This window comes from Nicotiana attenuata, unplaced genomic scaffold (assembly GCF_001879085.1).
Source record: "Nicotiana attenuata strain UT unplaced genomic scaffold, NIATTr2, whole genome shotgun sequence".
NCBI lineage: Eukaryota > Viridiplantae > Streptophyta > Magnoliopsida > Solanales > Solanaceae > Nicotiana > Nicotiana attenuata.
Genome location: NW_017670445.1, coordinates 527,589 through 599,677, shown reverse-complemented (window position 1 = coordinate 599,677; position 72,089 = coordinate 527,589). Strand labels below are relative to the sequence as shown.

At 38.9% G+C, this 72,089-nt stretch overlaps 4 protein-coding genes across 6 annotated transcripts; 2 read left to right on the top strand and 2 right to left on the bottom strand.

Annotated features, from left to right (window-relative positions):
* Positions 1 to 16,131: 16,131 nt before the first annotated feature.
* Positions 16,132 to 18,973, top strand: LOC109239508 (ATP-dependent DNA helicase PIF1-like). The gene is made up of 3 exons (XM_019406079.1): positions 16,132 to 16,734; positions 18,478 to 18,576; positions 18,869 to 18,973. The coding sequence occupies exons 1-3, from the start codon at positions 16,132 to 16,134 to the stop codon at positions 18,971 to 18,973; spliced, it is 807 nt and encodes a 268-aa protein (XP_019261624.1).
* Positions 18,974 to 18,982: 9 nt separating this feature from the next.
* On the top strand, positions 18,983 to 20,854 carry LOC109239507 (IQ domain-containing protein IQM3-like). Its single transcript, XM_019406078.1, has 4 exons — positions 18,983 to 19,015; positions 19,123 to 19,215; positions 19,733 to 19,828; positions 20,456 to 20,854. Exons 1-4 carry the CDS (start codon positions 18,983 to 18,985, stop codon positions 20,852 to 20,854), a joined length of 621 nt encoding a protein of 206 aa, XP_019261623.1.
* An 11,920-nt stretch (positions 20,855 to 32,774) lies between these two features.
* Positions 32,775 to 38,857, bottom strand: LOC109239515 (probable rhamnogalacturonate lyase B). 2 transcript variants are annotated; one of them, XM_019406090.1, is made up of 17 exons: positions 38,697 to 38,857; positions 38,501 to 38,600; positions 37,940 to 38,061; positions 37,433 to 37,492; positions 37,211 to 37,255; positions 36,987 to 37,106; positions 36,775 to 36,894; positions 36,316 to 36,457; positions 36,038 to 36,208; positions 35,620 to 35,775; positions 35,430 to 35,536; positions 35,248 to 35,338; positions 34,353 to 34,494; positions 34,109 to 34,262; positions 33,726 to 33,842; positions 33,412 to 33,538; positions 32,775 to 33,278 (listed from the first exon to the last, which is right to left on the bottom strand). In XM_019406090.1, exons 2-17 carry the CDS (start codon positions 38,540 to 38,542, stop codon positions 33,042 to 33,044), a joined length of 1,953 nt encoding a protein of 650 aa, XP_019261635.1. In that variant the 5' UTR covers positions 38,543 to 38,600; positions 38,697 to 38,857; the 3' UTR covers positions 32,775 to 33,041. The 2 variants fall into 2 exon arrangements, with proteins under 2 accessions (XP_019261635.1, XP_019261636.1); XM_019406091.1 differs by lacking the exon at positions 37,211 to 37,255 and having other exon boundaries at positions 38,697 to 38,856.
* A 1,439-nt stretch (positions 38,858 to 40,296) lies between these two features.
* Positions 40,297 to 45,607, bottom strand: LOC109239514 (XIAP-associated factor 1-like). 2 transcript variants are annotated; one of them, XM_019406088.1, is made up of 6 exons: positions 45,509 to 45,607; positions 45,243 to 45,311; positions 44,006 to 44,141; positions 42,443 to 42,580; positions 42,211 to 42,332; positions 40,297 to 40,699 (listed from the first exon to the last, which is right to left on the bottom strand). In XM_019406088.1, the coding sequence occupies exons 2-6, from the start codon at positions 45,284 to 45,286 to the stop codon at positions 40,540 to 40,542; spliced, it is 600 nt and encodes a 199-aa protein (XP_019261633.1). In that variant the 5' UTR covers positions 45,287 to 45,311; positions 45,509 to 45,607; the 3' UTR covers positions 40,297 to 40,539. The 2 variants fall into 2 exon arrangements, with proteins under 2 accessions (XP_019261633.1, XP_019261634.1); XM_019406089.1 differs by lacking the exon at positions 45,509 to 45,607 and having other exon boundaries at positions 45,243 to 45,484.
* Between the last annotated feature and the right edge of the window lie 26,482 nt (positions 45,608 to 72,089).

Genomic DNA, 72,089 nt, shown 5'->3' with positions numbered 1-72,089 from the left:
CGCGGACCGCGGAAAATCCATCGCGGCCGCGGAGAGTCAGATTAGGGCTCAACACCTAGGGTTTCTAATTTTCATGCATTTTAGCAATATCATCAACATTATCAATCCCACTAGGTGTTCAGTAATGAATTCTAACTATTTTAAACCTAATCTAGTTACTACTACGGAACCCTAAATCAAAATTAAAGAAAAAGGAAGAAGAAGAAGTAAGAACTATTAATTAGAGGCAAATAATTACAAAATTAAAGACTAAGGATTGATTGGAATTACCAGATGTGAGATGAGTGGTGAAAAATGAAGTCTAGTGCTTGTGTCTGTGCAAACTAGGGCGTGGATGAACAATGTTTATGTTGTTTGAGAGTAAAATGATCGAAAAGTGTAAAAGGCTTAATGACCGCCTATTTATAGAAATTACCCAGGGGCCCACACAGTCTTACCTACCGCGGCCGCGGTAAATCACCGTAGACCGCGGTTGTGAAGTTCAAAAGGGCTGCAGTTTTGAGACCACCGCGGACCGCACAAAATGCTCTGCGACAGCGGTAAGCCACCGCTGACCGCGGAAAATGCACCACGGCCGTGGTTGAAACTTTAGAGAACCTCCAATTTGGACCATTAAGCACCGCTGACCGCGATCAAGTTCCACCTTAGTGGTAAGGCCACCGCGACCGAGAAAAATGAAGCGCAACAGAGGTCCAAACTTCATAGAGTGCCAAATTTTTCCAACTAGTCCTGCACTGCATCAAACATCCCTACACACATCTCACAGCCAGTTAGTCCAAAAACAAATCCTACACTAAGAAGAAAATCAAAAAAAGAAAGAAGAAAAACACATGGGTTGCCTCCCAAGAAGTGCCTGATTTAACGTCGCGGCACGACGAGGTTACCATCAATCACTTGAGATGGATCATTGCCACCACGTGGCTGTCATCAAATTTGCCAAGATAGTGCTTGACTCTGTGCCCATTAACTCTGAAGATCTCACCATTTTTATTTTTCAAAACAAGAGCACCAAACGGAGTCACAAGCACCATCTCAAAAGGTCCACTCTATTTTGACTTAAGCTTTCCCGGAAACATTCGTAACCGGGAGTTGAACAAAAGAACCAAATCACCCACTTTGAACTCCTTGACACGAGCATACTTGTCATGAAGGTACTTCATTTTGTCCTTATACAAGGACGAACTGGAGTAGGTATGAAACCGGAACTCATCAAGCTCATTAAGCTGCTCTACCCGAAGATTTGCTGCCACATCCCATTCAAGATTTAACTTCCTCAAAGCCCACATGGCCTTGTGCTCTAACTCAACTTGTAGATGGCAAGATTTCCCAAACACCAACCGATACGGAGACATATCAATCGGAGTCTTGTAAGCAGTCCTATAAAACCACAGAGCATCATCCAATTTCTTTGACCAATCGGTCCTATTTGCNTTTCTACGCTAAAAGGCTCTACATTTTACTACGCTAAAAGGCTCTACATTTTACTTCGCTAAAAGGCTCTATATTTTACTTCGCTAAAAGACACTATATTTTACTACGCTATAAGGCTATACAATATGAACATAACATCAACAATACAAATAAACAAAATAACTAATATTATTTAACACAAAAAATCAAGTAGCATTTTTGGTCACAAACATAACATAAATTCGGATATCAAATAAATCAAACTGGGTATATAAAAGAAACAAAATTAAACACTAACATAACAAAAATTCACATGGAAACATACTAAACAATACTAATGCATGACTATATGAGTTTCGGCATAAACTAAATTGAAATACCTCGATGTAAATATTATTGAAATCGAATTTTTGCACCCGAAACACGCAATCCAAAACTTCTTTTGTGTGTGGGACCTACACTTCTTGCTCTTTATGGGACGGATGGGGCCGAATTTTTTTTTTTTTTAAATTGTAGGCGGGGTGGGGGACCAGAAAACTTTGAGTTTGTTTTTTTAATGGAGATCGTTTTCTGTGGGAAGAAGACGACCCGTTTTTACTAGGGCAATTCGTAGTTCAGTACAACGAATTGTAATTCGCAGTACTGTACTACGAAATATCATTAAAAAATTATTTTTTTTAAAACTGCGAAATGCCTTAACGGCAAAAAATCCGTTAAGCCAATTCGCAGTATAAAACTGCGAAATACCCATTATTGTATCTTTTTTTTAACATAAAAAATATATTTTATGTTCAAAAAATTATTAATTAAGTTTTGGACTCTGGTTTTCATACCCTTTTCGATCAACAATCTCAAGGTCAAACTCTTGAAGCAATAGAACCCATCTCATCAACCGAGCTTTGGAATCTTTCTTTGTCATCAAGTAGCGGAGTGCTGCATGGTCTGTATGAAGTATCACCTTGGCACCCATGAGATAAGGCCTAAATTTCTCCATTGCAAACACAATTGCCAACAACTCTTTCTCCATCACCGTGTAATTCACTTGAGCATCATTCATCGTTTTGCTTGCATAATACACCAAGTGAAACATCTCATTTATCCTTTGACCTAAGACCGCTCCCACCGCAACATCACCTGCGTCACACATTAGCTCAAAAGGTAAGCTCCAATTGGGTGCGGTTATGATAGGAGTGGTTGTCAATTTGTACTTGAGAAGTTCAAAATATTTCATGCATTCCTCATTGAACACGAACTTTGCATCATTTTCCAATAGTTTGCACAAAGGATTCACTACCTTAGAAAAGTCTTTGATGAATCTTCGGTAGAAACCCGCATGCCCAAGAAAACTCCTAACCCCCTTGACTGAAGTAGGAGGACGAAGCCTTGAAATCACTTCGATCTTAGCCTTGTCCACTTCTATTCCTTTCTTTGAGATCCTATGGCCGAGGACAATGCCCTCCTCGACCATGAAGTGGCATTTTTCCCAGTTGAGCACAAGATTTGTCTCTTCACACCGAGCCAATACTTTGTCAAGATTCTTCAAACACTCATCAAAGGAGTTACCCACAACACTGAATCATCCATGAACACTTCCAAGAAATCCTCTACCATGTCGGTAAATATAGCCATCATGCATCGCTGGAAGGTGGCCGGCGCATTACACAAACCGAAAGGCATCCTGCAAATGCAAAGGTCCCGTATGGGCATGTGAATGTGGTTTTCTCCTGATCTTCCGGAGCAATCAATATCTAGTTCTAACCTGAGTACCCATCAAGAAAATAGTAGAAGGCACGCCCAGCAAGTTTGTCTAGCATTTGGTCAAGAAAGGGCAATGGAAAATGATCCTTTCGGGTCACTTTATTCAACTTGTGGTAGTCCATGCACACCCTCCATCCGGTGACAGTTCTGGTTGGAATCAACTCATTTTCCTCATTGGTAACCACGTTCATACCACCATTCTTCGGCACACACTACACCGGGGAAGTCCAAGAACTATCTAAGATGGGGTACACAACCCCCTGCATCAAGCCACTTTATCACCTCCTTTTTGACAACCTCTTGGGTAGCCTCCTTCAACCACCTTTGATGTTCCACGGAGGGCTTGGCATCATCTTTAAGTATAATCTTGTGCAAGCAAAAGGCGGGGCTTATTCCCCGAATATCAGCTAAAGTCCATCCAATTGCCTTTTTCCGTCTTTGGAGCACCACCAATGTGGCATCTACCTACATGTTAGTAAGACAAGAAGAAAGAATAACAGGCAAAGTTGGACTAAGGCCCAAGAATTCATACCTGAGGTGTGAAGGCAAAGGTTTCAACTATAGAATGGGAGGTTCCTCAATTGTGGGCTTTGTTGGGGGAGTTTTTCTGTTATCAAGATCCAAAGAAAGCTTATGGGGCTCATAAGAATAAGAGCCCATACCATGCAAAGCATTGACACACTCCACCCTTCCTTCATCTTCATTCACATCAAGTTTCAACAATACCGCTTCAAAAGGATCCTCCACATTGATCATGGAACTAGTATCATCAACTATCACCTCCGTGACAAGGTCCACAAAAGAGCACACTTCAGTACTATTCAGCTGCCTCATTGATTTGCACACATGAAAGACCACTTTCTCATCACCCACCCGGAAGGTGAGTTCCCCTGCTTCGACGTCAACCAATGCCTTCCCAGTTGCAAGGAAAGGTCTTCCCAAAATTATAGGCACCTCATAATCGACTTCGCAGTCAAGAATCACAAAATCAGCAGGCAAGATAAATTTGTCCACCCGGACAAGAACATCATCAATAATACCAAGCGGCCTCTTCATAGTTCTATCCACCATTTGCAATCTCATTGAAGTAGCCCTCGGTTGACCAATACCCAAAGTTTTGAAAATGGAGTAAGGCATCAAATTGATACTTACTCCCAAATCACACAACGCCTTGGCAAAATTTGCACTCCTAATGGTACATGGAATGGTGAAAGCTTCGGGATCTTTAAGCTTTGGAGCCATCAAGTGCAAAATTGCACTCACTTGGTGAGTCATTTTGATGGTCTCACAATCCATAGATCTCTTTTTAGTCACCAAGTCTTTCATAAACTTGGCGTAACCCGGCATTTGCTCAAGAGCTTTCACCAAAGGAACATTGATTGACAAGCTTTTCATCATCTCAATAAACTTCTTAAACTGGTTTTCATTCTTTTGCTTCGCAAGTCTTTGAGGGTAAGGTGGAAGAGGCTTTGGCAAAGGAGCCTTATCCTTGGGCACTACCGTTTTCGGCATGTCTATTACGTGTTCCCTAGACGGGTTCACATCATTTTGAGTCTCCACCTCATTATCATGAATATCAATTCTTACTTCCGCATTCAAGTTCTCTTCACTCACTTGCTCATCAACTATAGGGATAACATCATCTTGCACCTCAACCTCATCACTCATAATTTCCTTTTGCTTGGAGGCATTCACATCACCACCTCAATCGCTTCTTGTAATCACCGCCATTGCATGCCCAGTGTTGTTCCCACCCTTCGGGTTTACTACCGTATCACTAGGTAGAGCCCCCTTAGGGCGAGTATTCAAAGATTGCGAAATCTGGCCAAGTTGAACCTCCAAGTTCCGGATTGAAGTATTGTGGGATGCCAACTGAGCATCAGAGTCGGCGTTCTTTTTCATCATTTTTTCAAACATCATCTCGATCCTCCCCATCTCATTGTTCGACGAGCTAGGACCTTGGGATGGAAATGGGGGTGGGTTGTTTGGTTGTTGATACATTGGAGGCCTTTTAAAGCCTTGCCCCCGATTTCCTTGATTGCCATTATTCCAACCACCCTGATTGTTGTTTCCTCCCCAATTGTTGTTGTTGCCATTCCAGTTGCCCTGGTTGTTTTGGTTGCCCCAATTCTGATTGTTGTTCCCCCAGTTGTTATTCCCTTGTTGGTTTTGATTCCCCCCAATTGCCTTGGGATCTCCATTGTTGTTGTTGGTTAGGACCATTGCCCCTTTGTCCTTGATAATTGTTCACGTACTGCACTTCTTCACTTTGCTCATCATATCCATCATCTTGGTTGAAACCACCATTACCTTGCTCATATTGATCTGGGCTACCTTGACCTTGTTGACCTCTTTGTCGCCTCTTGTTGACCAACATGTTGATACCTTCCATAGCATTTACTTGTCGTGGTGCTTGAACTTGCTGCAGTTGAGCATTTGCTAGCTGGTTCATTGTTGTAGTTAACTCTACTATTGCCTAACCATGGTCGTGGAGCTCTTTGTGCAGGTGAATGACTGTGGGATCACCTTGTGGCACATTAGCTCGACTCTGCCAAGCTGAGGAAGTGTCTGCCATCTCATCCAAAATCTCACACGCCTCAGCATAAGGTGAATGACTGTGGGATCACCTTGTGGCACATTAGCTCGACTCTGCCAAGCTGAGGAAGTGTCTGCCATCTCATCCAAAATCCCACACGCCTCAGCATAAGGTGTGTTCATAAAATTTCCCCCTGCTAGCTGGTTCACCACACACTGATTGGTCGTGTTAATGCCACAATAGAAAGTATGCTGGATCATTGCTTCGGTCATGTCATTATTCGGACATTTTTTCACCATTATCCGATACCTTTCCCAGATTTCATGAAGTGGTTCATTAGGTTCCTGTTTGAAGGCCAAAATCTCATCTCTCAAGGTCGCCATATGTCCCGGTGAGAATAACTTTGCTATAAACTTGTCTGCCAACTCATCCCAAGTATGGATGGAATGGTTGGGAAGTCTTTTGAGCCAGTCCAAAGCTTTCCCTCGAAGTGAGAAAGGGAACAATCTCAATCTTAGAGCATCCTATGACACATTCGTCTTCTTGCTTCCCCAATAGGTATCCACGAAGCCTTTAAAATGTTTATATGCATTCTGATAGGGAGCGCCTGTGAAGTACCCCGCTGCTCCAATAAAGTCAACATCACATTTGTTATTTGAAAATTGTCCACCCGGATCCGGGGTGGGACAATTGCACTTTCGTATCCCTCATTTGGAAGCACCCGAGGAGCGACTCTTGGAGGAGACGGGGGAGGGTCTGGAATGTTATCATTGGCCTGGCGGCCTCTTCTTTGACCTTGAGGTACTAGAGGCACCTCATCTTCTCCATTATCATCAACCTCCTCCCCCGGTGGAACATTTCCAAGAGGATCATTGTTTGCCATTTTGTACCTGAATTAATGATTCACACACGTTAGTAAAATAGAAGGAAAGAAAAACAAGACACAAAACTAGTTAGATAGATAGCCAAAACCGTTTAGCTCCCCGGCAACGGTGCCAAAAAGTTGATCGCAGCCAACCCTACACCACTATAGAGTGGCAAGAGCGGTTGATGCAGCTTTTACTCGAAAAGGTCGGGATCGAATCCACAGGGAGCTAAGATAAGGTTTGGAGTTGGATTCCCATCTAATCTAGCAATGTGCGATGTTATTGTTTTCACTTCCAATCATTCTTGTTTGTTTGTTACTTCTAATTTAATACTAGTGATGCACAAATAAAGTTAAGTAGATATTTTTGTAGGGTTTTCTGAATTGGTAAAGAGGCACTAGGAAAGTGACTTGCTCCTAGGTGAGTGTCCAACGGAATCCAAAACATAGGGAAATAATGTTATAGCTGGGATAGTGATATAGCCAATGCACGAAAATACTCACTATATACCTCTCGGTAGTTCGAGTGACTTTGCCCTAATTGGCTTTCTCAAGTCCAATTGGGTGTTCATATTTGTGAAAGCAAAGTTGGCTCAAGTCAGGTATTACTATCTCGAGGTTTAACCCTTTAATTGGGTCTATCAATCTCTTGAATGAGATGGAATGCACCCCAATTCCTTGTTGGCCTGAATTCCCTAAACGTGGGCTCTCTTTCTCAAGAAAAGCCTAAGTCAAAAAGGCATAAATTAGTGTTTGCAACCACCAATTCAACATTAAAAGCACAAATCAGGCCAAATATCATTCACCCATAAACATTAAAGCCCTAAAATAGAGGACCCATTAAAGACCCACACTAGGTTTGAGCCACAACCCTAGCTAATGTGTCTAGATACTCATAATAACTGAAGAAATCAAAGATTAAGATGAAATAGAAGCCATAAAATGTAATTACAAGTTAAGAATCTAAGACTAATTGCTAAACAAGCTATAAAATTACTCAAAGAAACTAAAATACAGCGTTCACGTGTTCAGCTAAACAGAAGATGACCTATAAATCTGAAAAAGAAGTATTTATACACAGCTAAATTTTCCGGACAAACATGCCCCTGATGGAGGTACCGTTGATAGCGGAAAATGGACCGCTGCAGCGGTGAGGCTACCGCGGCCGCATAAAATCAAGTGCGGACGGTCTTCATCTTTCCGCTCAACTTAAGGCTCTCTGAACCTCTTCTCCGCGGACCGTGGTGAAAGGACTGCTGTCGCGGTATAGGCACCGCGGTCGCACAAAAGCACCGCGGTCAGCGGTGAATTAAAATCCCAAAATTGCATCTCTTTGAATCTATGCCACCGCGGAACGCGATAAAAGGACCGCCTCCGCGCTGGATCCTCCGCGTCCGTGGTTGGTTTTCCGCTGTAGCTCTCAATTGACTTGGCTTTGAACTTGTGCAGGTTTCACTCTTTTTTGAGCTGGTTATGACATCCTTGTCTCTTTTTGACCAAACACTGTTGATACCCAATTTTTCCCTATATATTTTAAATATGCACAAAATCTTTCAAAATAGCATATATATGCATATATAAGCGTGCACAAGGCTTTCATTATTTTTTCACATAATTTTAAGGGTTTAAATTAATTTATTTTCCCCCTTTCTATCCATAAAATCCCCAATAATTATTTCCAAAATTATTTTTTTGATAATTCATTTATTTTATTTCTATAGTTATGCCAAAATATGGATAACGTAATTTTTATGTATTTTTACAATTACATTTAGTATTTTTTAAGCTAAATTGCATATAATTGCAATGTTAGCCCATTTTAAAATATAATTATATTTTATATGCATAAAATTGGCCCCTGTATTTTCAAAATGTTAAATATGTATTTTAAAACATTTTGGAACCTTAAATTATTTTCCAGATGTCACTTATTATTTATTAAAATTAAAATAGGGAAAAACTGGTTATTTAAATAATAGCCAAATTTGGCTTTCAATTGTAGCCAAAATTTGACCAATTCCCAACCCCATCTTCTAATTAAATAACCCGACCCAGACCCAATTACCCCTACCCAACCCAAACCATTTTAAATCATGGCCGTTGATCGTTTAGATCAACGGCCTTCGTTCTTCCTTTCCTTTTTAATTTTGAGAGACCACAAACCCTAAATCATTTCTTCTAAACCGCCGCCTTCAGATGCTCTCTCATCTCCACTCTTCTCTCAAACCTAACCCTAGACTCCTCCACTCACCTCCTTCTCCGGTCATCTCCGGCGACTATCTCTCAAACCCCAAGCCTCCAATGGTCACTCCACCGCCTTGCTCATCATCTCTAAGGCCCTCAAGGGTCCTGGGCCATGTCGATTGGGACCTAGGGTTTCTGATTCTATTGTTCCAGGCTTCTCTAGTGTGATTTTGGGCAAAATCACACCATAGGTGTTAAGATTTGTGAGGTTACAACAGGTTCTTTTGATTTCTATTTGGGTTTCCTTTGAAACCCTAACTCTCTTCTGAATCTCTCAGATCCATGTTATTTTCATGCTTTAAGCCTGTTTCCTTCTATGATTTTCTTATTCTCGAGCTTTCCTCTGAAAGATCCTCTACTCTAAACCGTTTTACTTTCGTTGAAAACTAGGTTTTTTTTTCCGGAGTTCTTTCTACACCTGTTTTAACCAATTTCCTTATGGTTAAACCTTTTTCCCTTGTTTATTTTGACCGATTTTATGTTCCTACTACTGTTTAACTTGATCCTGTTAAAAACCCTAATTTTTAAAAGATTTTCATTACTTCGTTTCTATGTGTGCTAGCATGACTTTCTCTACCTCTCTTTTCTGTGTGTTAGTATGATTTTCTTTACTTCGTTTCTGTGTGTTAGCCTGTTTACCTAATTCTTGTCAATCTGTTGTGGTCCCCCATGCTTGGAATATGTTCTGCTGAATCTTTAGCCTACTTATATCATCCCTATATGATTGTGTTTGCTCATCTCTTGTTTCTTCTTGTCTATATAACTGACCGTGTTTGTTTGCTACTCCTGTTCATTTGTCTCTATTTATATGGTGAAATATACAGAATCATGACTCCTCATGATTGATTCTGATTTTCCTTAATTGATGGTGATTGAAAGATCTTCTTTTAAAGCCCTAAAAGCTTTACCTCGTCTGTTTAAATTAACTGATTTCATTACCTTATTTACCATGTTACTTTGTTTACTTAGTCTTTCCTTAATTGGGATTTTTTTGAATTTAGTCCTAATTGACTACTCTATGCCTACTGAACCTTGACTCTTTCCTTATTTAATCATGCACTGATTCTTTTTCCTGCTTTATATGGTACTGAATCTTTCCGTTTGATTTTGATTCCCTTAGCTTAAGGAAGTACTTCCTTGATTCTCCGATTGATTGATTCTGAGTTCTTAAATTAGTGTACTACTATGATTTTTACCTTATTCCACTACCTATTTTCAACTATAAATACTCTAAGTCTTTCACAAACAAGGAATCGGCACTTAGCTTTCAAAAACTCCTCTCTTATAAAGATCTTTGTTTCTCTTTATTCCTTGTGTTATTTGCTACTATTAGCCGGCTACAAGCCAACGCTAATCATCTGTACTCTTTGGTTCTTTCATTCTGCTTGCTTCTATCTTCACTGGTATGTCCTAGTTTAACTTAAAGCCTAAACAACAACATCTTTCTCTTCTTGTTTCAGTTTCTTTTATTTCTAGCTTGCTTTTACTTGTGGTTCTGTTGTGAAGTTTATAGTTAGGCTATATTATCAGCATGCTAGTATGACTCCCCGCCCTTTTTTTTTAATTTATGTATTCCCTTGTGTGATTCAAACATGCTTGGACAATTGTTCTCTTTACTTACTGTGTGCTTACCATTCTTATGAATCCCAAATTCCTATCCCCCTCTATGAGTCTATGTTTTTCCTTATTGGTTTGTGATTATGCCAGTTTGAACTATTTCTGAGCATGTCCAAAACCAGTCCAAATACCCTTGCTGGGGTTATGTGTTTGCAGTCAAATGCCTATGTATTCCCAAACCCTTGGCCCCTGTGTGACTACTGAGTTTAGTTGGACTCTATGACTACTGAAATACTTGACTGTGTGCATCACTACAACTTTTTTTTAGAAAACCTCTATTACCTTATTAATTGCTTTCATAAACAGACTTTTAGGTCCAGTCTTTAATAAATTTCTTTCAATCTGTGTCCTGCACTCCCACTTCATTCTTAGTTAATAAGTTCTGCCCCCTCTAATATGTGTACTGCCTTGGGATCCTCTTAAGAACCCTATGAACTCTAGCATACTGAGGCTGGCCTTTCCACACTGCACTAGTTCAATGCTTGGCTACTAAGTCTAGGTGTAAGCATCGCCCGGGGTCCTTGAGACCCTTAGGGAACTTTGATGTACCTAGACTCTGATTTGTCTATGGAAACGAGGTTTAAAAGACCATTGGAGGCTCTTGGGAAATTTGGGCCTAATTGCAGGCTCTCTATAGAATAGCTTCTTGATTTTCTATTTTTTTTTTACTTATGTAATTCATTTATCGGTCTGTAATAATTTGTAAATAGAAATTTGGGGGTACTTGGTAAAAGGGGGTGGGTAGATGTATACTTTGTGGGGTAACATGGGTAGAAATCCTGCTCTTAGGATCTTACTTTTAAAAATATGTCTGCTTTACTCAATAGCAAACGTGCTCATAGCGATTTACTCTTTTAAAACCTGATTGCTTTGCCTAATAGAAATCATGCCTATAGGATTTCACTATTAATGTCGTTTGCATCATAATAGAAAATCATCCCTATAGGATTTCACTATTAATGTTGTTTGCATCATAATAGAAATCATGCCTATAAGGACTTCATTTCCATTGTCATTTACATCAAACAGAAATCACGTTCTCAAGATTCTGCATTTTCGTCATGTTAGAAATCATGTTCATAGGGCCTCAAACAACCGTGTCTTTAATCATTCCAAATATAGACATCATGCCTGTAGGGATTGCCATCTGCAATTACGTCTAGTAGTCTAATTAGCCTAATGAGTCAATTTCATTCTCGTCTAGTTTACTTCTTAAAACTGGCCTTATTAAGTGATGACATTTCCTGAAACTAGTTCTTTCAAATTCGGCTTAACCTCATTGGGTGTCCTGCTTACATGTGTCAAAAAGGGTCTATTTCGAAAACTTGTTTATCTCTGCATTAATATATATATACACAATACTGCACATAGGCAAGCCTTAGGGTATTTTTCAAAACCTGCTCCCTGAAGTTGTTTCCATCGTTCAACATTTCTGATTCTAATAAGCTGTTTAAAAGGAGTCACTAGGCAACTATTAGTTTATAACTTCTGAATCTGAAAGTGGTCTATTTTTGCATAATCGCTTAGAAATCCTGCTTTAGGACTTTGATTAATAAAAACCTTAACTGTGTTTGAGTCGTGCTGCTTGTATGTTTGTTTGAGGAGGAAATTGTGAGCCTCTTAATTGCTCCCATTATGTGAAAGTCCTAAATGTTTTTGACTGTCGCCTTAGATTTTTGCCTTTAAAACCTTAGGGGTACGTCTAGAACTACCCATAGGTAGAGTTCCTAACACCCTCCAGGACCGTTAAGAAGGGGCGAGTAGCAGCACGCAATAGGAATCAATGACCAAACATTCGCTTTGCATGATCAATAAATGGGTGGGAAGGGTAGACATGGATATGATGACTGGTGCGTTAATGCCACGCGTAGCCCTTTTTCAAGGAGTGATTACCGGGCATGGTACTGATATGATCATATAGGCTGACCAACATAGGACCTCCCTCTCCCCAAATCCTCTTTACTTGAAGCTTTATTTTCCTTTTATACATGGAACCTGTTTAAATTCTTACTTTCTTATTTGAGTTATACAATGCCCAACATACTCTGCTTGCAATTATTTGTTTCAACTGTTTGTTTATTTTGGACTAATTTGTGAATATAAGTTCCGCCGGGACCCACAGTTGTGGACCAAGAGGGGTGCCTAACACCTTCCCCCTGAGGTTACCTCGATCCCTTACCCTAATCTCTGGTAATAATAACCAACCCAAGAGTTAATTACTCTAGGTGCCCTAACGCACCTTAACTCGTTAGGTGGCGACTCTTCAAATACCCAATTCCCAAAAGGAAATGAGTCATTACACCCCGTGAATGTCGAAACCCGGACTCCTCCCCGCGCGAGAGGGCAAAAAAAGGGGGTGCGACAAACACTGCAAACAAGCACAACAAGTTAGCTTTTGGGAATACTTGTACACACTTTTAATCCAAAACTCAAGCAAAAAGAAGCATAAAATAGAATAGAATCCCTAGTTATCAGTAGTGTACCCGGAGTTTGGTATACGGCAGCTGCGTGCCCAGGAGCCTGAGCAGTAGGGGTCTGTGCTCCCCTTCCTGCCTGAGATGTGGCTGGGTCTGCTGGAACTAAACCAGCCTGAGTCATAGAGTCCATGAACCGCAACATACGGCCCATGACCTCCTGGAAGCCCGGTGCTGTCATGAAATCCGCCGGGGCAGGCTCTGCTACGGGCACCTCACCCTGCTCCTCGATAATGGGATCCCCTTCTGTATCCGCCGGTGGTGCAACTGGGGTAGCTCTGGGACACCCTCGTCCCCTAACCTGGGCCGTTGCCCTCCCCAGGCCTCTGCCTCTACCTCTAGCAGGGGAGGGGGGGCAGCTCCTCCCGGGTCTGGAACGTCCGCCCTACACGTCCTCACCATCTGTGAGAGAATAGAAAAAGGAATTTAGTATACCATCAACTGCACGATAGGAGATGAATAAATAGTAGTTTCCTAACACCCTATAGCCTCTCGTAGATAAGTACAGACGTCTCCGTACCGGTCCGCAAGAATCTACCAGGTTTGCCCATAACTTGTGAGACCTACGTGAACCTAGTGCTCTGATACCATGTTGTCACAACCCAAATTCCATATTAGGCCGTGATGGCACCCAACACCGTTGTTAGGCAAGCCAACACTAATCAAATAGTAAATTCTCATTTGTGTAGTGAGTACGTGATAACTTCCATTATTTATTAACAAATTTATAGTTTAAAAATTTAAGCATATTTAAATGGAAGTAATAAATGTGAATCTCAATCATGAAGACAAGCCAAAACATCATAAGTCTACTAATGTGTGTGCCAAGACCTAGTGTCACAAGTGTGTGCAATCTAGTAGAATATATACAACCATACTATCCTACTGTCTGAAAAAGAAATAGACAGGAACATAAAGACAAAAGAAACACTCCAGCTGTTGCAGAACGGCTCAAAAGGGCAGCTCACCGGAAAGTCTCAAGCTGGGGAGTCCACTCTACGCGCCAGACAGATTGCCAGATGCACCTGCCTCAAAGCCTGTACAATCAAGTACAGAAGTGCAGCATGAGTACATAGAAATATGTACCCAGTAAGTATCTCGCCTAATCTCGCAGAAGTAGTGACGAGGGGTCGACTCCGACACTTACTAGGGCCAACAAATACAATAATATGAAGTTCAATTTATTTATGTATGTAGATAACAACAAGCTCAAACAAGAATAATTATTGAAAATCCTTTCATCCAATTAATAAAACTAGGCACTTTCCTCATTTAAAATAAGTGAACTTTCAAGCAATAAATCATACGAATTATAAGGGTTCCGATTCTATTATTACACACAAATACCATCAAGGACGTTCAGCCCGATCCAACATAAAAGTAAACTGTGCACCGCCAAGGATCGAACGGCCCAAACCATATATATACATTTACTACCCTGCCGAGGTGAACGGCCCACTCCCATGAGAGTAGTGGAAATAATCACCCCGCTCGCGGAATATACTTGCGACGCGGTTAATTATAAATATAACTTAATGTTTTCCTCAATTCTCATTAAATAAATATTTACTTGAAATCCTTGAAATCATAACATCTTCAACTTAGTCCCATTCAATGCAAATCAACAATTAAAATAACATAACGGTACCCACAAAGCATGGTGTAAGCCTAGAGCTATCCGAACATAATAGGAATAGTAGCTACGTACGGACTCTCTTCACTTCGTGCGTACGTAGCCCCCACTCAAGAACGCGTTCAAACTCCTAAACCGGAGCCGCACAATCCGAAACTATTCAAATAGTGTAAAAACCAATCATTATAGGTTTACAAATTCATATTGTACCTATTATAGTGATTATCCAACCCCAAAGGCAAGGTTCCTAAAATTCACCCCCGGGCCCACGTGCCTGGATTCCGGAAATTTTTGAAGGAAGTTGTTACCCACAACCTAAGGATCAAGAATATATGATTTTTACTTCATTCCATTATGAATTTCGTGGTTAAATCTTGTATTTATCAAAAACTTAGGTTTTACTCTAATCCCAAGATTTTCACTAATCTATACATGTTAATCTACCCAAAATCTAAGTATTTAACTCACATATAGTAGGAATTACTCACCTCCAAAATCTTGGTGAAGAACCCCTCTCAAGAAGCTCAAAAATCGTCTACAATGGAGTGAAAAATGAGCCAAAACGTCTAACTCCCCTAGTAAATGAAGATCACTGCCTTCAGTGATTTCCGCATCTGCGGTCCTGGGCCGCACCTGCGCCTACCGCATCTACGAAAAAGTGTTCGGTTCTGCAGAACTCCACTAGGCCGGCTGGGCCACTTCTATGGAAAGCCAACCGCTTCTGCGGTTCCGCTTTTATGGAAAGACCGCCGCTAATGCGGTTTCTGGGCTGGCCACCCATGGCCGCATCTGTGATGGCTTAGCCGCTTTTGCGGGCTCGCACCTGTGGCTGGCCAACCGCAGGTGCGGTTATAACAAAAACCTGGAGCTTCAGCTCCTTCTCACATTTTTCAACTTAGCTCGAGCCTCGTCCATTGAAATGATAAAATGGACTCGCTCGAACCCTCGGAACACCGGAAACAACATTAAAACTAGGAATCACACCCTAAAACCAATTAATTCAAACTTATGAACTTCAAGTTCTTCAATTTACTTCCAATGTGACAAAACACACTTACACTACTCGGATTGACACCAAATTTTGCGTGCAAGTCTTAAATAAAATTATGGAACTACTCTCGGTCTAGGAATTCCGTTCAAACCTCGATAACACAAAAACCCGCTCCAAACCAAATTTAAAGAACATCAAAATCTTTAAGGAATCAACTTTCACTGTTAGGCGCCAAAACGTCCCCGGCTCATCCAAAACCCAATCCAAACATACGTCCAAGTCCGAAATTATAATACGAACCTATTGGAACCGTCAAATCCTGATTCCGAGGTCGTTTACTCAAAATGTTGACCGAAGTCAAACTTGGCCTTTTAAGCCAACCTTAAGGAACCAAGTGTTCCGATTTCAACCCATCCAAATCCCGAACCTACCATCCCCGCAAGTCATAAATCAGTTAAAGCATGTACGGGAAGTCTTATTTAGGGGAACGAGATTTTGGAAAGCAAAACGACCGGTCGGGTCGTTTCATATCCGGATTTCAACAGTCGTTGCAATGATATATGATACTTCCACCAAAGAGACATTCTTACTCCAGCTCTTAATATGGTGGAATCAATCAACGAATATATGATTTCTCTTAATCAAAGTTCTAAGAAATCATATTTGAGTTCCGATACAATCTACAACTTTGACAATACTTATTTAGCACTGGAACATGTACACACTCCTGAATTCTTAAATACAATTAAATGTTCTGGAGTTCCAAATCATGCTCTTACTCTAAAGGTTGGTATTCCAGTAATGTTATTAAGAAATATTGATCAGTCAGCAGGATTATATCATGGAACAAGGTTGATCATAACTAAACTTGGAAATCATGTCATTGAAGCCAAGGTTTTAGCAGGACAGATGGTTGGACAGAAAGTGTTTACTCCAAGTATGACATTGACTCCATCTGATGCTAGAATTCCATTTAAGTTCCAGCGAAGACAATTTCCAATTATTGTTTCTTTTGCCATGACAGTCAACAAAAGTCAAGGACTGTCATTGTCTCACGTGGGATTATTTTTGAAGAAATCAATTTTTACACATGGACAGCTATATGTTGCTCTTTCTCAGGTGACAAGCAGAAGGGGATTAAAAATTCTGGTTTATGATGACGATGTGCAAATAACTATTGAAGCTACAAATGTTGTATTTAAAGAAGTTTGTCGAAATTTAGTCTGACACTCGAAAGATAATCAATATCTTTTTTGAGGTTTAAGTACTACTTTTGTTGCTGAGATTCATTATCCAACTGCGGAATACCTGTTGACGTGATTTCTGAAACATGTAATAGGTACACTTTATGTTTCGGTAATTTTTTTAAATCTTTTTCTATTATATATATATATATATATATATATATATATATATATATATATATTAACATTTCATAAAATGCTGCAAATACAGATTGGTCATCATCTGCCATAACATGGATTAGCAGTACTTCTTACATTGCATTGGTGAAGAAGCACTGAACATCATGTACGAAATTGGTTTGAATATGGTAATTCATCAAGTGGATATTGTGACATTGCATCAACTGTAATATTTTTTTGGTTGGCTAAAATAAAATTATGGATGTTTCCATATACTCATTTTTTTCGACTGCTAATCGGTCTACTCATTTTTTTGTTTGTCTCTTATTGGTGTGATACAACAGGATTGTTTCTCAATATGCTTACTCCTACGTGCTGCTACTTTATTATTTGATTATATTTTTTCTTACTTTGGCAGGAATTGTTTGATCAAAGTCACTATTACATTACTGATGACTTCTCCATTTAATGTTCGAATTGTTAATTTGTTCTCACGGCTGGGAAAATTTGTTATTTGATTAACTGATCGAAATGAGGAGCAAGGGAGAAAGGATTATTCATCATGTAGAGCTTTTCCGTTTGGTGGCAGAGTAGCAGTAGCTAACCTAAACTGATCTCTGTTGTTATCTTCATTGGATTCATTGTGATTAGTTAGTTGTTTAGACGTGCAAAATGCTGGAGACTCAACTATGTCCATCTCGGGTGTTATCGCCTTTTCGTGAAGAGTGTGGTGATGAGGAAGTTTCAGTTCATCCGAGACACACCAAAGTTATTGTGACTGGAAACAACAGAACCAACATTGTTTTGATGGGACTTTAGGGATTTGTCAAAAAGGTTGTTGGGCTTGGTGGTTGGCATTGGCTGGTGAGGCCACATTCTTTCTTAGATTGTGTATTTATTTTTTCCTTTTTACCCATAGAAGTCAAGAATGATTCTTCTTCTCTTTGACAGCTTGACTTAAAATAACTGTAGAAATCGCTTCTTAATTAAGTTACTCTTAATGTAGTGCTATTTTATTAAAATTTAATGACATACGGAATGTAAGTGCGTTACAGTTCATTTTCATTCTTATTATTCTTCATACTCTTCATGTAATTGGTTTATAAAGTAATATTTTCCTAATATAAAGAAGTTTGGCTACAATTCCAGCTCAATAGTTCTGAGAAACCAGTTAACTGGCTGTCAGACAAATGAAAGAGTTCAAGAATGTCGGAACTAATAACGGTTCCTCAATAATGGTATTATCACCCTTTCTATCCACAGACCAGCTAATCCTTCTGCTTCTTCCTCTGTCCAAGACTTGAGGAACGCTCTTTTTAAAAGAAGAACAGGGCATGTATGATTGTTATTCTGTATTTTTTTTCACATTACAACAATGGTGGACACGAATAAAAAATTTGTAAGTTGAAACACTGCTTTACTAAAGCATGAAGTAAATTATGTATTGGGTCAATTACATACTAAAAATACTACAGATGCACTATCTAGGTCTAATAAAGATATCAATAAGCATTCAATTGTTAGACATGAAGCAGCCAAACTGTTATTTCTCAAACCAGATGTGGAACACATTACACTTCTGAAGATTTTTCCAAGTAGGAATCATGGAGATGGAAAACAGGTTGATCTCAAAGAATGTCCAAGATCTAAGCTTCAGAAACAATGTATTAAGTATCTTGGACCAGTATGTGCAAAATCTTTGTCACTTATTGCAATGCAAATCATAATGTTTAGCATCAATATACAAATGGCTTCTCATATCCGTGCACAGACATTGGTTTCTCTTTATATATATGATCTGCTCTATTATACACTAATATGGCATGTTCCATATGTTCCTTTTGTCCTTCATTAAAAAATGAGTATGTACTTTTTGTCTGTTAATTCAAGGAGTAAACTCTGCATAATTTCCTTACTTTCATTGTTTGATATTAGCATGCAGCTCTAATTATTCATCGTTTTCTTTCCATTCTCAGGAAGAGAGAGAACATTATAAATATATAGTGGCTAAAGGGAAAATTGTGCCTAAACACACTGGTAATCGTCTTGATACAACCAATGGGTTGCCAGAGGAAAAATAGATTTTTGTAATGAGCACCTCAAAAAAATTCTATGCTGGCAAGGTGAGTGGTAAAGGTTACTACGAATTTTTTTTTATTATTATCCTGCAAAAAGAAGGTTTGTTTTTCTTTTAATAATGTGAAAGGTTTATTATTCTAATGCCTTTCAGAAGAAGTTAGGAATATTTCATCATTCCAGCTTTCTTGCTTGTGGGTCTATATTAGCAGCTGGAAGACTAGGGGTAACAGATGGGATGCTTAAGGTAAATATCTGTTGTCATTGTATTGAACTGTTGCGTCAAATAGTTACACGATATCTCAAAAACTAAAGCAATCAAGACAAGCTTCTTTTCCCTTTACATTACATATGCCTGAGTCGTGACAATGAAACTATGATGAGATGTAAATGGAGGGCTTCCAAAAAAGCACGAGTCATTTCTTCTCAAATTTATGAAACAATATTTATGTCTTGAAATTCTAATTCTGGTCCAAATTAGTATTTAAAATGTTCAGTGACACCACCTTTTGCAAATTTATTTGGATTGTGAAACCATAACTGCATATAGAATTAGAAGCCATATGAAGAGAAGGTTGCCTTCCCTTTTATATTCCATATCTGTTTTCAAAACCTAAGATGTATTATTTGCAAATGAAAGGTAAGAAAAAATATGGGTAGTGTCCCCTGAATCATATGCGTGTAGCTTGGAAGCTAAACTCCAGTTACTGTCCACAACGTTTAGCTTGGCTCTATGTTGTGCTCTGACATTTTATTCTTTTCAGTCTATTTCAGCATATAGTGGGCATTATCGGCCAAATAATGATAGTCTTGACAGCCTTTTATCATTTCTCAAGGAAAATGGAGTCAACCTGGATGAGGTAAGGTTAGTGATTTTCATATCTTTCCTACTTTCATATTACTTTTTAACTGTAATATTTGCAGCACCTAAAAATTTAATTTTTTTGATATCTCATTAATTAATATGTAAAACGGACAATGGCCATGCCAAAGAAATAGAAAGTACAATCTTGGTGAGGCTTAAGACCCCTGTTCCGTCAAGCCTAACACCAGTAGACTGGGAAGTGGGGGAATACTCTACTTCGCCCAAACATGCTGATTTGAAAAGCAAATTAAAAAAGAAAAAAAGGAACTCTTGATCATGTGTATGATATTCTCAACTCCCTCAAATGCCGCATGTAACTCTGCACATCCTGATAATATATAATTTCATTGGTTCAATTTCATCTTTGAGATGCTTAGTAATGATGGTTTCATTTTCTCTTTCCTTATCATGTTCCAATGATTTAATGTAACATAATGGTTTTTCCTCTACTGCATCTAATCTAATGGATGCTTTACCTTTATGTGGGATAGTAAGGGCTGCTTCTCCTTACCTTATAATTGTCTACTCTGCATATGATTTTACTTACGAACGATTTTCATTAAGTATCTACTTCTAACATCAGTTAATCCTTTCCATTTTACAATTATATCAAATAAGAAAGGTAAAAGAAGACGATGAGAGCAATGTAGAGGGACAGTCATATGAGAGTCACTCTAAGTCTGAGCTTTCAACTGTATCAAATTCCCCTCTTCAAGTTGATGATCTGGAGGAAGAGGAGAAGGAACTTTCCACGGAATTAATAAGAAGTCCGCAAGCTCAAGAGACAAGTAGCTATAAGAGAACACTTTCGGGTGGTCTTGAGAGCCCAAAAGCAGAGGTGCCAAAGACTGCAATATTGCAAAGGACCAACTCAAAGAAGTCTGCAAAGTCGTATCAGTTGGGTCATCCACCTGATCTTTTTCTGCTGCTCGGACCATTTGATTTTTCTATACTGCTCTTCGTTGATACTCCGTCATTAATACCACGAAGCAAGGAAGCTACATATACAGTAGCACATTAGTAAAAAGATTCAGCTAACTTTGACATATGAATTAAGAAAGATAAATACATCATCTATCTGTCAAGCTTCTTCCTTTCATCAGCGAACACAAAGAAGGTGAACGATGAACTATTATTCATTGTGACTTCTTTCCTTACAGAATATACACAAAACTTAATGTTTTTTTTATTGTTTATAGGTCTTGGAGAGCACCATACGTCTAAGCTATCTTCACAGGCACTGAAAAATTTCTTAGAATAGTACTGTCATTTGGTCTTGAATCATACTTAGGCCCCAATATTAGCCCCAACGAAAGTAATTACCTGTGTATCAAATATTGGTATTTTAATATCAACGAAGGTAATTACCTGTGTCATTATCTCTTTAGTATTGGTATTTTTATTTTTGCATTAAACCATTGATTAGAGGTGCAATATTTTTGTTGATTATTACTTGATTTCTTAAGAGAATTGTAGTGTCCTATTCTGAACTTGAGTATATCTCGAGGGATGATTTTTCCAGGCCATTTTCTAGCCATCATATTTGCTACTGCATAGGTTCTATCTGTTGCATGTGGGCCTACTTTGAAGGATGGGAATTGATCAAGATTAAAGCCACTATGTGGTTTCTGTTGGAGCTACTTAAAATAGAATTTTGTGCTAGTTGGTGAACCCAGATTAACTATCGTTCGGGACAGCAGATGAAATAAGATTTGAACCAAATCTGATGTCCTTTACGTTTGGACTCAAGTAAAAAATTTATGCATTCTCATGTGGACTAATCCTTTTAAAGCCAAATATTGATGTATCATTTCTCAAGTATGTTGTAATAGCTCTTGGGGATTGGTGGTCCCTAACAACAAATTCATAGAGACCCGATAGAATTCACCTATTTGTCTTTTGGTTTAATTTTTTTTTAATGCGGTCGATAAATATAGTCTGCAATATATATCTGTTTTTAATATTTCTCTCTGCTCTTTTTTGTTTGAAACGATCCGCGCATCGCGCGGGTAGGTATACTATTGGAAAAAAAAATTGAAATACCTTTGAGGAAGATAAATTTCCATCAAACTCTTCATTGTATTTTGTTATGACTTCGAACTAGCTTGTATGCATCTAAATTAATTTATTTAATATTTTTTTATTTTTTGCTATCACAAATAATTTTATCCATCAAAATTTATAGATGAAAAGAATTACCTAGTATTTTTTTGTCTCCACTTCGCCGTAATTTGTCCCCCAAACTCTTCATACTAAAGTAAGTTATTTTTACTTATTAGGGAATGCTTGACATACGTTAAAATCCATTAATAAGAAATTGACGAGGATGAGACGAAGAGTAATGCAAAAATAAAAACATTTAAGATAACTATTGATAACTACTGTTGGATTAATTTTTTTAAAAATCAGCCATCACAAACATAACCAAGCAATTCACAAAAGGAAAAAAGAGATAGTGACTACTCATAGAAATTCTTATATTGGAAAATAAACTTTTTGAAAAATTGTAATGATGTATAGTCAAATTTCTCTATAACAGCTCCATTCGTACCGATATTGTTTGGCTTTTATAGTGAATGGTTGTTATACACCTATAACAATATTTGACGTTTAAATATTTTTTGGCTGTTATAGATAAAACCTATCCAAAACTTAATTATTTTTCTTTTTTTAATGTTACATGTACCTTGAAGTCTCCTGGAATCAGCAAGCATGCACTAACCTCGAGGTTAATAGCTCGTACCAGGATCTGCACATGAAAATATGTGCAGGAAAGGCATGAGTACGCCACAATGGTACCCAGCAAGTGCCAAGCCTAACCTCGGTCAAGTAGTGACGAGGTCAGGTCAGGGCCCTACCGGAGTATATATATAATAAATTAAGCAGTAAAAGATATAAATAGAGTTTACGGTAAAACAATTAAAGAAATTGCACAATTTTAACAGTTAAGGGAGCTCTCAGCTTAGAACAAGGTAAACACAACAGGCACTCTCCCGTGATACCGTCACGTAGGTTCCGAAATGATTATGCAGTACAGGGGGATCTCCCGGAATACGTCCGTAGTCCCAAAATAAATATGCAGTGTTTAGGGATCTCCCGAAATATGTACGTAGTCCCAAGATAAATAAGCAGTATTGGGGGATGTCCCGGAATACGTCCATAGTCCCAAAATAAATATGCAAGACATGAGGATTTCCCGGAATACGTCCGTAGTCCCAAAGTAAATATGCAGCTCAAGAAACATATGGGAGGTACGACATCAAATTATATAGTTTCGACTAAACACAAACGAGGGAAAGAGGGGTACACATAATTCAAATTAAACAGTTAAAACATGTAGGCATGCTTTCCTAGTCAAATCTCAGCAATTAAACATAGTAGTGCAATATAACAAGGGAAAACAATTTAAGATTAAGTAGGAAAAATGAGATTTTTGTAGCAATAGCATGTGTACGTACTTGTCACCTCACGTACACGGCACTCACACATCAAATAATACCAAACATCCTAAAGGGGAAGTTCCCCAACACAAGGTTCGGCAAGCCACTTACCTCGAACCGCTCAAATCAACCCGATAACACGCCCTTGCCACGAGTATCCGAATCTGAATGGCCCAAATCTAATCAAACCAATTGCATAATGAAAATATAACTACAAGTAACTAATTTAACTAATGAAATCAAGCTAGGGTAAGAAAATAGGAAAAACGCCCAAAAATCCTCCCCGGGCCCATATCTCGGAATCGGGTAAAAGTCACAAATTATGAACACCCATTCACTCACGAGATCACTTGGCCAAAAATTATTCAATTCCGAAGCCTAAAACCCGATCAAAACCCAAAAATCGATTGGGGAACTTTTCCCCCAAATTCTCATTTCTTCCACTCAATTCCCTTGATTAAATGACGAAACAACAATAGATTTATGTATATGATCCAAAATAGAGTTAGAATTCGTTACCCAATAGTTCTCCTTCAAAAATCCCTCAAGAAACGCCTCTCACCGAGCTCCAAATCAAATTTTGTGTTATGAAATCTCAAATCCTCAAACTCCCCTTTTCTGCCCAGCGATTTTCGCATCTGCGGTCATGGGGCCGCTTCTGCGGCTAGAGCTCCACATCTAGGGAATTTCATTGATTCCTCAGGCACCGCACCTGCGCTCATTTCTTCGCAGATGTGGCTCCGCTTTTGCGGTTCCTGAGTCGCACCTGCGGCCACTGGTCCCCTTGCATCTAACCGCATCTGCGACCTCCTTCCTCGCTTCTACGGGGCCGCACCTGCGGGCTTCCCACCGCAGGTGCGAAAACACCAGAAGCAGCCAAGTTCAGAATTTGCCTAAGTCCAAATTCAAATACGTTAAGCATTCGAAACTCACTCGAGGCCACCGGGACCTCAACCGAACATGCCACCCAATCCTAAAATATCATACGAACTTATCGAGCCCTCAAATCACAACAAATAATGCTAAAACCACGAATCACCCTCCAATCCAAACCTAATGAACTTGAATTTTCAAAATTCTACAACCAATGCCGAAATCAACCAAACCATGTCGGATTGACCCCAAATTTTGCACACAAGTCATATTCAACGCTACAGACCTACTCCAACTTCCGAAATCGAATTTCGATCCCGATATCAAAAATTCCACTATCGGCCCGAAACTCCAAAAATTCAACTTTCGCCATTTGAAGCCTAAATAAGCTACGAACCTCCAAAACACAATCCGGACACACCCGAAATTACCCAACGGAGCTAACGCAATCGACGGAATTCCATTTCGGAGCCTTCTTCACATTGTTGTGACTACGGTCCAAATTTTAAAACTTAAACTCTCATTTGGGGACTAAGTGTCCCAAAACACTTCGAAACTCAACAAAAACCATCCCGGTAAATCACAATAGCAGAAAAAGACATAGGGAAAGCAGTTAACAGGGATCGGGGCGTTAATTTTCAAAACGACCGACCGGGGCGCTACATCATCCCCCTCTTAAAACATTTGTTCATCCTCGAACGAGCATAGAGACATACCTGAAGTGGTGAAAAGATGAGGATAACGGCTGCGTATATTCTGCTCGGTCTCCCAAGTCGCGTGCTCGACTGGCTGACCCCTCCACTGGACCTTTACCGAAGCAATATTCTTTGACCTGAGCTTCCTGACCTACCTATCCAAAATGGCTACTCGCAAATCAACATAAGATAGATCCTTGTCCAACTGGACTAGGCTGAAATCCAATACATGAGTCGGATTACCGTGATACTTTTAGAGCCTGGAAACGTGAAATACCGGATGAACTCCTGCTAGGCTGGGAGGCAAGGCAAGCTCATAAGCAACCTCCCCAATACGCCGCAATACCTCGAAAGGACCAATGAACCTCGGGCTCAGCTTGCTCTTCTTCCCGAATCTCAGGATGCCCTTCATAGGTGACACTCGAAGCAAGATCCGCTCTCTAACCATAAATGCCAAATCACAAACCTTCCGGTCTGCATAACTCTTCTGCTTGGACTGGGTTGTGCGAAGTCTCTCCTGAATCACCTTCACCTTATCCAGGGCATCCTGACCAAATCTGTACCCAACAATCGGGCCTCGCCCGGCTCAAACCATCCTACCGGGGACCTACGCCACCTACCATACATAGCCTCATACGGCGCCATCTGCATGCTGGATTGATAACTGTTGTTGTAGGCAAACTCCGCCAGTGGAAAGAACTAATCCCAAGAACCTCCAAACTCCATCACACACACACAGAGCATATCTTCAAGAATCTGAATAGTGCGCTCGGACTGTCCGTCCGTCTGTGTGTAAAAGGTTGTGCTCAGCTCCACCCTAGTACCCGACTCCTGCTGTACGGCTCTCCAGAACCGTGATGTGAACTGTGTACCTCTGTCTGAAATGATAGATACTGGAATACCGTGAAGGCGGACGATCTCCCTGATATAAATCTGGAATAAAATGACCTTACTTGGTCAGCTGATCCACGATCAACCAAATAGCATCGTACTTCCTCATAGTCCGCGGAAGTCCAACTACAAAGTCCATGGTGATCCGCTCCCACTTCCACTCTGGGATCTCTAACCTATGCAGCAATCCACCAGGTATCTAATGCTCATACTTAACCTGCTGGCAGTTGAGACACTTGACACAAACTCAACTATATCCTTCTTCATCCTCTTCCACCAATAGTGATGCCTCAAATTCTGGTACATCTTCGTGGCACCCGGATAAATGGAGTACCATAGAGATGTGAGTCTCCTCAAAAATTAACTCCCGAAGTCCATCCACATTAGGCACACAGATCCGACCCTGTATCCTCATCACGCCATCATCACCAATAGTCACATCTGTAGCACCACCTCACCGAACCCTGTCCTGAAGAACTAGAATATGGGGATCATCATATTGGCGCTCCCTGATGCGGTCATAAAGAGAAGACCAAGCAACCACACAAGTTAATACCCGGCTAGGCTCTGAAATATCCAATCTCACGAACTGACTGGCTAAGGGCTAAACATCCAAGGCTAAGGGCCTCTCAGCTGCCGGAAGATATGCCAACTACCTGAACTCTCCGCTCGGCGACTCAAGGCGTCGGCCACTACATTGGCCTTCCCCGGGTGATACAATATAGTGATATCATAGTCTTTAAGTAGATCTAACCACCTCCGCTGACGTAAATTAAGGTCCTTCTGCTTGAACTAGTGCTGCAAACTCTGGTGATCAGTGTAGATCTCACAAAGAACACCGTACAAATAATGGTGTCAGATCTTCAAGGCATGAACAATAGCTGCTAACTCGAGATCATGGATAGGATAATTCTTCACACGCACCTTTAGATGTCTGGACGCATAGGCAATTACCCTACCGTCCTGCATCAATACCGCTCCAAGGCCAATCCTCGAGGCATCACAATAGACAGTGTAAGACCCCGAACCTGTAGGCAATATTAATATTAGAGTTATAGTCAAAGTTGTCTTGAGCTTCTGAAAGCTCTCCTCACACTCCTCGGTCCACCTGAACGGAGCACCCTTCCGGGTCAGCCTGGTCATAGGTGCTGCAATAGATGAAAATCCCTCTACAAAGCGACGGTAGTACCCCACCAAACCAAGGAAACTGCGGATCTCCGTAGCTGATGACGGTCTAGGCCAACTCTGCACTACCTCTATCTTCTTTGGATCTACCTTGATCCCATCACAAGACACTACGTAGCCCAAGAATGCCACTGAATCAAGCCAGAATTCACACTTAGAAAATTTTGCATACAATCTCTTCTCCCTCAAAGTCTGAAGCACGGTCCTCAGGTGCTGCTCATGATCTTCCCGAGACTGGGAATATACCAGAATATCGTCAATAAATACAACGACGAAAGAATCAAGATAAGGCCGGAACACACTGTGCATCAAATGCATATAGGTTGTTGGGGCATTAATCAGACCAAATGACATGACAAGGGAGTCTTCGGGATATCCGGCTCCCGAATCTTCAACTGATGATAGCCAGAACGCAAATCAATTTTGGAAAACACCCTGGCACCCTGTAACTGATCAAATAAATCATCGATACGAGGCAAAGGATACATGTTCTTCACTGTAACCTTGTTCAACTGCCGATAGACGATACACATACACATAGAACCAACCTTTTTCTTCACAAACAAGACCGAAGCACCCCAAGGTGATACACTGGGTCTGATGAAACCCTTATCAAGCAACTCCTGCAACTGCTCCTTCAACTCCTTCAACTCAGGAGAAGCCATACAGTAAGGAGGAATAGATACGGGCTGAGTGCCCAGCAACAAATCAATGCCAAAGTCAATATCCCACTGACATCTCTCACATAGGCCAAATACGCATCACACCCCTTCTCAACCATTCACTGAGCCTTAAGAAATGAAATGACCCTGCGAGGAGTGTACCTCTCCATCCTAATCTCGGTAAACCTGGCATAGCCAGCATCACGATCTTAGCGTGACAATTAAGAATAACATAATGGGGCGACAACCAGTCCATACCCAAGATAACATCAAAATCTACCTACTGAGTAATAACAGATCGGCTCTAGTCTCAAAACCACTAAGAGCAATCAAACACGACCGATATACGCGGTCCACTACAAGAGAATCTCCCGCAGGAGTAGAAACATAAACAGCAGAACTCAAAGAATCCCGAGATATCCCCAAATGTGGAGCAAAATAAGAAGACACATATGAATACGTAGAGCCTGGGTCAAATAATACTGATGCATCCCTATGACAGACAGGGACGATACCAGTGATGACTAAGTCTTAAGTGACGGCCTCTAAACGGGCTGGAAGGGCATAGTACCTGGCCTGGCCTACCCCTCTAGGGCGACCCCGACCTCCCCAACCTCCACCCCGAGCTGCTTGAGGAGGTGGAGCGGCAGATGGGGCTGGGAGAATGGCCGGAGGACCCGATGGAGCACGTGGAGGCTGATAAGTCTATGGAGGTGCGTCTCTCCTGGCTCTGGGGCAATCTCTAACCATGTAATGAGTGTTACCTCACTCAAAGCAACCCCTCGGAGGACGTGGTGGCTGAGACCGACTCAGACCTGGTCTGTTGGTCTGGCCGGTAATAGCACCTCGAGCAGGAGGCATACTGGATACTGGCGGTGCATAATAGGGCTCATGAGGCCTGGGAAAAGCCGAAACACCACTGGCTGCTAGCAGAGCTGAATGAACAGGGTGACTCACAAAACCCTTACCGTAGCGTGTTGTTGGTGCACGAGCTCCTGAATAATGACCAATCTCTCGAGACCTCTTGGCCTCTCTCTCCTCTCTGTCCCAGGCAAGCATGCCCTCCACTCTCCTAGCAATACTCATTGTCTGCTGATAAGAAATGTCCATCTCCAACTCTCTGGCCATACTGGTCCGAATACTAGGATGGAGATCCCTCGATGAAGCGAGGAACCCTCTCTCTGATGGTGGCAACCAAAGCCGGTGCATGACGAGCTAACTCACTGAAACGGACTGCGTACTCCGACACAGTCATAGCACCCTGGCACAGCTGCTCAAACTCTACGTGCTAAGCATCCCTAAGGCTCTAAGGGACATACTCACGCAAAACATCTCTAAAAACTGAGTCCAAGTGAGTGAGGTTGCCTCGTCCGGACTACTCAGCACATAGGCACTCCACCACTGTTATGCCGCTCCCCTCAGCTAGAAAGCGTTGAAAGAAACACCACCCGTCTCCACAATGCCCATAGTGCGGAGAATACGATGACACTCCTCAAGAAAATCCAGAGCGTCATCTGAGGCTAGTCCGTTGAAGGTAGGTAGGCGGTACTTCTCCTCTCAAGTCTGAGCTGCTCTGCCTCAGAAGCAGCTACCCTGGTCTCATGCTGAATCGGAGCCACTTGGGGCATAGGAATATACTCTGGGGCCTGATCGACTTAAACCCTCTGCTCGGGAGTGCGGGTTGCGGGAGTCTCTGCCCCTCCCCTGGCCTGAGATGCAGCGAGAGCTATCGGAAGTACTCCAGCCTAAGCTAAAGTGCTGAACATGCTCATGAACTGAGCTAAAGTCTCCTGGAGGGCTGGAGTAGCAATAGGCATCTCTGGTGCCGGCCCTCCAGCTGGAGATGCTGGGGGCTCCTATGTCGCAGCTCTCGCAGGTGCTCGGGCTGCACCACGTGGTCGTCCTCTACCCCGACCTCGGCCTCTGGCAGCTCTGGCAGGGGGCTCGGGTGCCTGGTCGTCAGTCCTCCCGGTACGGGTCCTCACCATCTATGAGAAAGAGTAGAATAGTATTTTAGGATTTTTGATGTCAATGACTCGCACGACAATGAAATCAAAGAAGTATGATTGTTCTTAACAGTTACATAGCTTCCCGAAGATAAGTACGGACGTCTCCGCACCGATACGCGAGACTCTAATAAACCGGCTTGTGACTCACGACTCCTATGAACCTAGAGCTCTGATACCAACTTGTCACGACCCAATTTAACCCCTCAAAAGATGTCGTGACGGCACCTAGTCTTTACGACTAGGTAAGCCTAATATTACGGAAAATTAAAGAAGACACTACAATAAAAATTAAACAGCATATTGTAAATAACAAGGATAGAGCTTCCCGGCATATATAAAATAGTCTCCCAAGAACCGGAATATCGCTAAGTCACAAACTTTTATAATCTATATAGCTCTATACAAAAGTCTGAAGATAAACAAAAAGGAAATCTCTAGGAGGGAATAGAAGGGGACCCCGAGGATCTGCGGACGCGGGCAGAAATACCTTGAAGTCTCCTGGAATCAGCAAGCACGCACTAATCTCGAGGCTGATAGCTCGTACCTGGATATGCACACGAAAACATGTGCAGGAAAGGGCACGAGTACACCACAATGGTACCCAGTAAGTGACAAGCCTAACTTTGGTCAAGTAGTGACGAGGTCAGGTCAGGGCCCTACCGGAGTATATATATATAACAAATTAAGCAGTAAAAGATATAAATAGTGTTTACGGTAAAACATTTAAACAAATTGCACAATTTTAACAGTTAAGGGAGCCCTCGGCTCCGAACAAGGTAAACACAATAGGAACTCTCCCTGGATACCTCCCCATAGGTTCCGAAATGATTATGTAGTACTGGGGGATCTCCCGGAATACGTCCGTAGTCCCAAAATAAATATGCAGTGCTGGGGGATCTCCCGGAATACGTCCGTAGTCCGAAAATAAATAAGCAGTACTGGGGGATCTCCTGGAATACGTATGTAGTCCCAAAATAAATATGCAAGACAGGAGGATCTTCCGGAATACGTCCGTAGTCCCAAAGTAAATATGCAGCTCAAGAAAAATATGGCAGGTACGGCATCAAATTATACAGTTTAGACTAAACACACACGAGGAAAAAAGGGGGTCCACATAATTCAAAATAAACAGTTAAAACACGTAGGCATGCTTTCCTAGTCAAATCTCAGCAATTAAATATAGTAGTTCAATTTAACAAGGGAAAACAGTTTAAGATTAAGTAGGAAAAATGGGATTTTTGTAGCAATAGCCCGTGTACGTACTCGTCACCTCACGTACACGGCAATCACACATCAAATATTACCAAACATCCTAAAGGGGAAGTTCCCCAACACAAGGTTAGGCAAGCCACTTACCTCGAACCGCTCAAATCAACTCGATATCACGCCCTTTCCACGAGTATCCGACTCCGAATGGCCCAAATCTAATCAAACCAATTGCATAATATAAATATATAACTACAAGTAACTAATTTAACTAATGAAATCAAGCTAGGGTAAGAAAATAGGAAAAACGCCCAAAAATCCTCCCCGGACCTTATATCTCGGAATCGGGTAAAAGTCACAAATTATGAACTCCCATTCACTCACGAGATCACTCGGCCAAAAATTATTCAATTCCGACGCCTAAAACCTTACCAAAATCCAAAATTTTGATTGGGAAATTTTTCCCCCAAATTATCATTTCTTCCACTCAAGTCCCTTGATTAAATGAGGAAAACAACAATAGATTTATGTATATGATCCAAAATAGAGTTAGAATTCGTTACCCAATAGTTCCCCTTCAAAAATCCCTCAAGAAACGCCTCTCACCGAGATCCAAATCAAATTTTGTGTTATGAAATTTCAAATCCTCGAACTCCCCTTTTCTGCCCAGCGATTTTCGCATCTGCGGTCATGGGGCCGCTTCTGCGGTCACACTTCTGCGGCTAGAGCTCCGCATCTGCGAAATTTCATTGATTCCTCAGGCACCGCACCTGCGCTCATTTCTCGCAGATGCGGCTCCGCTTCTGAGGTTCCTGAGTCGCACCTGCGGCCACTGGTCCCCTTGCCTCTAACCGCATCTGCGACTTCCTTCCTCACTTCTACGGGGCCGCACCTGCGGGCTTCCCACCGCAGGTGCGAAAACACCAGAAGCAGCCAAGTTTAGAATTTGCCTAAGTCCAAATTCAAATACGTTAAGCATTCGAAACTCACTCGAGGCCCCCGGGATCTCAACCGAATATGCCAACAAATCCTTAAACATCATACGAACATAGTCGAGCCCTCAAATCACAACAAACAACGCCAAAACCACGAATCACCCTCCAATCCAAACCTAATGAACTTGAATTTCCAAAATTCCACAACCGATGCCGAAACCAACCAAACCATGTCCGATTGACCCCAAATTTTGCACACAAGTCATATTCAACACTACCGACCTTCTCCAACTTCCGGACGGATTCCGACCCTGATATCAAAAATTCCACTATCGCCCTGAAACTCTAAAAATTCAACTTTTGCCATTTCAAGCCTACATAAGCTACGGACGTCCAAAACACAATCCGGACACGCCCGAAATCACCCAACGGAGCTAACGCAATCTACGGAATTCCATTCCGGAGCCGTCTTGACACTGTTCCGACTACGGTCCAAATTCTAAAACTTAAACTCTCATTTGGGGACTAAGTGTCCCAAAATACTTTGAAACTCAGCACGAACCATCCCGGAATATCACGATAGCAGAAAAAGACACGGGGAAAGCAGTTAACAAGGGATCGGGGCGTTAATTCTCAAAATGACCGGTCGGGTCGTTACAATTAAATTTACTTGGAACTTCATAGTGGCTCTTATAAATAGATATGCGAATTTGGGTTCAATTATTGAGTATCAATTAATAGGGTTATTGTGGTAAATTTATCATGTCTATCATTGTTTTTTAAGGGACGTGAAAAGTTAAAAACGTGCCAAGTAAAAGTGAACGGAGGGAGTGCATCAAAGACCAAAATAGTTCAACCCCTATTCCTAAGGACTATTTTGACCATTTTCTCGAATATGTTTCCAAACTTCTTTGATCATCCAAACATGGAAAAACAGATTTGTTTTTTTTTTCTCCATACCAAACATACCCCTAATTAATTTGTTCATCTCCAATCTCCTTGACATGTTATGGTCCATAAACCTCAAGTAACTTATACACGCTGATTGACACCATGAACTCCGAGTTTAGATCATTAAGTAAATTGGCGGACAACAACAACAATAACAATAAAGTAAAAGTCAAGACCTGAGAAAGGAATAGCAAGTAAAATCCATATCAGGATGTCAAACTTAAAGAAGTCCCTATCAAAATAGTGCATTTCTAGTTAAAAAGGCGAGAATGCTATAGATATGTATAATCTTTTTTATTTGTGGCAACAAATGAGTAGTTCTACTAGGATTTTCTGTGTGGAAAAATCAAAGGTTTTCACTCTAGCATGAGGGACCTTCCAAGCGAATATAGTCATACATAATCCCTTGGAAAGTGTTCGCGGTCTTTGTTTGTGTCAAAAATATGGTGTTTTCTCCTCCCAAAAGTATAAAACCAGGTATTGTTACATTGAACAACCAATAGATTCCATGAATAGCATGCCTTGCAATTGCATTATCTCCTCCGATTTCTCCACTTGAAAATAGGGGAGGATTTGTTGTTGGATCGTTGATCCCGACCTTTTACAAAAAGTTTCAACTCATGTTAGTTTTCCACTAATTCAGTAAAAACAGAAATTTACTAGGTGAGACACAACGACGCCAACCAGTTCAATTCATTTCCACATTATTTAAAGTCTTTGTAATATGATACCTGCAATTCAGCATGATTGGCAGCTGCAAGCGCCAACCGCAATGTGTATGCTCCAACTTGATCTACATTATCAATCTTGAACTTGATTTGCCATGTAGTACTTTGATATGCATTTTCGCCTATCTTCCTAAACATCAAGTATTTACACACTGATCAGTTCTGTGGAGTCTTGGGATTAACTCAGGAGTCTAAAGGAAATTATCGGTAGCACTAGATTTAATCTTTCCCTTAAATTAAGTGAATTTCATGAAATTTGATTTCTAATACAACTCAGAATTAGACAAAGTAATGCTGGTATATTAAGGAGTTATCACCTGTTAACCTGAGCAAAGAACCAGTCCTTCTGATAGTCACTAACTCCAACTGTGTAGACTAAATCATTATCGGGATATAACTCTGCATATCTCTCCCACAAACCATACTGTCTAAATCTGGGAAAAAGTTACAACATAAAAATTTCTTTGAGTTACCAATTATACAGCACTAGGGAAACAGCATCATAAGTATTTCTTAAAGTGTTAAATTTAGTGGTGTTTTCTCATGTCGTCCATAATCTGAAATCTGGAGAAAATTAAAGGGAAACTGATTCAAATAAGTATGATGTTCTAAAGACATTATGCAAGTAAATTGTTATATTCAGTTATAGCTTCTTGAACACTAGCGTGGTTAACTTTATGAAGTTGTTAAGAAAGCTTACTTGTCTTGATTTATATAAAGTTTGTTAACATATTTTCGGTTTGGATCGGGAATATAAAATTCTGCAGCAGAGCGATCAGGGATACCGATCTCCCACAAGGTAGGACCATCTCTTGGAGGCTCATAAACAAGCTCACCCAACTCAATATCACAACCTGCATTAACATTAATGCTAATGGTTACAACCTTGCATAAAGCAGAATTCAGCATATATTCTAATCGAAAATGATGCTACTTAATAGAACCTTCTGTTATAGTTATTACAACTTCATACTTGTAATCCCCGATAAATCCAGCTACCAATGCATAAAGACTATATAAGCCTGCACGTATGTTCTTAATAAAAAAGTAGCCGTCTTCATCTGTTGTAGTCCAAAATTGGTAACCCTGGTAAAACGGTAATATGACTGTTAGGGGTCGTTTGGTAGGATGCATTAGATAAGCTAATGCATGCATTAGCTTTGTGTATTAATAACACATTGTTTGGTAGACATTTTGAACCTATGCATTAGTTATGCAAGCATTAGTTATACATATACATCCTATTTGGTATTAGCCTATGCATAACTAATGCATAGAAAATAATGGTATTAGCAATGCAATGGGTTTTAATGCATGCATTAGCTTAGTAAAAGACAAAATTGTCCTTCAAAATTTATGCTTGATTAAAATAGCTAGTTAGTATATTAATGCAAATTCAAAATAATTCAAATAGTGAGACCCTAGTAAATAAATAAATACTTAATTTTATTTTACAATATAGGTAGACAAATAAAATAAGTTTTTTAAAATTTTTTCATATAAAAATATTTCTCAACATATGTTTCTTTTAAAAAGTTCGAGTGTGGACGAGTTTTGAGGGCATTTTTGTAAACAAACAATTCTTTTAGAAATTGTGCAATACTTTAATACATCAAACCAAACAATGAATAAGAAATATGTCAGCATAACTAATACCAGCATAACTAATGCAAGCATAACTAATACCAGCATTACTAATACACCATATTCAGAATTATTCTTATGCACCCTACCAAACGACCCCTTAGTGCGTTAAACTGGTTTGTGTCCATGTCGGATGAGCTGGTTTACTTGAAATGCTGCTTTTCTTGTTTAGTCTAAAGTGAAGGAGGCAATTACCTTATTCTCTCTTTGCCATGATCCAGCATCTCCTGGGGCTGCGAGTCCTACATATGCATCTTTTCCAGGTAAATTTTCCTCGCTTAAGTATCTGTCCTTAAGATCATGGGACTTAACTTAGAAAACATAGCAATTGAACCCGGAAATGCAAAATGTTGAATCAAGGTAAGAGAGGACGATACCTGTCTTGTACTAACAATCGACCTTTAACTATGCCTCTTTGACCACACTTAGGAAATTCTTCAGAAGCTGGGAAATAGTACGGCCAGGATTGGACTTCTTTGTTCATCTAAATAAATATAAGATTATGTCAGGTTATAAAAATACTATACTGCTTTACTATTGTGGGTTCAATTTCGCTTTACCCCTAACCTGTCTTTTTGCATCATCCCAAAGCGATAGAGCCATATCTTTGTCTGATATAGAATTAAAATATGTGAACACGGGCCCGAGGACTTTCTTCCACTCCTCACCAGGCTCGAATTTTACCAAAAGATCTGGACCAGCATAGTGGGAAGTTAGAAATATCTGCAAGCAAATCTTAAGAAATTACTCGTGAGAAGTAATAGTTAGAGGAATCATATTAGTTAGGTCAGAGAAAGTTCACAATGTGATTGTGTTCATATAAACTAATGTATGGCTTTGATTATGATCAAACTTATATACTAGAAAAACTTGGGAGATACTGAAGATTACAAAACAACTGAATGCAAAATTTTCACTGAAACCATGCATACAGTTATTTGTCTCTAATTTATAACTAGAAATATTGATTAAGTTAACCGCTTACAGCAAGGATAGTCGGGTTCACATGGGAGGTTAGATCTTGTTTGAAGGGTCCTCCTGTTCGAAATTCATTGCTAGGAGTGATTTGCCAAAATCCCACAGGAGGGTCAAAACATATCCATCCATGCACTTGATTATCTTTGTTTTCAAGTGAATACTGATATTTGTCATCCACCTACACTTGCGGATCCAAAGGAAATACTAAATTAAGTGCATTATAAATTTCTTATTTACGATACAGGCTTACTTATTTCATGCTGTAATTCACCATAAGTATAATACCTCTCCTTTGAATTCAGGTTCTATAGGATCAACAAGGAGAACTGCTTCAGGATAGGCTAGCGCTTGGCCTCTCTCTGGAAGCCGGTCTTCTGCACTAGGCATAAATCTTTGTCTATCATCTGTTATGGCCATGTAGTGAAACCTGGTAACGCCATAAAGATACTAAAGAGTTACTTCTTTTGGTTTCTGTTTGCAGTGGTCATCTTCTAAGAGTTTGTCATTCTACATCCTTAAGGACACAACATTCTTCATTACGAAGGCAGCTTTTAAAAGAACGTTGGACAAATGCATTTTGGACTACATCCTAGCATTTTCTTTCCTTTCCTCCGTCTATTAAGTTAATTCCTTTCCAATGATAGAATATCGAATAAAAAGAGAGCACAACCGTTGCAAATGAATCAAGTTCGTTCACTTTAACATGCTGCTTCATTTTAAAAAATTAGCTACGACGATTCTTACTTTTCTTTATTGAGCATGAAAGCAATTCTGGTTGTGTTAAGATTGAAAGCAGGCATGTCTTTTGTGTGCTCAAAGATGGCATACGAGTAAAATCCTGGGACATCACGAAATACTATAAACCTGCAAATAAGTAGGAATCCAAGTTGTTTATCATCATTTATGAGAAAATCTAATGAAACTTCAAAAGAAACTATCTAACTTCAAGCAAGAACCTTCTATCAATATATAAAGGAGCTTGTTCACCCTGGACTGCTGGATTCCACATTCTTGTGAATGACAACTCAATCTGCTTCTCGTTTTCCACTATAACTTGCAAATCTGTCCCTTCTATCCTGCATTAATAATCCATACAACAAAACAATTGACGATAAAGCAATCTCTATACTTCTTAACCTTGGTCAATTAACCGTAGCCTAGGACGGAGCCAGCCCTTCACCTATGGATTCGGCCGAACGCAGTAGCTTTGGTCCAAACCTTATATCTGTCTTAAGAAATTATTAAATATGCACAAATTATTAAGTTAGATCCCAGTAACTTAAAAAAACAAGAATTCTGAACTCATAAGCTTCATAATCCTGACTCCGCCTGTAGCACCCTAAAGCTGATACGCTAAGCAATATTAAACTTCTTCTAAAGGAAAAGGATGAAGAGTACATACGTGTCAAACTTTCCCCTTGTTTTTGTACTACCAGCCTCACTCCAATTAAGGTCCCAGAACCTGTTTGTTTCAACAACATCAAACAAATCACTATTTATCCAACTATATATGGTTGCAAAAACCTGGGGCGGAGGGAGAGCATAAGTAATGGGTTCGGAGAACCCAGTAGCTTTTGCTTAGACCCTATATGTGTATTAGTAAATTCATTAAATATGTGTAAATATTCAATTGTGAACCCAGTAACTATAACGAGCTATGGGTTCGACGGCAAGTTTAGAACCCATAAACTTCAAATTCTAGCTCCGCCTCTGGCAAAAACACTGGATTATCATCCTAATAAAATGATAGAAAGACAGACTCGGATATTATAACAGATATTGTACGTCCAGAAAGACATATTTCTTTGATAATCAGAATACAAAACAACTTTAAAGGCCTTAAAATAGGAAAGACCAGAACTTGAAACAGAAAACAAAGGAATTGTGAAAACTACTTTTTTATACTTACCCTCCATTCAAATCTTTATTGTTTAGTTCGAGCAAGTTGTCAATTCCCTTGTACTTTATCCCTCTGATAATTCCCCCTGGATTTGTCCATGTTATTTCCACTACTCCATTGTTTATCACCACCTACAAAAATAAACACTCTTACACAAAGAAAAAAAATCAATCTTTATTTGTAAACGTGTGGCGGGATAGATAAGATCCCTTAACTATAAGTCTCGTATTCGAGACAAATAGAGGAATCTCCGGGTTTCGGACACGGGATGGTTAAACAAGAAAAATAATCTTTGCAAATTCCCCCACCCACCCCACCCCACCCCACCCATCACACCAAAAAAAAAAAAAAAAGGAAACCCAACCAACAAAACAGAGCTTTCCCTTGTGCCTCAGATAATTTCTCATAAGGCAGATACATATCAAAGCTAACGAAAGGGCTTATTAAGTATATGATTACCACGCCAGGAAAAAAGTGGGCTAGGAAATTATTATGAACAGCCAAAATGAATACAGTAAGTTCTAAAAAAAGAAATTTGCATGATTGGAATAAAAGAAGATAAAACCTTACATAGTCATTTTGAGCATTTAACCGCAGTCCTGTAGAAGACATTGTTTCTCTAATAACAATTTTTTTCCCTCTGTGTCCCCCCGTACAGCAGAGCAACCACCTATGAAGAAGAACCATACATACATATATCAATATATACATATATCATATATGAAGAGAGAGAGAGAGAGAGAGAGAGAGAGAGAGAGAGAGGTACCAGTGTGGTATGAATCTGAATATGCTTCAAGATTTGAAAAAACAAATTTATTTATAGGTTTGGAGGAGAGGAGAGAGATGCATATTAACATCTCCTAATAGCTACTCCTATGAATTATGAACACCATTAACACATGCCATAACTGTACTCTCAGCGGCCAACGCCAGAAATTTGAATTAAAAAAATGTGAAAGTAACACATCTAATGTTTTAATCTATGTCGGGGATTCAACAATTTTATATATACAAATTTTTTTTTTATCCATTTTAGATATTTAATTTTCTTGACGAAGTAAATTTAATTGATCCCTTTAATAAAATTAGCTACGTCTCTATCAGTGTACTAACCTGAGTAAATCTTTCATATTATCAGGTTAAATTCACCTACATATATAATGATAAATAATTCATTATAGCAAATCTAATATAATAAGCTGAAAAATAGAATAACAACTTGCCTAATCCAATAAAATTACACTAATACTGCAAATCTATAAAAAAAAAAAAAAATAAACCCAATTTAAATAGTAACTGATATTTAATGCAAGTGTTCACGAGTTGAAAATATTGAAAAGCATAATAGTACGAATACTTAACGTAGAAGAGATAATTCTGATATATCTGTCTCAAAAAGATAAAGGCGGAAAAAGTGACATGCTTTGGTTCGGTCGTGACATTCTGTCGTATGTTTCCATCATTACATCTCTCAATTACAAAAATCTGTCAATCTTGTTCCTTTCTCTCATCGTGACATCCTCATTAATAGCAGTAATTGGTATGTCAGCCAGCTTGTAATTTATGTGTTTGATAATTTACAAGCGTTTTAATCTTTCGGGTATATTAGTAAACAAACATTATTAAACTTTCCGCGCCATTATTAAGTCAATTTTCCAATCACATGCAGAATAATCCTAAGGCCCTACTTTAGTTAGTTCATAGTTGACATTATTATTATTATTATTATTATTATTATTATTATTATTAATTCGAACTACAGGTTGACGACATATTTTAACAAGTTGCACTATATATATGTCTATGTTATATATAGTCCACTCTGTTAACTTTGAACGCGATGTGGTAAAAATACTCATAAAAATATCTTTTTTTCGAGTGCTGAAACATGAAAATGAGGCCTTAGCTGGGTGCAGGGGCGAAGCTATGTTGGCCCAAGGGTGGTCAACTGAACACCCTTCGCCGAAAAATTATACTACGTATAAGGCAAAATATTACTTGTTATTGATTAAAAAATAGACTTTGAACACCCTTACATAGCCCACTAGCAATTTTGAACACCCTTATTGAATTTCCTGGCTTCGCCACTGGCTGGGTGGTTTCCAAGTCTTAGATAAAGTTGTTGAGACTAAGAGGTTTTAAGTTTAATTCTCATCGAATATAGTAATTTTATGTCCAACTATGTGTTTATATTCTTTACTAAGATGTGCTAGAGTGTGATACTTTGCATAATTTCCTGATTTAAGAATGATATCGCAGAGGATTAATTAAGTTGGAATTTAAGGGCATTTCAGTATAGTGTTGAGGAGTCCTCTGACAGTTCAAGTACATATATAGTGGAAACTCAGTTTGTTCATTCTGAGTTGTGACTCCAAATAAATCATTGCGTTCCACAGCTTCTACAAGAGTTTGCTCTTCTTTTTGTCATGGATGGGATGTTTTCAAGAAGGCGATTACATTATTTTGATCAACTAAAAATACAATTTTAGTGGAACTCATCTTTGATTTGCATGTTCATTATATTGCTTGTAGGTACATTAGGAATTAGAAACGCAGATATCCTTATATCAACTTGTCTGATAGTAAGATAAACAATTACAGTAAAGCTGCTACGGCACTTGACTGTTTTCAACTTTCCTCTGGAAAATGAGTGAGCCAAACAAAACAGCAACGCCTGTTATTGCAATTGTAAATAGAAGCCGCTTCTTGGAAAACTCATGTGGCTGCCTTCTAGGAGCACCACGATCTCTCTCAGCTCGACTAATGTTCCTTCAAAAATACCAAAAGCGGGACAAAAGAATTAAAGACTAGAGCATTTGGCATACAACACAAGATATAGCACCAGTAAACTACAGTTAAGGAGAGTAGTGGTAGATGGTTTACAAGTGCTTAGTATTTATTGGTCAAGAAATATGATGGGAACAATTGCAACGGCTGGATTAGATGGCAAGTTACATGAAAGACCACACGCGGATATCTGGGAGCAACTTGAGTTTTACTAACTTCCACAGAATGGTGGTAAAATCACACCCTTTCACCTGTATTATTTTTCTAAAACCATAAAGTTTCTGCATAGGGCATAGCATGAGCTAACAGTTGCTCATTTTCTTATTGATCAACTCTTGTAATCCTCGATTTCAGGTTTCACATGTAGTGTACTATTATGAATTGTGGACGTGGATGCCCATTCCAACCACTGTAATATATCATAAAATTGATAGACAAAGAATGCCAAGAGACTCTAAATATGTGAGATCCATCTATTATATACGCACAGCAGAAAGATTCTTTCCAAAATAAGATAATCAAATATATAAAGGGGAGACGAAGCTGGCAGAAAACCAGACACTTTCTTGATTAACATAGATAAGATAGACGAAGAAATAACCTCACAGAGAAAGGAATAAGTTCAAGTGTAACCTTAGAAAATTTGATCACCTTTTACTAGGTAGGTAAAACATAAAGGAAACAAGTATATGCATATTTATATGCACTAACTGCATTATGGATGAGAAATAAGGAAGTGTATAAACACGTCACCTCCCAGTCATGTCTGACCTAGATTTTATTAGAGATTCTTGTGTTATATTCATGTCCAGGTAGGAGAAATACTGATTTTCATACATCGCTCAAAAGCAGCTCATCTAATATCCATTTGGACAATCTTATGCTAAGTGGACTGAATCGAAAAGGGGAAAAGTATTTCATGGTAGAATGCCTCGTCCCAGTTACTAACCAGCAAACTTGACATGTTGCCAGCAATAGAATTTGACTCAACACCATGTCAAGAGTAGGTGTCAAGCAGGAACCCGTCTATCCTTTATGATGTCAGGCTTATTACTCATGTTCACTAAGACCCCCTTCATTTCCAGACATGATGTTCTTAGGCTCATAACTCGTTACCACACACCACCGTGCGTCTATACAGAATATTTCCTTTTTTCTGTTTTATCTTTTTGCCTTTAGGTTAGGCAGTTAGGGGAGGAACTCTATGTCCTATAAGTCAGTGTTCACTAATCACTGAAACAAGATACATAGACTAGTTGTAGCGTAAGAGAGGAAGGCAAAAAATAAGCATCGTAAATGCATGTCTGTGCAACAATTACGTTTATGTAGGAATGACAGAGAGATAAATGCTTCCAACGGGCTTTGACAGTTGGATCTCATAAACATCACCAAAGAATCAAAGCCTAGATCCACTCAGCATAGAAAAAACGGCTCAAAACGACCAAGGGGACATGCAAAATGCCAACTAAATAAACATTTTAGGTCCATAATACCTGGAAGATTCTGCAACGATATTTGTGCCTCCATTGCATCTACTCTCATGGTCATCTCTTTCACGGAGTCTAATATATCTGCTACACAGATGACAGAGTTCTGTTCTATTCCCACAAACTTCCTGGTAAAGGAATGCAGATATTATGAAAAACAGCAGGATATGGAAGTTCGATCATTTACCCAAAACAATTACAAAATAGAAAAAGAAGCCTAATCATAGCTCATTATGACCTGATGCTTAAATAAATCAATTGCAGGCAAAGGAAACTCGCAATATTCGCATGTCACAATCCTTTGTGGGCAATTTTCACCTTTGTGAACAGTTAGTACCTCACGCTCCATTGTCTCGCTACACAAAGAACAGGTTACCTGTAAATTAACATGCATAACAATCACATTAAGAAGTTGTATTTGGCTTATAAGGAAATCCAACCATGACGAAGTGGCAAAAGAATGTTCCCGTAAAACAGAACAGACTGGTAGAAGCAGAAAAGGTGGGAAGACCTACAAAACATATGTTCATAGAATGCAAGAGATTGAAAAGAAAGTAAGAGGTATAAGTTAACACTAAGATAAAATGTTGTAAAAGACTATGTTCAAGCACTCTTAAGCCCTGAACTAGGTGCAGCACAGGCTGAACGCTTAGCCTCGCATAGACGTAGCTTTAATGCTAGGTCTATGGACTTTACCTTGAAGAAGCCTACATTAACAAATGCGTAGAGCAATGTGATGTATTAATCGTTAAGCAAACATTGAATATAAAATTGTTAGAAATAGGAAATAAGACATTTAGTATAAGAAGACAAGTCACTGGACCCGAATTAAAAACTTAAAATTTCATCTTTGTATCTGAATCAGAAATTCAAAATGGTCTTTAAAATTGATTCACATGACTTTTACTTCATATATTATACTTAATTGTGTAGTTTTTACATTTAATCGTTGTTTGAGTTTAAAGTAATTTTTTCTTACATAAAAAACACATTTTTATTCTTTAATTTGTATTCACTAAAACTCGCGCTTCAATTGCACATTGCGCTTTAAACCGCAACAGATCTTGGCAATTTTTCTGTGCACCTACTTGGTGCTTCCATATGAATAAAATTCTTTACTTATCACGACGAAAAAAGGATCTTTTTTTTGTTTCTTAAGGTACCATAGGACAAAATCAACTTAAGGGCAACCACAGAGAAAAGGTGCCTCTTTTCGTTACCTAGAGCTTCAACCCCTGCAATAAGGATGCATCATGATTTTAGTAACCCCGAAATGTTTAGCTATTAATATATCTTTTGGCTGGTGTTCAATCATCATTCATCTGAGCACTTCACCTCTTGTGTTGTTTAGTGTTAATATGAAGTTCTTAAATAATTTATTAATTTTCAAGAATAGGATCATATATTTGCCGTTTAAGGTCCATTATTTACACAAACAATTCAGTTGCAATGCCTAGCACGTACATAACGTCACGACAAATGTTCATTGCACGACCTTAAAATGATGTAAAAAACTGTATATACAAACACAGACCCTGTATAAAAGTGCATATTCCAATAAACAGTTCTGGAAGCAAACTGGAAGGCAAATAAATGCAATTGAATGGATCAAATTTAGAAATCTATCTCAGAAAGGGACTAACATCTGTTGGACCAAATGATACAGTTACAGGTAATTGAGAACTCCTTGCATCTAAAAGCTGAAGGTAAAATTAGAGAGGAGAAAAAAAGAACTTTTTCCCTGTAAAACCTCTCGGCATTATCCACAAAATGAAGAGATCAAATAAATTGGTTCACTTACTGTAGCATGAGTGCTCAAGAAATGTTCTTCTGCATGTTTTTTCGGAACCATATCCCCACAGATTTTACATTTTTCAAGTTTCCGGGAGCAGTGAGCAACATGCAAATCAAGATTGGAAGACGGAATCGCTCTGTCACTGGAAACATAAAGATTCAGATTAGCAAGTGACGAATATACAAGCACATAGGAAAAGATAATATGTATTATAAAAAGCTGAAAGGTTGAAACATGAATAAAGATGACATCTAGCATGGTACGACTGGTCATGCACGAATGGCAACCTGCTGTTAAACTATACGTCTTATAGCTTAGATTTAAATATAAAGCTGTAAGGTTCATCACTTCATTGTCGAATTTTACAGTGTATTATCCACAACGCATTAATTCATAATCTATTAAAGACCCGAACTCTTCAGTTTCCATTGGCAGCAAAATGAGGACACTCAGTAAGGTTCATCACTTGCATTGTCGAATTTTACAGTGTATTATCCACAACGCATTAATTCATAATCTATTAAAGACCCAAACTCTTCAGTTTCCATTGGCAGCAAAATGAGGACACTCAATAAGAAATTCGCTTCTGCCAACATGACAATCCACAAGTAGAAACCAATAAACTAGCTAGTATTTACTTTTCCAGGATTGGATCTTATGCACATTGCAACCAGTACTAGAGATAACCAACTTGCAACTAATGTAACCCGTTAAACAAGCTAAATCGTGATCATTTTTTGCTGATAAATCAATAATATTTCATTATACAACACACCAAGGTTGTGTCATCAGAGATTACAGACTCAAGCACAGTTATCTACCATGTATCACAATCATTAATACACACTTGTATATTGTCTTTATACAGTTCTCCTTCTTAAATGGGGCATAAAATTGCAGCTAAAGACAAACCCATATATTGTCTGTAAATTGTTTTTTTTACGACGGTGGTATCTGGGTCAGCTTGCGCACAGCTCGACTATTCCACCTAGTACCTCCCACCAGCATAGATACCAGACAAGTTTGCCCACGCTAGGGGCATAAAACTGCAGCTACAATACAAACACAATATTGTCTGGATAATTTATTTTTATGACTCTGGTATTCGGGTCAGCTTGCACCACCTCAACTATTTCACCAGGTACTACTATCTCCCCAGCCTAATTACAGCGCAACTCTGCCCATCAAGGCTTAAGCAGATAGTAATATTGGTATAAATTCCAACAAAATGGGGGGGACTTACCAGTGACTGCAGATGGTTGTGGCTTGATCAGAAGCTACAGCCATTAAAATCTACCTTTGATTAAAATCTCTGAGATAATAACAAAGAAAATGGATAAATCAAATATGAATAATTGAGAAGGAAGATGATGTAGGAAAACTAATTAAATTAGTTCGATTGAATCTTCTATATGCATTTGGCTCTATTTGAATTCTTTCACATTCCGATAATCTTATTAGATAAATTTGGACAGAGATTTCAATTGTTTGCTTAAATAGAGAAACAACCTATGATTCTCTGAGTTGGAATTATCGATTCGTAAATTCAGTTTCACGATGTTGTACTATAATTTGGTGGCGAACTTTTATGAGTGCTAACTGGGCGGTTGGGCACGTCCCTTTTCTGCGCGTGTTAGGGACTCGCTTCGACGGAGGATTGATTGACCGCTTTGATTGGGCTGCTTTAACGGTCTGGGCTTGTTGGGCTTAGTTGGATCAGCTGGAGAAAAAGGATTAAAATAGCACGGGTTAGTCAGTTTTCGGACTGGTCATTCAAAAATAGCCAGTGTTTGCAAAGTCATCGAAAAATAGCTACTGTTTTGCTGCAACAGGGACCGGTCCAGCATAATATACTGGAGATCGGTCACCTGTGTATGAACTTCCAGCAAATTATAGTGGACCTCCAACACGCGGAAAGTTCCAGCATAATATACTGGAGATTGGAGCATCTGTGTATGAACTTCTAGCATATTATACTGGACCAGTATATTATAGTGGAATTCCAGTATATTATGCTGGAGTTCCAGTATACTTATGCTGGAACTCCATTATAATATGTTGGAGTTCCAGTATACTTAAGCTGGAACTCCAGTATATTATGCTGGAGTATTTTCTGGATTTTGAACAGTGTATTCATTCATATTTATCTTTATATGAAAAGTGGATAAATTTTAATTACTTTTGAAACTGTGGCTATTTTTAAATGACCACTTATACATGTGGCTATTTTTTAATTTCTCCCGGAGAAAAGGTTAACTTCAGGCCCAATTTACGGAAAGATAATGAATCCCTATAGGGAGAAATTCAAAAACAGCAAGATTTACAAGTGGTCGTTCAAAAATAGCCCAGTTTCAAAAGTAATCGAAATCTAGCCACTTTTCATGTAAGATAAATCTGAGCGAAAACACTGTTCAAAACCCGAAAAATACGCCAGTATATTATGCTGGAGTTCCAGCATAAGTATACTTGAACTCCGGCATATTATACTGGAGTTCCAAGATAAGTATGCTGGAACTCCAGCATAATATACTGGAGTTCCAGCAAAGTATACCGGTCCAGTATAATATGCTGGAAGTTCATACACAAGTGCTCGAATCTCCAGTATATTATGTTGGAACTTTCTGTGTGTAAGAGTTCCAGCATAATATGCTGGAAATTCATACACAGGTGCACCGAACTCCAGTATATTATGTTGGACCGGTCTCTGTTGCAGCAAAATAGTGACTATTTTTCATTGACTTGGTAAATGCTGGCTATTTTTGAATGACCGGTCCGAAAACTGGCTAGACGGTGCTATTTTTACCTTTTTGGTGTTTATGAATATCTAGCTCGTTGTTGGCTGCTGAGTATTTCTATTTCTATTCCTATACTATAAATGGGGATAACCAGGCAGCTCATGGTCAACATGTCTGCCTGGCCCAAAATTATTTCATGGCTGTATTTGCAGCCCAACACGTGTAGCCCAATTTTAATAAATATCAACTCACCGTCTGATTTTTCTTACTAAAGATATCCGATACTTTTCAAGCTTTATCTGCAAAGCCCTCTTCTTCAAACCCCTCTTTGATTCATATATGTGCTCTCTTGCTCCTCCACTCTGATCTATTGGTATTTTCTACTGGGTAATATAAATGGGAATAACCAGGCAGCTCATGGTCAACATGTCTGCCTGGCCCAAGGATAAAAATGTAATTGCAATTACAGCCTAACACGTAGAGCACAGTTTGACAGATCTTAAGTTAGCTGCATCCAGTTGTAAAATGGGTCAGGAGGGTATTATCATAATTGCATACATTAGCCCTGATAGACATGTATTACCGCTTTCTTCTATGTTTGACACGTGGCTACTACAACATAAAATTTATGTCGCTATGCTGCTCTCTGCTTACTCTCATCGTTATCACTGCTGCTCCGTTGGGAAATTCTAACATCTCAGAGTTCAGTTTACCACTTGCACATATGCGGACTACCTTTTTTCGATCTGGCGCATATACAATAAAGGTCTGACTATCAACGCTATTTAGATTTAAGATTCAGTTTGTTTTCAGTCTGAACAATGTTTCCCTCTCATATTCTGAACTTGGATAGAAGATTTTGAGTACTTTTGTCTAAAATTTAAGCTAATTGGTGATATGTTGTTGCGCTCGCTTTTGTGCGTCTTCAACTTGCTTTTTTCGGGCTTAGTCTTAATTTTCATCTGTTTGACCTCTATCAAAGTACAGTAAGAATGGATTTAAGTCTGTTATTATACAAAGTGCATTTGGGTTTGCACTAGAAGTGTTTGAGAAATTGCTGAAAGAAACTACCTAATTTTTCTTATTATGCTGTTTCAATAAATGTTAGCTCACAACTTTAATTGATTTAAATGTGTGGTCTAAATTTACCAAAACAGCTTTTGCTGTCATTTCTTCTGATCAATTGTATATAAATAAGAATATCTGAACTTCATAACGGCCATAAAAGTTGCAGACTGTAAGTTCTGTTCAATCCTTATGGCCTCACTTGATTGCTCAGGTAATTTTGAAACTTGAGACAGGGCTATCAACTAAATGTTGTTGTGAAATATGGATATTTAATGTGTTAGTAGTTGAAGTAATAATTATCCAATTTTTATCATTGTTCGTTTTTGCCCCTACACACTTGGAAGAACTAAGAAGGCCTTTCTGCACAAAATTTGGTTCCAACAGATTTATAGATTTTCTATTCAATTGGCATCCGAAGTTTAATTTTTTACTTTTTTGTACAACCATCCAAAGTTCAATTCGCCTACAAACAGAATTGTGCTGCAATTAGAAGATACCTAAGCTGTTAAATGATAGAAAGTCTGTTATATGCATAAATAGGTAATGTATTGTAATGATTTATTTTACATGATTGTAGTATAAGAGTAAGTATGCTATCTAAAAGGGCATGTTATCACAGGAAACACCTTGAGACACCTAAATATATTATTATCTTTTTGTCGAAACTTCTTATGAAAGATCTCAAAGTGATTTAACTATTACATGTGTTTAATTTTTAAAGATTAAGTATGTTTCATACTGGTTTTGATCTCTCAAATTGGCTTTGGAACCTTATAATTTATATTTGCAGGCTGATGCTGTCATGGCAAGAAAACTGTTACTCTTTTCATCCTCAAGTTTTCATCATAAGTACTTAGCTCGTAGAAGTGTATTTAATTTTTAAGGCAGAATGCACCATGGATCACAACTTATGGAGATTTCATGGCACATTGACAATGCATTATTAGGAGAACAGTCAAGCTGCAGATTCTGGATGAATTGACAAAATTAAGAAAAAATTTGGCTAGATCCAATATCACCCAAGTGGACTTGAAGGTAAGAGTAGCTTGGAACAGACCATTTCTTGAAAATCATTTGACATACTTTAGCTAATAATTAGTTCTTCCTGGAGTCTCATGTGGATTTTTTTTCATCATCATCGTGTAATTATGATGCTTTACCTGTCATTTGGGATTATAGCACTGGAAGTGCTCACTATAGTAGTAAGATAGTTTTCTTCTGAACTTTCTGGCAAAACATGGGTAGTACATGTTTCACCGCTGAACTTTTTTTAAATGATTTTTTCCTTTTCGTACATATATTCGACGAAGTTTATATTGGTAGAGTTATTTAGTTTGCAAAGATTCGTTGAAGCTTTAGATTAATTAGTTTTTATTTAAGCATTTAAGATTAATCTCACAAATAGCTTATACTTCCATCTATAACCACAGCTGATACCGAGTAGAGGTGCAGACCTGCAATTTAACTGCTTCCTTCAGCCACATGGGAAAAAGGTAAATAACTTGCTGGGTGTTGTTGTATTTACCATAGATATAATTGACATAATGGTTTGCCAACCAAGATGGGTACGCATGATATACCTGATATAACTTTTATGTTCTCATAACATTACATCAGAACATAAGGAATGAAACCAAAGACATAGTCTGCTTGGCTATGTGCTAACCTTTACATAGCCTACTTGGTTTTGTTAAAGCAAGCTTAACCGAATTACATTAGTGATGTTGTTTACTGAGCATTGAATTTGTTGTCTTTTAACTCTTTTTCGTGGCTCAGTGTACTTTTTTACTATGTTGGAGAGTGATGAAATTTCAAAAACCATGCTAATTTCATTTGATGACATTGGAATAACATTGTTCTGTGACATGAATCTCTGTTTCTTCATTAGGGTACTATCGTAATTTTAGCTAAATGTATTAGTTTTACCAAGGTTATTGATACCTCAACTTGATATAAAATTCCATCAAATTATCTAATATGCTAAATCACTTCTCCTCCGTCTTAGCAAGTATATCTGTATAATTTTCTGTAATACGCCAATTTTATCCAAATAGTAAATTTTGGCATATAGGTTTCAGAAGGTACCTAAAGTTTTCAAAAAATCTTTTGGAACCTATATGCCAAAAACACACTAGATTTCAAGATGCAGGAATTGAAGTGATCACAAGAATTTTATACATCAAATTGATGACTGGAAAGCTATTTTTTACACTAAGGTATAAATTAGGTATTTCCACAATTGCTGCAATATGCTATGCCATGATTTAGGACTCAGGAGCATATCATTTAGCAGGCTTACATCAGTTTCTCAATGCTTTCTCAGTTGATGGTGATTTCTCAAATTTGCTGGCAACCAAAGTCATGGAGTCTGGTTCATACTACTCAAAGCTATTACTACAAAGAATATGATGTAGTTATTGTTTCTTGCTTCTTGCAGTCACAGAAGTACTCTGTAAAGGAATCTTCACTTTTCGTCTTTGATAAATATTGTATACAAAACAATATATTTTATGGCATAGTTAGTATTTTACATAAAAAACTGTTTCTTTCTTTTTAGATGTGATAGTTTAGTAGTGTTCCATTTCTCTACACAAGCTCATTCCTTGGTGACGTCTCATTCCTTGGAAATATCGTCACTATATCCTTTGTTACAGTAGTATAGCTTTGTTCATGTTGGGCCCGGGCTTTTTCCCGGGCTACTCTCACTAGTACTAACATAAGTGTCAATACTGCAACTTGTTCATGTGATGCTGCAACTTGCAGCTAATCAAGATTCTTTTTATTTTTTATATTACCCAAGTTTCGAGCAGATTACTTAAACCAGGAAATTGGGTATCTGCCGAGAAAACGAGTATTTTTTTAAGAATAATGGTATATATTAACAAGCAAGAATTTATTAATTTATGTGTTACATTTTTTTTTAAAATTATTATTATATATGTGAGCACAGGAGAAGAGAAATAGAGAAGGGAATTATATTACAAGGTGAGGAATCAAACTCTCACCGATAAGGTGAATATTCATGCAGCCAACCAACTAAACTACTAAGATTCTCCAAAATCCAAGATTAATTTTCTGGTTTAGAGCTAAAACATGAATCATGATGATGACAATGATTAACATTATCCAGGATAAACCTTCACAGATTGGCAATAAAGTCTCTGCTTACTTGGCTTCTAGTATCATTTTAGACTAGCTAGTTCTCTTAGCTTTTGTTTGAAATTTACAAATTAAATTTTGGAGTTTTTGGCAAGAAGTGTTTGTTTTGACATGCTTTTACTTATTAAAAAAAAAAGTTTCGAAGATTTCTAAGTCAATTTTTCAAATCTTTCAAAAACTCAAAAGGGAAAAAGAGTTTTTTAAAAAGTTGAAATACAGAGTTTGGAAATCTTCCATTAAAAAAATAAAGTCAAGTCCTTGCAAAAAAAACTAAACAAAAGCTAACTATGAACTTAATTTGGAAAGTACAACAAACATAATTTCGTAAGCTCTCCTTCCCTTGCTTACACAAAGAAGTAAGGGAAACGTAATAAGAGGAAGATGAATATATCTTTATATCAAAGATGTTTTTCATTTGTCTCGCCATTAAATCATATAGGCCAACCATTACTTTTAAGCCACAGCAAAATTGAAATAGATTCCTAGATTTCAATGAGACAATTACTTCATTAATAAAAGGGAGAAAAACACTTCATTACATAGATTCTCGAAAAGTATTATAGACTGAGGTGGAATTATTATTTGAAATTTATGGGACTCATATTGAGCTTGCAGTTAAATATTTTTACATATTTAATAAAAAATTAATATTAATATATGATCTAAACAAAAAAATTTGGATTCGCCCGAACTCGTAGCTAATACTCTATCTTGGCCTCTGGGAAACCACTTTTTTGAGGTAAACACTTACCCGCACCGGGTGTTTGCACCAAAATATAATAATTTACCATGGTTAAGTAATTTTAATGGAAAAGGGCCATATATGCCAGTGAACTATGCGAATTAGAACAGATAGCTCGTCGTTAATAGTTCGGCACAGATATGCCCAATCCGTCCAATACTTGCTCATTCATGCCCTTAGTTTAACGGAACCACTATTTTGTCTTTCTTAAATAATTAATAACCGGGCCCAACTAAAATCTGCTGACCCGATCCGTTAGGACCNTTCAGTCACAAGGGCCTAGTTCTTCTGGAAGTGATATGGGACGGATAGAAATGATGTTCGAGCAGATGATGAAAAAGAACCAAGATTCTGACGCACAATTGGCTTCGCATAACACGTCTATCCGGAACCTAGAGGTGCAAATAGGACAAATCTCTCAAGCTTTAAATTCCCAACCAAAAGGTGTGCTACCAAGTGATACGGTAGTGAACCCGAAGGGGGGTAACAATCATGTGATGGGGTTACAACTAGGAGTGGAAGAGGCGGTGATGTGCATGCCTCGGTTGAGAATCAAGTTGTGAATGATGAAACTGAGTTGTATGATGATGATGCACCTTTGAATGTTGACAATGTGGTTGAACCAATAGTGACAAATGATGTGCGGATTGATAATGATGATGAGGCCGGGGTAGAGACTCAAGATACCGTGAACCCGTCTAGGGAACACATTATTGATATACCCGAGCCGGCGGTGCCCAAGGCCAAGGCACCCTTGCCTAGACCACCTCCACCATATCCTCAGCGGTTAGCAAAGCAAAAGAACGACAATCAGTTCAAGAAATTCATAGACATGATGAAGAGCCTCACAACCAATGTTCCTTTAGTGGAGGCACTTGAACAAATGCCTGGGTACGCAAAATTTATGAAGGATTTAGTCACCAAGAAGCGTTCTATGGAGTGTGAAACAATAAAGATGACGCACCAAGTTAGTGCGATTGTGCATTCTATAGCCCCGAAACTAGAAGACCCTGGAGCTTTCGCTATTCCTTGCACTATCGGAAGTGCGGACTTTGCTAAGGCCCTATGTGACTTGGGGGCTAGCATTAATCTGATGCCGTACTCAGTCTTCAAGACTTTGGGAATTGGGCAACCTAGGCCAACCTCAATGAGACTTCAAATGGCGGACCGGTCGATGAAGAGGCCTTTAGGTATAATCGACGATGTGCTTGTCCGGGTGGACAAATTTATATTGCCGGCCGACTTTGTCATATTGGATTGCGAAGTAGATTTCGAAGTGCCTATTATTCTTGGAAGACCTTTCCTAGCTACGGGGAAGGCATTGGTTGATGTGGAAGCAGGGGAGTTGACATTCCGTGTGGGTGATGAGAAGGTGGTATTTCATGTGTGCAAGTCAATGAGGCAACCCAATAGTACGGAGGTGTGTTCATTTGTGGACTTTGTCACGGTGGTGATAGTGGATGACATAAGTGCTTTGATTAATGTTGAAGATCCTCTCGAAGCCGTGCTTCTTAACATGGATGCCAATGATGATGCCGGTAGAGTGGAGTGCGTGAATGCATTGCATGGAATGGGTTCATATTTATATGAGCCTAGGAAACTATCTTTGGATCTTGAAAATTGCAAAACTCCGCCAACCAAGCCATCAATTGAGGAGCCACCGGTGTTGGAGTTGAAACCACTTCCTCCACACCTCAGGTATGCATTCTTGGGCTCTAATTCTACTCTCCCAGTTATTCTTTCTTCTTGCCTTACTAACTTGCAGGTTGAGGCCACTGTAGAGGTCCTTCAAAAGAGAAAAAGGGCAATAGGATAGACTTTGGCGGACATCAGGGGAATAAGCCCCGCATTTTGCATGCATAAGATCATCTTGGAGGAGGATGCACGGCCATCTCTTGAACATCAAAGGAGACTCAACGAGGTGATGCAAGAAGTAGTAAAGAAAGAGTTTATCAAGTGGCTTGACGCAGGTGTGGTTTACCCGATCTCGGATAGTTCATGGACCTCTCCGGTCCAATGTGTGTCGAAGAAGGGTGGAATGACGGTAGTGACCAATGCCAACAATGAGTTGATTCCTACTCAGACAGTTACGGGTTGGAGAGTGTGTATGGACTATAGAAAGCTGAATAAGGTGACAAGAAAAGATCATTTCCCACTACCATTCTTGGACCAAATGCTCGATCGTCTTGCGGGCCGGGCCTTTTATTGTTTTCTAGATGGCTACTCGGGGTATAATCAAATTCTCATTGCCCCGGAGGATCAGGAGAAGACAACCTTTACATGTCCTTATGGCACGTTCGCGTTCTCGAGAATGCCATNCTCCAGGGCATTATCAAACCGATACAGTTGAAACGTCACGGCACAACCTTCGGGCTGGGATACCCATACACCTAGCAAGAATATAATGATTGGTCGACACCATGGCGTGGTCCTTAATACCCTCTCGAGTAGCCAGTGCCACATCTATTANTAGTTTATTGGATCATCACAAACTTTTATGAAATAATTAATAAAGTGTTTAACAGTGGTGCTTTTTTTTCATTTTTATTAATTAATTATTTCATAACAAATATTATTTAAAAAAATAGTGGTGCATCTTTTTTTTTTTTTATTAATTAATTATTTCATACAAGCACCACTGTGCTTCTTTTCTACTTTTATTAATTAATTCTTTCATAACAAATATTATTTCATAACAAGCACCATGAGAAAAATAAAATAGATGGTAAAATGATTGAAGAAAGCACAAACTAATTCGAATATTATATTATTAAAATAATAAATAAATATCAATTACTACTTTTAGTAGGATTACTTCCTGAAATGATGCATAACAAAAAAAAACATCGATTATCAAATTACTCAAATAAATAAATATGATTATCACATAAATTCTCAATCAAACAAAGATAATATATCAAAAAATATCTTTGAAATAACGGTGGTTCGGGTCCTAACAGATCGGGCCAACATATTTTAGTTGGGTCCGATTATTAATTATTTAAGAAAGACAAAATAGTGGTTCCGTTAAAGGGCATGAATGAGCAAGTATTGGACGAATTGAGCATATCTGTGCCAAACTATTAACGACGGGCATATCTATCCTAATTTGCATAGTTCACTAGCATATATGACCCTTTTTCGTAATTTTAATAGGTACAAATATATATTAATTAACGAAAAAAGAGCTAAACTACCCCTATAGTTTACTAAATGGTTTATATATATCTAACCTCCCCCCGTCAATCTATTCATCCGAAAATGCATGGGTCATTATTTCTATTATCAAAACTGCCCCCACGACTAACGACATCACACGTGGGCCTTTCATTAAATGATATGCCAATTTATCATTGGGCCACGTGGCTTTGTGGGGCTGAACAAAGTTTTGGGTATTTTTTTGATCTATTTTACTAATCGGACCCACCCTTTATTACCTAGGTCATTATTTTTTACCTTATACCCACGACAAAATCCTTTTTTTGTACCATTTTTCACATTTCTTTCTCTTGTCCATCAAATGGCGATTTTAGTGTTTCTTTAGGGTTTATGTTTGCTTTGTTTGTGCGCACAAAATTGAAGTATCCGTTGATTTGCAGCATTATCTTGCAGTATTTATTCGATTAAAATAAGTATTTACAACTTTAAGTTATAAGTTGTAGGGTTGGGTTATTTGGGAACCAACATGCATTGTCTTTTGCATGTAATTTTTTATTTTATCTGAGTTATTGTTTGTATCTTTATAGATTTTATTTGTACTTTTATTTGTGGTGGTCCTTGTCATGTTGGTCTTACATATAAAAGCTAGGATTTTTTCGATTTGTATAATTAATGGTGGGGGTTCCATATTTTATTTATTGTTTGATATATTTACAATTTAAGCCTTTGATACTAATGATGTAGTCCCATTTTACCCTTTTTATTGTTGTTGCATGTAGTTTGTCCGAATGATGGTGCATAAAGTGAACTTATATTTTAATCATGGGGGTGAGTGGGTATTGGAACCTACGTTATCTTACACTAAGAGAGATACGCACATGTTGAGTAGTTATGAAGTGGATCACCTTTCTTACATTTATTTGTGTAAAGAATACATTGAAGTACTAGGATTTATTGAGGTACAACAGCTAATATTTATTGACTCATTTGCGTGGTATTTTTTGTTGGATGTGGATGAAGGAATTAGGAAGCTTCAATCCCTAATTAATGGAGGTTTCAGTGATATTAATTTATTTGTTGTTGAGCTTCTTGATGATGGTCTGACTGTTCCAACATTTATCCATCAAACTGATACCAATAGTATACCTGTTGTTGTAGCTACTAACTGTGATAGTAGTGAAGAAGACACGGATATAGAAAGTATGAACAGTGATTATGATAGTGATGCCCTAGGTTTATTTGAGAGGCAAAAGAAGTTTGAGGTTACTGACCAACTTGATAGGTATAAAATATTGAAAAAGGGTATGATTTTTAAGGATACTACTGAAGCTAAGGAGGTTATTGATTTTATGTTGTTACCAATAAGAAGGGTCTTCAGGTAGATAAGAGTGATAGGAGAAGACTTAGATACAAGTGTGAGATTGAGTGTCCCTTTAAATGTCTTATTTCTAAGGATGGCAAAGATCAAAGGGTAAAGATATAATCTTGGAGATGATCATAATTGTGGTGAAGTATTTGAGAATAGAAGAGATACTCTTGCCGCTTTAGCATATTATTTCAAGAGAAAGATTCATGAATAATTCTAAGTTTAAGGTTAAAGAACGAAGGTTGATTCAGATGATAGATTTAGTTTGAATGTGAGTGATTCAAAGTTAAAAAGTATGAAGAGAATAGTTTTAGAGAAATTGGAGGGCAGCTACTTAGATAAGTAAAATAAGTTAGAGGCATACTCAAGAGTTGAAGGAAACCAACCCTGGGACTGATGTGGTGATATAAATATCCAAGGATGTAATGGAGGAAAGTACGAGAATTTTTGTGAGGATGTATGTCTGCCTCCAAGTCCTCAAGAGTGGCTTCAAAGCAGATTTGAAACCTTTTATAAGACTTGATAGAACCTTATTTTAAAAGGCAAATGCTAAGGAATGTTGTTAGTTGTTGTTACTCAAGATTCTTGTAAGCATGTGCCTGGGCTGTGGTGGATAAAAAAATTAAAAAAAAAATATAACAGTGGTTTATGGAGAATTTAAAGGCTTCTTTGCACTTGAAAGGTGGTGAATGGATTACATTCATGTCAGATATACAGAAGGTATGTACCATTATTTGAGAATTTATTTGTTCAAGTTTATGTTTTTTAGTTTGTTAAGGTAATGTTGCTTCATGTGCAGGATCTCTTGGATATTGTACGAAATGTATGTCCACAATCCTATTAGTGATATTGTGCAAGGCATATTGAAGAAAACTGGAGCAAAGATTAGAAGACTGATGAGACAAAACAAATTAATGTGGTGATGTTCTTAGAGCATATATAAGGAAGAAGTTAAGGATATGTTAAAACTGTTGGGTGAAGTGTCTGAGGATGCTGTGAGGGACTTATTAAAATATCTACCAGTAAGCGGGTATAGAGCTTATTTTAACACCCAATGCAAGAACCCAATGGTGAACAACAACTTTATAGAGTCTTTCAACTCTTGGATTATTGAAGCTAGACTAAAGCCAATTGTGAAGATGCTTGAGCATATAAGAGTGAAGGTGAAGTTGATGCTTGTGTATATGAAATGTTATATATGTATCCCAGTTATGTTTTGATGATCTAACAAACTTATTATAAATAACTAGATAAGGAACCAGATACACTTCTTTAGGACCTTAAAAGATCAACATGTCTCCAGCTGGGACACAGTTCAACTCGTTAGAGTCAAAGGAACAACAGAGGGAACAGGTCGCTACCAGATCCCGATGTAACTGTACGAAGTCAACTCTCCAGCTGGAAAATTGCTGCCTGCACACGCTATAGTACAGGAATAATGCAGCAGTCAACTTTCCGAGGAAGGATTTTTACCTACCTTGCTTACATCATTGTAAATGATGTCACACATGTATTATTAACATCAACGAAAGTAAAACACATGACTTGAACACTTAGAGAATTTACTCAAGCTCTCTCACGTGATTGATCATCCAGCAAGCAATTCTCAAGTGCATCAAGAACAAAGAACAAAACAACGACGGACCAGTTCCCATATCAAGTTATTGTATGTCCTTAGTTGAGTTGTAGCTTTGTAATAGTTCTTAAAGTGTAATTACTACTTAGCTTGTTTAGAAGTATTCTGTAGGAAAACCTTTGTAAATCTTAAACCCTTGTGTTTGAGTCTTGGCTAGAGTTATTCGAGTTGTAAAGTCTTTGTAATAGAGTTATTACAAAGTGACTTGTAATAGAGTATTACAAGTTAGTGAGAGATTAAGAAGTTAATTCCTAGGTTGTAATCTGAAAGTTGCTCAGTAGTGAAGTTGAAATCCTACAAGGATAGGTCGTGATTTTTAATCCCGTTGAGTTGGAAATTTTCCACGTAAAATTCCTCTTCTCATTTACTTATTGCAGTGTGCGTGTGTTCTGTAAAACCTGATAGAGAACCTGGTTTTCTATATAGTTTGGTGGACCCTTTAATTCTATCAATCTACCCTTGTAGAATTTCAACTTCACTACTGAGCAACCTCTTCACTTTGAGAGCTACTGGAACCAGGTGCCTCTTGCAGCTAACTTAACTGAGTCTCAAGGATAGCATTCCTTGCTTTCAATTGCCTTATCTCAGTAGTAGCACTGTTTTGAACATTAATCAACTGAGATATGGTTAAAGTGCTTCCAATTCCTCCAACTTTCTCAACATACTCACATTCTTCAAGAGTAGCTTTGGAGAAAGTTTGCTTCTTGGTGCCCACTTTAGCTGCTCCCAGAAGAACCTTGAAGTGCTCAAAGATCTTGGTAAGAAGGAAACCATACGACAGCCCATGATTACCATCTTTAAAGCCCGCCACTTTATTCATGTGCTCTATCATGATCGCAGGTAAATTGATGGTAGTGAAGTTGTCTAGTGCTTCCATGAGGAACAGGTCTGCACGAGAGGTGATAGATCTTCTCTCAGCTCGAGGCAGTAATACCTTGTTCACCATCTCAAATAACAGTTGGTATACAGGAAGGAGAGCCTTCTTCTGAACCCGTTCCCCCTGCTGAACTGCTCTGTCCTTCACGATTGCGTTTCTGAAATTTTGAGAACAAGTTCCCTGAACACTAGAGAGTCCTTCACCAGGCACACCAAGAATAGACCCCAACAAGGCAGAGTCCATTACCATATCAACTCCATTTACCAACACATAGATGTGATCATCCTCCACCTTGAATAAGGTTGCATAGAAACTTTGAACTTCCTCCTCATACACCTTTGAAGGATTATTTGTGAACAAAGGTGTCCACTGTTTGAACTCACAGATCTCAACCAACTGTCTCATACCAGCCTCCTCTAAGATATCAGGGGCAAATATACGACCCCATAGCACCTTTTGGCTCCTCAGTCTCTCTTTCCCAGCACTCCTTGGTTCACCAACCCTGGCCTTCTTGGAGGAACCAGGTTCCTCATCAGTATCAGCTTTTCGTTTAGCAGACTTGCGAACAATCTTCTCTTTTTCATCAGACTTCACAGAATTTTTACCCAATTCTTCCATCACAATGGCACCAGACTTATCACCATATTCTTTCACTATATTTTCACTAGAGACACAAGCATTAGACTTGTTCAGATTTTCAGCAGACACAGAAGATCCCCTTTTTGGCTTGTAGAGACCATGCTTTTGTGAGAGCTTTCTAGTCAAGGAACTAGCTTCCTCATCCACATTCACAACAGGCACTTTCTCACTCACAACTTTTCCATCTTTCACCAACCTTCTTCTCGTTGACTTAGCTTGGTTGTCCTTAAGAGCAGACTCAAGAGGCTTTTTCCTTTGCAACCTTGTAGTGGGTCACTTAGGAGTAGACTCTTGAGCAACTATTGGTCTGTGCTTAGTCAGGCTTGCTATTGGCAAATCATCAGAATCCTCGTCACTTTCCCCAATATCTTTGTCTTCCCTAGGCACAAATCTTTCCTCAGACATAGCGATAGACAAAGGTTCAGCATCGAAATGAGGAGAGGGAGCAGGGTCAGTGCTGACCTGGGGTCTGGAGAGGACCCCTTAGTTGGATCCTCCGAAGGGTGACCAGGTCCTCCAGCAGGTTCCCCAGTAGCACCTTCTTGTGCAGATGGTTCAATAGGTACAAGTTCTTTATCCTCTCCAATAGTCTTAGACTCTTCCCCTGAGTGTCAGACCCATCCTCATCTCCTTCGACAAAAACCCCTTCATTAGCAATGGATATATGTCCTCTATTGCTTCTTTCTCTTGTACGTCCATGGAAAACTTAGGAGAGGAAGGAGTGTTACCTGTGGACGTAGGATCGGGAGCAGTCTTTGTTGAGTCAACATTCTCGAAACCCTCAGTTTGATCTACCTTTGACCTTTCTTCCATAGGAGAACTTGAGATTTCCTGATTTTCTTCTTTGTCAGCAGTACTCTTTTCATCCCTTTTTTTTTGGTGAAGTAGGAGAAGAGCTCTGGGCTACAAATATTTTGGGAGTCGAGATTTTGCGACTCCTATCAGAACTCGATTGGGTAGGAGAGGAGACATAATGTGGGGGTGACTCTGTCCTAGGGTTTTGGCTAGCAGTAGTGTGGGGTGAGGAATCTAATATTGGAGTTTCGACAGGTGAGGGCTCAATGGGGGTGTCGCTTTGAACATTCAAGGTTGCTTGATTTTAAGCCATGGTGAGAAGAAGAGAAGAGATGTGGTAGTTTGAAGAGAGAAAGAGGAAGAAGGGTTTTGAAATTTGATGGATATGACAGTTATGGATGTATTTATGATTGATGAGGGACCGGTTAAGAAAGGGCGGCAGTTTGGGAGTTAGGTCGATTTTCAATGGGTGAGTCGTTTGGGTTCAAAAGACGCAAAAAATAAAACTGACATACTGATGATGTGGCACTTCTTTTAACCGTTCAAAATTGTGCATGAGAGAACATAGAAACTACTAACCTATGCCAGGAGAACCAGGTTCCCTGATAAATCTTGCATTTGTAAGCTTTGCCCTTTTTACCAGCGTACACTGCCTCAACTGCTTATTTGCTTTGTAGTCATCATGCATGTCTACCTGTAACGGTATAGAGGTGAGTTAGACTTTGCCAGAAAACACATTTTAGCTAATTTTACCTGAACATTTCTTTAGCCAATCACTGAGGGACCAGGTTCTCAATTAGGTTTTATCAACCCCGGTGCCAGATGATTTTTCTCAAAGTGTTCTCTACTCAAGGCTTTGGTAAATATATCTGCAATTTGATCTTCAGTGCTGCAGAATTTCATGCATATAAGCCTTTTTCAACATTGTCCCTGTGAAAATGATGACGTACATCAATGTGCTTGGTCCTCTTATGTTGGACAGAATTTTTGTCCATGTTGAGTGCATTTGTATTGTCACATAAGAGAGGCACACAATCTGAGAACACTCCAAAGTCTTCTGGCTGCTGCTTGATCCACAACAATTAAGCACGGCAAGAAGCAGCTGCTACATATTCTGCTTCTGCAGTTGAGAGTGCCACTAAGTTTTGATTCCTTGTACCCCATGAGATTAGGTAGGAACCTAGGAAATGTGCCATTCCAGACGTATTTTTCCTATCCACCAGATATCCTGTATAATCAGCGTCAGCATACCCAATAAGATCAAAGCTGTCACCTGAGGGATAGTAGAGAACCAAGTCTTGCGTTCCTTTGAGATATCTCAGTATTCTCTTGGCAGCCTTCAGATGAGATTCCTTTGGATTGGACTAAAACCTTGCACAAAGACCCACACTAAAAGCAATGTCTGGTCTGCTTGTACTGAGATACAAGAGTGACCCTATGATCCCCCTATACATTGTCTGATTTACAGGGGAACCAGGTTCATCCATGTCTAGACGGGTAGCTGTGGCAATAGGGGTGTCGATGACTTTTGATGCTTCCATGTCAAACCTTTTCAGCAGCTCCTTGATGTACTTCTACTGACTTATCAATGTTCCCTTCTGAGATTGCTTCACTCGAAGTCCTAGGAAGAAATTTAATTCTCCCATCATACTCATCTCGAATTCACTCCCCATGAGTTTTGCAAATTCTTCACAAAGAGAGTCATCTGTGTCTCCAAATATGATATATCAATATATACCTGAACAATGAGCAGGTTCCTCCATCATTTCTTCAGAAAAAGGGTGTTGTCAATTTTCCCTCTTGTAAAGTTATTTTCTAGAAGGAATTTTGACAACCTTTCATACCAAGCCCGGGGAACCTGCTTTAGCCCATATAGTGCCTTGTCCAGTTTGAACACATGCTCAGGATGCTTGTGACACTCAAATCCAGGAGGCTACTTGACATAGACTTCTTCTTTCAGGTAGCCATTTAGAAATGCACTTTTGACATCCATTTGGAACAGTTTGAACTCAATATGAGATGCAAAGGAAATAAGAATTCTAATGGCTTTCATTCGAGCAACATGAGCAAATGTTTCATCATAATCAATCCCTTCTTCCTGATTGTATCCTTGAACTACAAGCCTTGCCTTGTTTCTTGTTGTATTTCCAAACTCATCAAGTTTGTTCCTGAATGTTACACCCCATATTTTCGTACGTGGATGTACGCCGTAAGTGGATTGATATAATCTCTTAAATGAGATGCTACATCCCAATCCCACATTTTCGTACGTCAAAGTTTCGTCGTAAGTTAATTGACGCAGACTAGGGAATGAGATTATTTTGAGGTTATAATCATTTATGCAATTTATAACGGGCGATAAGTAAGTTCCGTGAAGATTAAAGGGTAAATGAATCAAAGAAAAAGAGTTTTGTTGAAGGTTGTCAATTTAGGATAAAATGCGGTCCAAGCTATAACACCCGGCATTTATGGACTAGTGCGATACAAGGTACCACATGACCATGATTATAGGGCACATAAAGTGTGTTAAAAGTGAGTAGCATTTTAAGTAATTTGAGATAATTCTTAATTATGTGGGTAATTAATCAATTATCGGTTAATGGAAGATTAACAAGTTGATTAAAGAATTGTGGATAATTAATTAAGGTCTTTGGATGAGCATAAAGAGGCCCCAACGTGGCAGCCCACCTTTCCCAGTTTGGTGGCTCTTATGCCACACTTTAAGGTGGCAAAATTTTGTGAGCTAATGGCTTAGTCACCTTGCAAAGTGGGGTCCACCCCTATAACAAAAATATCTCCAAAATCGCTTAAGGAGATGGATGAAGAGATTCAATAATGTAACGGATGGGATTTGGATTCTCAACAACCTCATATGAAGTCTTATAATGCTACGACAACGTGAGATGCTATTCTAAGAGAGCACAGTACAATCTTTCTCAAGAATATCATGCGGACTTTCCCCTACTTTGATCCACCGTTACATGTTGTCGCAATTGACGTGTGTCGGAAGGATTGTCAAGAGAATCGACTCAGGTATGCTAAGGCTATCCCTTCTTTCCTTTTGGCATGATGCATATAATACAAACGAAACGAGCAAACACACAACTTTCATAAATGAAACTATTCTTAGAAGTACTAGGGGTTCCTATGTTCTTGATTCCCCATGTGTCCTATTATTCTATCATCTATTCATGGGTCTCAAAAAATACGTAAGTTGATAAAGTTTATTTCATGATATTAATCGAAGACATAATGATCTTATGACATTCCGAGAGATCCTAATGACTTACTTCATTATGCTTGGATTCATTTATACATATACATTGACCCATGACCAGATGGCGTTATATACGCGTATATTATATGTATATGGGATATGGGGAAATGTTATGGCGTTATATACGCACCACCACCTGATCAGCTGGTGTACGTTGATGATTTTGCCCACAGTACCGAGATGATATGATGGGATGCCCTCAGAGGCTTGATGATGTTATGTACGCATATATGCATGGTATGACATTTATACACATATGCATGACATTATAAATGTTTCATGATTCACAGAGCTATTCAGACTTACAAGATGAGTCTTTTCTCCATGTTTCTTTCATGTCTATTGTACACGACTTTTCCTGCCTTACATACTTGGTACTTTATTTGTAATGATGTCCCTTTTGCTTGGGGACACTGCTTTTTATGCCTGCAAGTCCTGATAGACAGGTTGAGAGTCCTCCAACTAGGCTATCAGCTCCACAGAAGATGTTGGTGCGCTCCATTTACTCCGAAGTTGCCTATTTGGTCAATATGATTTGGATATATATTGCTTGGTATGGCAAGGCCCTATCCCGACCTTTATAATATTTATCTACTCTTAAAGGCTTGTAGACAGGTGTCATGTATATGGATACTTGTATGGCCTTATCGGCCTATATTTTGAGTATACAAATGATCATGTCGGCCTTATAGGCCCGTATGTCATATGTATAAGTCGGTATATCATGTTGGGTCATCCTATGTCGAGTATTCCCTCATGTTTTATTCTAGTTATCTCATGACAGCCTTTTCGGCTCATTTACCTATGATAGTATGATACGAAAGATACGTTACGTTGGTACTCGGTTGAGTAAGGCACCGGGTGCCCGTCACGGCCCATCGGTTTGGGTCGTGATAAAAGTGGTATCAGAGCAGTTCTGTCCTAGGGAGTCTACAAGCCGTGTCTAGTAGAGTCTTGTTTATGGGTGTGTTATGCACCACATTTATAAACAGGAGGCTACAGGGCATTTAGGACTCTCACTCTTTCTTCTTACTCTAGATCGTGTGGTAGATCTCAGCTGTAAGAACTCAATTTCCTAAACTCTATCTTATTCATAATACGAAGATGCCTACATCTAGAAAGACGGTTGGTAAGAGATATAGTTCTGGAAGAATTGAATCAGAGGAACTCGATTTTTGCATCATGCTTATGATGGAAAAATATAAGGTATTCAGCAGATCATGTGTGTACTAAAATGTGTAAGTTTCTTAATAAGGATCCTTAAGGCAAGAATTTCTATCCAATCTTACGATAAAAAGGATTAAGAGAATTGGAAGGTAGACACAAGTTTCAGCAAGTAAAAGAAGCAAGGAGAAGAAGGATACGACATACCCAGTTAATGAAGATTATCATTATTTACCATTCAAGAAGAGAGATATAAGCACTTTGAGTTACCTTCAATTGTAACAAAAGGTATGTACAATTAGCCACACCCATCTCAGTTATGCCCTATGGGGGCTAACAGATATAGTTTAAAAGAAGGACAGGTTATCAAAATTCGGATGGGGTTAGAGTAACCCTAAATGGTGGATGGTTTGTTTGCGTTAGTTGACATTTCCAAAGGACATTGCAAATGTGCTAGTAGGTCTCCTCGCGAGACACCTGGATGGTGCACTCTAGAATAGTACAGCTAGATATGAGTACTACAAAGATAGGCACTGGAATCCTGGAAGGGATAAATATTACCTTAGTGTGGCTCTCCCTAGTAGAGGGAGAATGTTGGGCAAACCGAAGAGCCAGTGGATGGATCGAAGGGAGCTAAAAGTAAATGAATGTCTTCTTGGAGTTTTCAGTATAAAGTGATAGCCATAAATGTTAGCAGGGAAATAAGAAGAGAGTTAATGAAGCATTATGAGTAAGATGTGATACATGAATGACAACGATTGATCCAAAAAAATGACAATATTACAGAGTCTATAGTCAAGTGAAAGAAAAGACGAGAGGTGACAGGCCTTGAGACAACAAAAGAGTATAGGCCATAAAGTCATATCCTCATTTCGAGAAATAAGTTAGTGACTCCAACGCGACTACCAGAAGGAAAAGTTAGACCCCGGAATAATAGAAATCAGTATGGGCTAGAGAACAAGATAAACTAAACATGAATTAAGGACTAGGTGATTTGATAATGGTCAGCATCATGAGAATTTCAGATTGCGTTCCAGTGATAATAGAATGGACAATAGAAGAAGATTCACAAGAAATTCAAAGAATGGTCATTCAGGAAGACGCTTCCCTATAGCAAGCAATGTGAGCAAAGTTAAGCTTAAGGGACTGTATGTGCCAGTTACACTAAGTGTCACCATCGTGAGTAAGGAACTCTGTTATCCTTGGCACAGAAAGATTACCGCAAGGCGAGTAAGGGTCATCGATAATGTGAGAAGATACTAAAGATGAAGAGGTAAAACATCTATAAGTAGATCGTCATAGCTCTAAACCTTAGTTTTTCCCCAAAGGGGGGAACATGGAGTGATGTGGCATTAAGTCAAAATTAAGTGGTTCTAGTAATTATGGAATGGCAAAGCAAGAATGCGACAAAAATGAAAAAGGGATGAGATTTCACTTATTCAAAGCCTACAGAAAGACTACGATTCCAGAACATTATGCAAACACGACGTCAAGGAAAGGAAGTAAGGGTTCCTTCTTGGGATGTTATTGATAAATAAGGAGCCAGTGCGAGAGGTAAGTTAAGACAAAGGAAATAATCTAAGAAAGATTACGCAGAGTATTGATATGGCCAACGAGTAGTCAGTAGTTGATTCAGGAAGAGCCTAGTTATGGGTAGACAAGAGGATACAGACAAATCAACAGATCGTGTAAGATAAACATAGTGAACCCCAACATGGGGAATTCAGTCTCGCAGATATGACATCGTGACCCTTGAGAAATATTCAGATAGGAGTTGCGGTACTTAAAGGTACCGTATGAGTGTTACGGAAATAAAAGAGAGTGTCACTGGGAAGTCAGTCAAAACTTTTGTTCAGAAGCAACCGTACGAGCACATGAGTGTGGAGGTAAGTAACTAAGGACAATTAAGGTGAGTACGAACATCAAAATTCTATCAGGAATACAATGTAATAAGCTCGCATCTTTACAAGAGTCAGAGGGTCCTCCCTAAGTACTACAATAAAAGACTAGCTGAGGAAATAAGGAAGAAGACTTCAACATAAGCACAGTGGCCTAAAGAGTGTCGACGCCCCTTTTTTCCTCTTTTTAAAAGGCAAAATCGGGTTTACGACATTTTAGGCAGACAACTCCTTTCCCTTTTGGGAATTGGGTTTTGGAGTTCGAAGAGTCGCCACCTAATGATTAAGTGCATTAGGACACTAAAAAGGGTTTGAGTTGGAAAACCAGAGTTTGGGTAAGGGCTAGAAATTATCTCGAGGGGAAGGTATTAGGCACCCCTCAAGATCCACTAGTGTGGTTCCCGGCCATGTTATAATTGTGACATTAAAACAAATAAGCATACAAGACAACTTCCACATAATGATTACAATTAGGAATGTGTAAAGGTTAAATAAGCATGCTGGAGTCAGAAAATAGGTGGTTTCATAGTTGTTTCAAAGAATGTATAAGTGCAGAAAATAAGGATCAAATAGAGAATGCAAACAATCAGACGAAAGAAGTGAAATGGGCGGAAGTTTTAAAAGGAAACGATGCTGGAAATTCAAAGAGGTTTAGATGACGTGAAGCAAAAATACAAGGTTTAAAGAGCTGGAAACTGACAGTTTAAAGAAAACAATAACGAAAGTACATAAGGAGAAGGGGTCCTAGGTTTACAAATAACATGGATCATCCACACAACACCTGGTAACCAATTATATGCGTGGTGTTATCGTGTGATCATCATATCCATGTCTACCCTTCCCAGCCCATTAAGGTATTAAAGCGCGGAATAGTATCGTTACTTATTGCATGCTATTACCCGTCCCGATCCTATCAGTCCCGGAGGCATTGAGACCACTAATACTAAAGGGGAGGGAGTTGGGGCCTTTCAGAAGTTTTAAAAGGATAAAAGTCTAGGCGACAAACAAAACACATAATCAAATATGGGAGAATCAAACAGCAGTTACGGCTCACACAGGCCTCCTCACTTAAAAGCAAATATATAGCATGACTTCAAATACTGGTTAGGGTCTGAATTAAATTTAAAAGCGTTGGGACAGGTGGCTGATTTAGCACGTATTTTCGGATAAGAAGTTAGAATTAGACCTGCCTGCTGGTTGTAATTATTAAAGACTGGCAAAGTTGATTAATTACCTAAAGGTTTGCCTAGGTGAAACCTATAGGCATGATATCTGACAATGCAAAAGTATGTTGATTTCAAAGAAGGCTTGCTGGTTATAGAAAAATACGAGTTCTGCAGATTAAACGACATTTCTACTGATTTTCAACTTGTAAACGAGCTAGACGATTCAGATTCATTAGTTATCCCTATAGGCATGCTTTCTAAGCGTAATTGACTTAGGACATTTGTAAGAGTGCAGGAATCCTATAGGCATGGTATCTGGAGTACATTTGTTATTTTAACCTATGGATTGTTTGCCTAAGGGGAGTATGCAAAAGTGCAGAAACTTATAGGCATGATTTCTATATGCAGTAATGAATAACTTATAGGTAGGACCTCTATATGCAGTAATGAATAACTTATAGGCAGGATTTCTATATGCAGTAATAAATAACTTATAATTGCAGAAGTAAACCTAAGGCATGATATCTACCCCATATGCATAACATGAAAGTCCTTCCCCCCATTTTACTATACACCCCATAAGTCATTACAGGTTATTACAACTTGAATGAATCCAGAAAAGTGAATAAGTGAAATACATCAGAAATTAAAATTCCAACCAAGGAGAGCCTAATTCAGACTCCTAGTCTGACGTATGGAATAAACCAACTTCCAAGGACCAGATTCTCCAAAGCCTTTCTCTTATTTGGGATGTGTCAAAGTTCCAAGGAGTTTCCTGAACTCCAGGCAATGTTTACACCCCAAATATCATTGTATAAATATAGTGCAGTGTGGAAAGGCCAGCCCTCAAATGTCCAAGTTCAGAGGGAACTCAAGGTTCCCAAGGCAAGGCTCATAGGAGGGTGGCAGAACTTAGAGTCTAAGAGTAAGTGTAAGTGCAACAGTGGAGGAATTAGGGAAGGCCATGGTAGGCTAGTGGTCATGCCTAGCAATTACGATGCTGGCACACCCCTGACCAGCCTGTTAGCCAAATCTTAGGAGTTAGCATCTATTGAAGATCAAGTTCAGACCTGAGCAGTAATTTGGGTACTGCCAGGCCAAAACCTTAACTCAGATACATAGAGGGGGATAGGGGTAGGGATTTATAATAGAAACAATTATAAAGAAAGAAACACACATAGCTAATCACTGAACATGAACAGCAAAGTAAAAAATAATGCTGAAACTATAAACACATAGGGGTAATGGGGTAGGGAGCAATTGTTCATAAGGAAGAGAAGCAGGCAATAACATATAGGCACTTTAAATCAGATGTTACACTTTACAAAGGATAGAAAGTAGACATGCATACAAGACTGTAAATAAACACATTGGGGTGATACTGGAATTAATTTAGGACATACCAGTGTCAAAGAAGCAAGTAAAGAGAAGCAGTAGTCTTGTAAAAGCCAAAGTGCAGACAAGAAGCAAGAATGCTCTAAGTATAAGTTCAGAAGAGAATTGTGATTGTGATTGTGATTTTAAGAGTCTGTCCCTTTTTCTTCCTTAAGGAGTCATGTATTTATAGTGTAGAAAGAAGGCAGAAACAAGGCAAGAAATAATTTTGAAAGCTGATTGCTAATCAATTACACGAAAATCTCCCTTAATTAAGGGGTTCAGATTCAAACGGGCATAACTAATTAAGGAAATAAATTAATCAAACTGTTTTCAAAGCAGTACAAGAGGGGTAATACATAATAGTTATTTAAGGGCAGGGTTTTGACAGTACACGGTTGTATAATTAAGGAAAGAGAGTCAATTAACAGCCACGTAATCAGAAGTCCAAATACTTGGTGTGAGTGAACCCGAATACAGAAAAAGGGGGNTTTTCAAAAGCCTAAAATGTGTTAATGATGCATTCGTATTGAGGGCAATTGTTAGTCCCAATTGATGTTGGTTGAGGTACTTTAGGATAGCTGGAAATTCTTGGATTGCTCTTTTGGGGTAGGTCTTATTTTGTTTGCTTGAGGACAAGCAAAGGTTTAAGTTTGGGGGAGTTGATAAGTTAGAATTGTAGCATGATTATACCCCTACTTGCTATTGCTTTTGTTATGAATTGCCACAAAATAACCCCAAAATCCTTACAAGTTGCGCTTGATTGCAGGTTTGAGCGACAAGATGACAAATGTCAAAGATCGACTCAAAACGGAGTGAAACCTGCCAAGTGTCAAAGACCAATTGAAGTGGGGAACAAGAAGACCTAGCGCGGACCGCACTGATTTGCCACGCGACCGCGCTAGGAGATTTAGAGACTGGGTCATTCAAAGGGCAATCTGCGCGGTCCGCGCTCCTTTTTACGCGGTCTGCTTAGATGAGATTCAGAGAGATGGTGTTTTTGCCAAAGTACTGCCACGCGGCCGCGCACCCTTTTTACGCGGTCCGCGCCCGTCCTGAAACGCGGCCGCGCTCCATTTCTGCGCGGTCCGTGGTCCCAACTTCAGAGAACAGAGTTCAAAGAGTCCAAGAGCCAACGCGGTCGCGCTCTCTTTTTGCGCGGTCCGCGCCTACCCCGCAGGGGCATTTTTGCCCAGATTTTCTAGCTCGTTATAAATAGATCTTTTTGAAATTTTTAGGTCAGCTTTTAACTACTGAACGAGAGCTGCGCTCGTGAGAAGTATTTTGTAGCCTAATTTGGCAATTTTACTNGAGTCTAGCATAGAAAAAGTTCAGAGTCGTAAACAAAGGAGTTCAAACTCAGCTCATAGACTCAGAATGAGTCTAAAAGAGTCAAGGGTTCCAAAATAGAACCCCAGTTCAAACACCTGCTCAAACCTTGGTAAAACCCCCAAATTCTAGGGTTTCCAACTCGAATCAGAGATAAGGAGGCAACAGGCTCAGAGATTTCTTTCAGAAACTCATGAGAAAGCAAACAGATACAATAGCAAATTCGAAACAACAGAGTGAAGAAACTGATTTGAAGCATAGTGAGAGTAGAAGGAACATGTTCAAGAAAAACCTGGGACTTAAACAAATTTAGAAGAGAAAAGAGATAGTATAACACTTAAGAAAAACAGTAGAGGAAACATGTTTAAAGGGAACTCAAACAAGGTCCAGTAGAAGGCAAACAAAGAACTAAGAAACTTAGTAGAAAATACAGTAGAGGAACACAAGGATATCAGGAAAGCATAGCCAAAGAACACGTACGGAAACATAGCAAGATAAACATGTGAGAGCATGGTATAGAAACACAATAGGAAGATGAAGCATAGAAAGAACAGAAGAACACGTATAGTAGTAAGAAAGCATAAGAAAGTAGTAGAAACACATGCGTGGTAAAAGGACATAAACACATAAGCACAGTGAGGACAAATACACATTGAAAAGAAAAGTCAGAGAAACACTTTAAACTTTTAGAAACCCTAAATCGGAAAGAAGTAAGTTTTGAACGAAAAAATTGGGGAAAATGTTTGAAAACTCAAGTAGAGCACAGATATAGAACAGATCTAAGAAAACAATCAGTGAAAATCTCGAATAGCTAGGGTTTTAGAGGAACCCTAAAACAAGAAAAGCTTGGAAAAGGTCCGATCTTGGTCGGAAAGGTCAGAGATAGACTCATCGGACCAGGATACGCCGGAGCAAGGCGGCGATGGCTGTGAAAACTCGAGCAGGCACAAGTCTGGATGAAGGCCTTCGAGGTCTGCCCTTGATTCTTCAAATATCGAGCACACAGGAGTAATGGGGAGTGAGTATAAGGTTACCATGGCCGGAGGAGCCATGATTTTCAGTGGGTCTTGAGGTCGGAGATGGTGAGAGAGGCTAGGGTTTCGAGAGAGTTCGAGAGAGGAAAGGAATTCAGGAGTGGCTAATAGAGTGAAATGAGTTAGGGTTAGGGGTTTGGGTGAATTAAAAAGGTAAGGGAAAATCGTGGCCGTTGATCAGATTGATCAACGGCCTGGATTAAAAGGGATTTGGGTCGGGTGGTTCTAAATGGGTTAAGGGATGGGTTAAATGGAATTGGGCTGGTCCGAAATTGGTTTGAAATTGGGTCAATTAGGGGGGATTAATTTGGCTATAATTGAAATGCAAATGAGGCCATATTTTAAATAGCCAGTTTTTCCCTTTTAATTTATAAAAATAGCAAAATATGATTTCGAAAACAAATTAAAAGTACTGGATCAGTTAATTAATACAAATATTAATTTAAAAAATATTGGAACCAATTTCATAATTATAAAATGCTGTTAATTCTGAAAATAGGCTAAAATTGCAATTGTAAGCAATTTGGCTTTTAAAATACCAAATAAATTTGTAAAAATGTATAAAAATTACCCTAGCTACATTTTGGTATAAATATGAGAATAAAATAAGTTATTCACTAAAAAAAATAATTTTGGGAATAATTATTGGTTTTTGTACTGCTAAAATGGGCA

Excerpts from the sequence above, each read along its gene's own strand:
- LOC109239508 (XM_019406079.1), top strand. The coding sequence starts at position 16,132 with ATGGTGGAATCAATCAACGAATATATGATTTCTCTTAATCAAAGTTCT. Across the intron at positions 16,735-18,477 it reads CAAATGTTGTATTTAAAGAA|ATTTTTCCAAGTAGGAATCA; the intron begins GTTTGTCGAAAT and ends ACACTTCTGAAG. Across the intron at positions 18,577-18,868 it reads GTATTAAGTATCTTGGACCA|GAAGAGAGAGAACATTATAA; the intron begins GTATGTGCAAAA and ends TTCCATTCTCAG.
- LOC109239507 (XM_019406078.1), top strand. The coding sequence starts at position 18,983 with ATGAGCACCTCAAAAAAATTCTATGCTGGCAAG. Across the intron at positions 19,016-19,122 it reads AAAAATTCTATGCTGGCAAG|AAGAAGTTAGGAATATTTCA; the intron begins GTGAGTGGTAAA and ends AATGCCTTTCAG. Across the intron at positions 19,829-20,455 it reads ATGGAGTCAACCTGGATGAG|GTAAAAGAAGACGATGAGAG; the intron begins GTAAGGTTAGTG and ends CAAATAAGAAAG.
- LOC109239515 (XM_019406090.1), bottom strand. The coding sequence starts at position 38,542 with ATGTCTTCTACAGGACTGCGGTTAAATGCTCAAAATGACTAT. Across the intron at positions 35,776-36,037 it reads TGAACCCGACTATCCTTGCT|ATATTTCTAACTTCCCACTA; the intron begins GTAAGCGGTTAA and ends ATTTGCTTGCAG. Across the intron at positions 34,263-34,352 it reads TGTAATAACTATAACAGAAG|GTTGTGATATTGAGTTGGGT; the intron begins GTTCTATTAAGT and ends ATGTTAATGCAG.
- LOC109239514 (XM_019406088.1), bottom strand. The coding sequence starts at position 45,286 with ATGGCTGTAGCTTCTGATCAAGCCACAACCATCTGCAGTCACTG. Across the intron at positions 42,333-42,442 it reads TTGATTTATTTAAGCATCAG|GAAGTTTGTGGGAATAGAAC; the intron begins GTCATAATGAGC and ends TTCCTTTACCAG. Across the intron at positions 40,700-42,210 it reads ATCGTTGCAGAATCTTCCAG|GAACATTAGTCGAGCTGAGA; the intron begins GTATTATGGACC and ends GTATTTTTGAAG.